This window comes from Hippopotamus amphibius, chromosome 10, assembly GCF_030028045.1.
Source record: "Hippopotamus amphibius kiboko isolate mHipAmp2 chromosome 10, mHipAmp2.hap2, whole genome shotgun sequence".
NCBI classification, from domain to species: Eukaryota; Metazoa; Chordata; class Mammalia; order Artiodactyla; family Hippopotamidae; genus Hippopotamus; species Hippopotamus amphibius.
Genome location: NC_080195.1, coordinates 13,925,085 through 13,986,032, shown reverse-complemented (window position 1 = coordinate 13,986,032; position 60,948 = coordinate 13,925,085). Strand labels below are relative to the sequence as shown.

The following is a 60,948-nucleotide window of genomic DNA, read 5'->3' as shown; positions in this document are numbered from 1 at the left end:
TGAGGAATATTTCAAAACTTTGTTTTCATAGGCCTCCATAACCGAATTGTGTACTCATTAGTAAAGGATATTCTTATGTGTTTATTTGGGGTCAAATTAAGTCAATTGGTAATAAGAGGCCTGAAATAAGGAGATATATTTCCATAGAAGAGAGAGAACTGTGGTATTCTTACTTACAAATGTGAATGAACAGATTTACATTATTGTCAAGTAAAATGTAAATTTACCATGGACCTTTTTTTAAATGACAAAAGTTACTCCTTTAATTTAGTCTTAAAATAAATTTAATGTACTGAATTTCTGGAACCAAGTGCTACTTGCAATTTGTGATGAAAGGCATTTACCCGTTCTTTCTGAAGCGGCCAGTTCAAGATGCAGTGAGATTTAAACATCCCTCTTCGCAAACAGAGTGCATGGTTCAGTTTATAATCCGGAATATCCTCAAGAAAGATCAATATAATGGAATCCAGATTTTGTTCAATAGCTTGCTGAACTGCGTGGTGCACCTTGAATCTAAGTTAAAAAAAATAACTGAATTAAGCTATATATGAATACACAGTTTTTAACAGCCCAAAGCTCTAAAATTAACATTCCCTCATAATTAACTTCAATCTATCACTAAAAATCAGGTTCCGTTTCTTCTTAACTTTATTTTTAAAATATTTTGAGTTGTCAGTAATAATGTTAGTAATATTTAAAAGCTCAATTTAAGAACAAGAATACACTTCAAATTTCAGAGTGTTCACCTACCTTTTGCATAATGGATCTTTCAGTAGATTCTGTGTAATCATAAAAATAATTTTTCTGCTCCTTCTGATGCTATTAACAATTGCTTCAAGTTCAAGGACACCTGCTTCAAAGTCCCTTTCTTCCAGACAAAATCTGAGAGTATGATCTTCTTCTTCCATTGGGGAGAAGTGTTCCCAGACCCAGTCCCTATCTTTATAGGCATGAACTATATATGCTGCATAGTCAAACTGCTCTGGCTGTTTGTCTATTTCTTTGAAACCAAGAACTCGATGCACTGAAACATTCCAATAAAAAGATATCCTCCAGCCTTCAAAATGGATGAGCAGTACAATAAAGATAAAAATCAATAGGATACTGGTATTGATAATGAAGAGGAGTTCAAATGGGGCACTGTCTTTGCAGGGTGATATATCAAAAAGCATCACTGGGAAACCATGATACTGAGGTGGAGTGTTGCAGAGGTAATGGCTTGATAGTTCAGAGATGTTGGTGTGGGTACTACTGTTAATCCAAGTGACAAACCAGGCAATGCTTTCACATGTACAATCAAAAGGATTAAAGCGCATGTCTAAATCACTCAGGGTTTTGAATGCTGGCCCAAAAACCTTCTTTTCAACAGATGTTATGAGATTCTTCTGAAGGCTTAAAGACTTTAGCGACACTTGATTATCGAAGACAGATGGTGGAAGGATATTTAAATTATTCAATCCTAAATCGATGCTCTTCAATTCAGTTAAGTCCTTGAAGACCCCTGCTGGGATCTCGTCAAAGCCATTAGACTCTAAGTTAAGGATGTGGAGGTGAGAAAGACCCTTCAGAAACTGAACGGGACCACCAGGGTTTGCATGCTTCCACAGCCGAGCTAAGTTGTTATGCTGCAAATCCAGAATTTCTAGTTTCTCAAGACCCTTCAACAGTTCATCATTTATGTTGGCTAGGTTGTTGTTGCTTAGATCCAGAATGGTCAGGTTAAGAAGAGGGTGAAAAGGTGAAGGGGAGATAGCCACATTTTTAAGGGCCACCCTTCGGAGCATCAGTCGTTGAAGGCTGGGAACCAAGGCAAAAGAGTTGCTAGTCAGCTCTAGGTATTTGTTGTAGGAAAGGTAGATTTCAACAATATTTTCTAGACCTCTCCATTCCTGGCCTGTGAGTTCTTGCCCAATTTCATTAAGGCCAAGGTCAAGTACATGTAGGTGGCCCAACCGAGAAAAAGCACCACTCTCTATTTTTGAGATTTTATTTCTGGTTAGGTTGAGTATGAGCAGAGGAGAACCAGCGAGCGATAAAAATGTTTCATTTGTTAAAGTTCGCAAACTTGAGAAGGAGTTGGATAGACTTAAATATCTCAGCCTTGTCAATCCCGTGAAAGTATTGCTTTTTATGCCTGCAAAGTTGTTATCTTCCATGTTGAGATCCTCCAGACATTTTAGCCACTGAAAGGAAAAATCATCAATCTTGGGAAGAGAAGCCAGGGAAGTGCTTTGTTTAGTAAAAGAGTGTCTCAAATTTAGGTATCTCACATTGGAAAGCCCATAAAAAGAGCGAGAAGACAAATGCTCTATGTTATTATACTCCAGAAAGAGATATTCTAGATGTGGAAGCCAAGCAAAGGAATCATTACCAATCACACTTAAGCTGTTATGGGAAAGATCGAGCATGGTGAGATTTGTCTGCTTCAGTCCAATGAAAGTTGTGTTGCTGGTTCTGTACAGCTGGTTGTTGCTCAGGGACAGATTCTGAATGCTTGTGTTTGATAATTCCAAGCAGAGCTTCTCTGTGAGACTGGGGCTCAGTTTGGCATTGTCCAGAGAGAGGCCAAATAATTTTCCAATTGCATGGAAACACCCTGGAGATAACTAAGAGTAGGACAGAAAAAGAGGTTAATAACCGAAACGTGATGAATCTGTATGACCCTTGAAAAACAGGCATATTCTTGACTCAATCCCCTTTCCTCTTGCACCACCTTCTCTGGGTTTTCTCTCCATCCCTCTGTCTCCGAGCTCCTTCCTCTGTGCCTGTGTCACCCACCTCCTGCTCCAGCCCTGCCTCCCCTGGTCCCTGGCTGCTACTCAGTATCCACGGCTCAGCTTAGATGCCACTTCTTCAGAGGGTCTTCCCTGATCTCCCAGGCTAGGTTAAGCCTCCTGGTACTTGTACTTCATCACGCGGAGTATCTCTGTAATTAATAAACTATTTGTAAAGTTTATTATTTATAATCACCTCTGGGACAGATACTGTTTCTGTCTTGGGGACCACTGCGCTCAGTGACCACCCTGGAATGAATGGGTGGATTTTATTACGAAACATTGACACACACTCTCCCTTCTGTGACTCTGAGCTCCAGCCATCCTCCCTGTGTTCCCACCAAGGTTTTCTCCTATTTCGTTACGGTGTTTCCAGCTCCCTCCTGCTCTGCCCCCTCATTCCCAGAAGCCTTGGCTGCTCTGGGACTCAGCACTGGAACAAGAGAGCAGAAGGCAGGAGAGAAGGAGTCCAGAGAGGACAGAGGTCAATTCTACTGGGAGAGCAAAGAGGCTCCGATTTCTACTGTGTGACTTGTGAGATATTAGGGCTAATGGAAGACACGACAGAAATGTGGAAGAGAGTCAAAATACAAAGCAGGAAGTGATTAATTAATTATAGTAAATCTGTAGGATAGGAGTATTTTGCAGTCACTAAAATTACGTTTTTGAATACTTCTTAATGACATGGAGGTTATTCATGATATGATATTACTTTTAAAAGGCAGGATACACCGTCATCCTCAGAGAGGCGACATAGCACAGCTGCTGAGAGCAGGGGCCCTGGTCTAACACTGCCCGAAACCCAGCTCTGTCACCAGCCATCACCTCTGAGACTTTGGACAGGGGCCTTAATCTTTCTTCATCTCAATTTACTCTTGCGTAAAGCAACGATAAGCATAAATTGGCTACAGGACTATATAAAATTGTGCTAAAAAAGAACTCGTCGCAGTGCCTGACACACAGGTAAGGACCTATGAATTTCAGTTGCTGTTGTTTTTTCTTTTATTACATGAAGAAAAGTTGGAGACAAACATACCCAAATGCTATACCATTGGTTGTCCTTGGACTATGGGCTTTTGGATAATTTTTATTTTTCTCCTCATTACTTATATATATTACATTTATTTATATATTTCTACAATAAATGTCCTCAACCAAAAAAAGCTGTCCAAAAATGAACATGAGGAGCTTGCATAAAATATTTAGTTATTATCTCAGAATAATTTCATTCACAGTCTATTTTTATGTCTGAAAATTAATACAGTTTAAAAAATCTGATTGTGTTTAGAATTCCCAATATTCTTATTCTTGGTTTGTAAAGGAATAAAATACAAACACACTTGTATGCAAAGCTAATTAACAAACTGAAGATCATGCACCCAAAAAGAGAAGGTTACTTAGGTTTACTGCATTATAGGAAGGTGTTTGTAAAAATATAATGCTAGTTATCATTTATTGAATACTTACTATATGCCAGACACTGTGCTAAATTCTTTGCCACACAAGCCTATGCGGAAGAGTTGTTATTATACCAATTTTAAAACTGGGGAACTGGAGCAGAGAGAACTTGAATAATTTGTGCAATTACACAATTATTAACAGATAAAGCCCAGATAGGGAGTCAGCTAACCCAACTCTAAAGCCTGTACTCTTAACCATCACACTATTTTAATTCTTCCAGGGATTTTGTGCAATAGATAATATTATTTCCACTTTACAGGCAAGGAAACTAGACCCAGAAAGGTTAAGTAACTTCCCCAAGGCCAAAGTCCTGGTCTGTAATGGAGCAGAGATTCTAACCCACTTCTGTTTGACAGTGGAGGCCCAGCTCCTAATTGCTACCAAACTCCCTTTCTTGTGAGGATGACATCAATGGAATCAACGATGCCCTTGGCATCAATGACATCAATTGATGACATCAATGTGAAGGATTTCTAGAAGACATGACAAAGGTTATCACCCCTTTCTCTATCTCTATCTTTAGATTCTTATCCATGTGACATGATTAGGGGCTGCCCGCACTTGAAAGTCCAACACAAAAATTTTTATCTTACCTCTTTTATTTGATTTGATGATAGCTCTAATCTTTTTAAAGAAGAACTGCCAAGGAAATCAAGTTCTTCTTGTCTTAGTGCAAAAATGTTATTATTTGATAGTACAAGTTCTTGGAGATTTTCCAGTTGGAGCTGAGTTCCTAATTTAGTAGATGATAAACCATTATGAGCTAGGTCTAATTTGATTAAATTCTGAGGGGAAAAAATATGTATATAAGTTACAGTCTTGCCATGAAAAACAGTTCTTCTAAATGTACATGAAACAGAAAGAACTGCACAGCAAAATGTCACATCTCTATTATTCTATAGAAAACTGGCGGTAGGAGTAATAAAAAATCTTGGTTGTGATTGAAAATACCATTGCTACAAAGATTAATTTCTTAATTCAAAGAATCACTTTATTTCTCTTACCAAAATGAAAGGACTTAAGCTTACTTCTTGTGAAGTAACGAATATTCATAACAAGCATTTTTATTTAATTATGTATAATAAGCATTTATTTATGATGTAAGAGATATTCATGTGGCTTATCAAACATATAGTGTCATGCATCAGCCTTGAAACTAAACAACAACAAAAAAAGATGAAGAAATATTTTCTTAAGAAGCATGAGGAGAATATTCCCTGTTCATGAAATTTTTAAAAGATTGTTATATTGAGAAAGATTGGTAATTACGTCAATTTTGTATCATCATGACTAGTACAGAATATTAATGTTCTTGTTTTGTTTGTGCTATAGGATGCTTTGTCACTTTGTGCTACTTTTGAACATGTGAACTTCGGTAAAGCGTAAAGAATAGCTGATATATGTTAGGGCAAAATCTTATGTAATGTCTATTAAAGAGCTTAAGACTTCTATTTATGTTTTAAAAATAAAAAATAACATTTTGCCAGCAATTAAGCAGATTTCGAGGTCTTTGTGTCCAAAGACATTTCATCTACGTCAAAATCTAAGAAGGCCCAAGAAAGAATTTCAAATCCCTAGCTAGCAAGCAAATCACTTTATAAATGTTTCTAAGCATATTTAAATTTGTATATTATGCTTGGTATTTGAGGTCAAGGAATTCTCAGTTTTTATAAGCCCACAAAATGAAGAAAACAAAGAGTTTTGAAAATAGCTTTGATCAAAGAAAAGCACTTAATAATTGCCTCAGATTTAAAGACACTAGCATACATTTTTCATTGATTTAAAATTCAAGCAAAGTACTGACAAGAAAAAGATGGTAGCTATTGGAAAGAAATACTGTAGAAGATTTCTTAAATCAAAACTAGATAATTTTTAGCCAAACAATTTGCTTTATTATGCATCAATTTGTTAATTTTATTTAAATTAGAATTTGGACTCGACATTGTTTTCATTATTGCAGGTACTGAATCAGCAGTATTGAGAGTTTATTTGACATTCATCATGGGATATTCTGATTCCTCTCTGGTCTCTACCTCTTGTATCTAAGTTCTATTTCTAATGGAAGGATGAAAAAGAGGAGAGTCCCTTAAAATTAAGATTGAAACTGATTTAAGACGGTATTTGCTCTTTTGAAAATGTTCCAATAATAATGGCCATATTTTGTGTGGGGTCTCCCTCTTCCCATTCAGGTAGATCAGATTTCTTATTCTTCACCTTGATATTTAGATATGAAGCCTCAAGATGCATAAATGATTTGAAAACAATATTTGATAACATATTTTTCATTTCTTACATGGAAATGTTAATTTCCATCTTACCTTCAGGTTTTTAAAGGGATTGTTTTGAATTTTCTGGATTGAGTTGGACATCAGATGGAGTTCAGCCAAATTCGTGCAGAAGATAAAGGTTTTATCGGAAACATGAGAGAGCTCATTGTGATGTAGCTTCAAAATTTCCAACAAAGGGAGACTTTGGCACAATTCTGGCTCCAGCTTTGAGATAGAGTTAAATCCTCCATCCAAGATAATAAGTTGACTATATCTTGTAAAATTGGCAGGTGGTAATCTTCTGAGCTGATTATGGGTAAGATTCAATACTGTTATGTTTGTTGGGAGGTCATCAGGTATTTGAGTCAACTTCAGATGACTGCAGTCAGCTATTTCATGTCTAACAGTACATTTGTTGGTAGAAGCTGTGCACAGCACCCAAAAGGGCAACAGTCCCAAAAAGGAGTAGATATGGTAAAGCAAACGCCTGCTCATGATTTTGCCTTATAAAAGAAAAATATAAAAAGTAATGGACAGCATTAATAACACGTGCTTTCACATGCATTGGTTTATTCCTTGTAATATATATAACCAAATGTGACTGTGTGATCTCATTACTCATAACACTTATGACATACAGGTATGTATTATACAAGTAATACAGCAAATGGAAATAACTCATTCAGCACAAAAAAGGAACAAATGGAACATACAAACTCCCCCCTCGCTCTTTACCTCCATCCCAGTTGCAGCATTCCAAGGTAAACCTCTTGATGGTTTCTACGTTTAATTCTCATGGTCACTTCCACAAACCTAAATAATATGCTTATGTTTCTATTTCTTCATTTCTGGACCTTAAGTAGTTTCTTCCTACCAAAAGGATAAGGAACTTAATTATACTATTTCCTTATCCTTTTCACATTGTTCCTTAGTTATTTTTTATTTCATTTAATCTGCTGTTACATTTCTAACTTTAAAGCCTATTCCTAAAACTCTCCTCCCAATACCACAAGGGTACTACCTCTATTTACCAACTCAGGCACAGTCCCTGAAATATATTCCCCTCGTCTAGGTGATATTTACCTCTTCTGGAAGGGCTATAGCTAGAGATCAGAATTACTGTGAAGGATTAAGCCATTTGCAAGACAAGTAAGGATGGAAAGACTTTCCCAGATCTGAAGATACACTTCATCTGATGGAAAAGACTCACTAAATGCCAGGCAGGATGAGCGAAAAAGGAAAAATACACACTCTTCTGAAACTTCAGAATTGTGATCATTCACCAAAAAATCCTAAAACCTTCTAAGGAGAACATATAATCAATTACTTCCAAAGGAAAGAGATCCTGATTGCCACAAAGCTTTTCATCAGCAACATGAGCCACTAGAAAACAATAGTGCTAAGCTTTCAAAACATTCAGGAGCAACAATTTTGCACCCCAAATTTCCTATCAGGCTGAACGATTAAAGATAAGGGGAAAAGCATTTTGAGATAGGCACAGACACAGTAAGTTTACAACTAGGCAACCGGCATGAAAAAGTTATTCTAGAATGTGATTCAGTAAAACAAACAAAAACACAGGGAGAGAATTAAATCAGAGTGAAGAGCTGATGTTGCATGAGATGTAACAGAAATAAAGAAAGTGCAAAAGAGATGAAAAGTAGATTCACTGGGCCTTGCAATTTTGGAAAACCTAGGATTATATATTTATTTGTCTAAATGAAAGACAGTAATGTCTGGGATGTGGCGTCTGGAGCCAGGCTGCTTAATCATTATTTACAGTTTGACTTGTACAGTTTGGTTTGTAAATTCACAATATTTTCCCCTAAATTTGTGCAGACACACTCTAACACACAATCCTGCTGTAAAGCTGGGAGCCAACTTCCTGACACCAGCACCTCCTGAGGCTGACCAGCCCATGTTTGCTCATTTCTGACCTTCCTACACATCTGAACTTCTTTCCATGTCTCATCTTCTTCCGTTTTCCTTTATGAGGCCAAAGAAAGCCATTTGCTTACTCCTAGAAACACCTGAAGTGTTTTCTCCTCGTCAAGCCCATTGTAAAATGCCTGCTCCTGTCTCCTCTCCAGCCAAGAAAACTGAGAAAAGGAGATAAGCTCTTTAAAGCTCACACGGCTTTGCATTTTTAAGACAAAGATGTGGTTTTTTAAAAAGGCTATTGCAGAATGATTTCCATCGCTTCCCTAATGGCTTTCCGGGTTACAGAGCACTGCAAAGGAAAAAACAAAACAAAAAAACACTACTGCATAAAATGTTCTATCTTGTTAATTAGAAACTGTCGCTGTCACTTGTCCTGTGAGGTATGCCACGTCTCCCCACACCTATATCCTGTCCCCTTTCTTCTACTCTCCACGTTGAATGAGTCTGACTCAATCTCAAGCTCCAGATCAAAGAAAGACCAAAGAATGCTAAAGCCAAAGTGCCATCTAGCTTTCCCCAACAAGAGAGATCCTATCCCAATAAATATTTAAAACATATACCTTCACTTACTCTGACAACAGCTGACCATTCCTTTTTTCATTAGTCCAAATCCAGTTGTTCTCAGCTGGCAAGTGGGGCAAGTTTGCTGCAATCTTGAAAGTGAAACTAAAAGTAAAAAAAAAAAAAAAAAAAAGCCTTTTCTAGTTGGTATAGTCTAAGAGGGGCAAAGGAAAATAAAACTCAATCTCAGCAAGAGGTGTTTTACATTGCTTCTTAAAAATGTCTTGCTTTTTCTTCTTCATGTACAGTCCCTTGGGCTTTATTAAAAGGGTCACAGATTTAGCAACAGAGAAAGTTGAAAGAATTAAGCCCTCGCCTTATTGATATGGGCAGGACTAATACTCATGAGGTTAATGAATACCTATCTGAGAGTGAATTCCTCTATTTTATTTTTATTTTTTTAAAGAATCTAGCAGAGTGTGGTTAGAGGGACAGAAAAAAACTCAATCCCTAATCGAAGTTGAGTACTTTCACTTCTCTGATCGCCCTTTATCTTCTGAGCAACTTTGTAAGACAAGTAATGCAGAAATTAACCCTTTGATCAAAGAGATCAAGTTCCACAGCAGAGAAAGTGCTGGCCTTGACAAAGCCAGGAACCAGTCCTAACTCATGCTAGTCCACTTTACACGCTCAGAATCTGTTAGGGAACAAATAGATACGCCCAGAGAAAGTTCAGAGTCACTATTTAGTTATCAATGAGCTTCACGGACTTCAACTAGTGTAAAGAACGGGCTTGTCAAAAAATGAACACGTTCTCATGGTTGATATCACAAGATATGGTAACTATAATGTTATACAGTAAAATATAACAACTGGCAGGAACTGCAGAGATCACTGAATGCAGCTCCCTTGATTGACAAATGAGGAAAACGAAAGAGAGCCAGGTGAGGGATCTGCCTGAGGACATACCGTACGTTGCCATAATGCTTCATACAAACAAGCAAAGTAAGAAAACAGCCTGGAACAGTTGCAACACGTCCCTAGCTTGACCTGACTGCGGAATTGAGAGGAAGAAATAAACTTGTATCAGGGTGCAAAATGCCCTTTCCTGGGCCCCAGCCTTGGCTGGACCACCTTGTGGTTACCCTTTTCTGATTCTGCTGTCACATCTATGATATACTGGCATAAGCAGGCAACTGTCCTGAGTAAATGATTGTCCCCCGCATCTACCCATTGGGATGTGTGGTAAAACATTACTAGTGTTCAGCAGGTGTCTTCTCTGCGAGTCCCTGGAGGCAGGAGAGGGTGTTCTCTTTGTGTGTAACTCTCCGGCCTCTCTTCCATGTTAGGCTGTCACTTTGGGCTCCAATGAACCAGGCTGCTCTTCAGTATTCAGACCCTTGCATGGCCTCCACATTGACCCTGGACGTGGCTTTGGCCAACGGGATATGAATAAGCGTGCAGCAAGCCAAAGCTGGACAAGCATTTGCACATCTGGACTGTCCCTCTTCCTTTCAGAACCCAGTCGCCGTGCAGTGAGGAGCCTGGCCTAACGTCGTGCAAGGCAACATGGAGGAGAACCGAGAATCTGGCCAAGAGCTCCAAGTGAGCACCCAGGGCCCAGGCATCAAGTAAGCTGTGTTGGGAATGGATCTTCCAATCCCAGTTGAGTCGCCCCAGCCGATGCCCCATGGCGCTGAAATGAGCTGTCCCCACAAGTCCTGCCAAAATTCCAGAAGAGTATAAACAGATAAATGACTTGATGTTTTAAACCAAAAAAATCTGGAATGATGTGTTAGGTATCATCAGATAAATGAAATTCATTCCCTCCACAATCCTACACACGCATCTCTTAGGCCTTATCACTCCTTGCACATGTTTTCCATACTGTTAGTTGAACTCATGAATGGCTTCCAAAAAACAATTTTTATACATGGTCTCGTAATGCAATAATTGGTTTAGGCATAATACCAGTTTTCATCCAGATATTAATAGTCCTCAATTCATTCTGGCTTCTAAATACAACACAGGGCAGTTTCTCTCCAGTGTATATTTCTCAATCATGCCTTGACTTATTTAGCTATTATGGTGGTAGGTGCTATAGTGAAAAGGTTTATTTCCCCCTTTTTAAGAGAATTAAATCAAAACTGTGATATATGCCCATAAGTGGATTCGAAACAAACAAACAAACAAACAAACAGAAACAGACTCATAGATACAGAGAACAAACTGGTAGTTGCCAGAGAAGGGTGGGCGGGAGAACAGATGAAATAGGTGAAGAGGATGAAGAAGTACAAACTTCCAGTTACAAAATAAATGTCACGTGTGTAATGTACAGCATAGCAAATATAGTCAATAATCTTGGAACAGGTTTGCATGGTGACAGATGGTAACTAGACTTATTGTGGTGATCATAATATATAAAAATATTGAACCATTATGTTGTACACCTGAAACTAATATAATATTGTATGTTAATTATGATTCCAGAACAAAAATAATTCCCATGGGTTTATAATGTGAAGTATATCATGGACCTAGATAAACAGTTAGGTTTCCCTCAGAGCATCAGATAGTCATTCTGAACTGTGCTCACCTGTCTCCCTTCACAGCCACCATTCAGAAGGGACACGGTCCTGCTCTGAATTGTCTGAAATTCCAGAAGACATTTCTTTTTCTTTTCTCTTTGTGAACTCGTTCTCTAAAGTAAAGGTGCAGTTCCTCTTGCCAGTGTCATTTCCATTTCTGCTTACTGAGCTTCAGCTGGTTTAAATTAAGTGTGTTGTCAACCAGACAACACTCAGCAAGAACTTGAATGAGAGGAAAGAACAGTGCCCTTCCCGTTATTCTCATTCATGTCCACTGAGCAGGACTGAACTTGAACTTCCGCTCTGAAAAAGAACATTGGACACACAGAGCTTCTAGCTTAACTTGAGCTTTTCTTTCTTTCTTTTCTTTTCTTTTCTTTTTTTTTTTTTGGTAATTTTACATAGTGGTTGAAAAGTGGTGATATCTTCCTCTCTCTTATGAATCTGGGAGGTGGGTTTGTGTCAATGGGTCTCACTCGCCTTCACTGACAGTCTCAGGATATGGTGAAGAGCCCTTCAAACTCCATGCCTTAAATTTGATATTAATTTATTAATACAAAAAATAAAATTCCAGGTCCAGTGGTTAATACTCCACCCTTCCACTGCAGAGGGGGAACAGGTTTGATCCCTGGTCAGGGAACTAAGATCCCACGTGCCGTGTGGTGCAGCAAAAAATAAATAAAACAAAATAAAATAAAATTCCAGACCCAACTTCACTATCATCCTACACTTTCTATCTATCTATTTTTTATTTATTTATTTTCAATTTGGACATTTTTCCAGTATTTATTATGAGTAAATTGGCCTCCTAGAATTGTTCTACAGAATCATGATTTAGATAAATAACTCTTGTGGTGCGACCCCTATCTATGTGAGGAGGGGCAGCTCGATTTTAAATCAAAATCTGCTGTTAAGAGCATTTGCCCTTGTTACTCTTACTTTTTTCCTTTCTTTTAAATTGGAGTATAGTTGATATGCAATATTATATCATCCTACACTTTAAATATCCTAATTAACTTTGAATGAGCTGATGCCTACTGGGCATCCAGTGAATGGAGTCATAAATGTCACACAAAGCCATGAAGCAATCACACTTAACAGAAGGAAGTTCAAAGTATCAAAAGCAGCTAATAATTTACTGTAATCAGACGGAACTGTTCATTGGTGAGAGTTTAATGCCCATGCAGGTAGATCTGCATTTTATAATGCAAATTTTGAATCAACACAGGAAATTAAAGAGACTGTCCAGTGTTGAAAGGACAGGCAATTGCTTTTGAACTTGCTTCTTGCTTTTCTTCTAAGAGGAAGCTGTATCCCTGTCTGGGATGAGTTATAATAAGAATATGAGAACTGGTCCTGAAAAACGAGAAGTAAAAGCAGAAGGAAGGTGGGGAGACGGAAGTTTACTAGGCTAAAGATTTGGAGAAAAAGTATATAAACCTAATGAAATTCAGAAAGCTGTAAGCTAGAGTTTACAGCCTGTATAAAATGTTAATCTTATTCTTTACTTTACCTAGAAATAGGCCTATATAAGAGTTGAGTGTACACTTTAACATCAATATCATTTCAAAAGAAATGGTAGCATTTCTTTCTGTTTAAAGTACCTGTGGTACAGTGGCCTGGAATGTGAAAGGTCCACAAGGCAAGTGAGTGAGTAAGTTCTTCAAGAAGAGGAGCTGACCCACCCCTGGCCAGGGCCTCAACACTGGGTCAAGAGAGCATTTTAAAAACTATATTATAATTGACCCCTTGATGTCTTGACATTAGTTTTGAGTTCAGTTTTTTGGGGATATTTGAGGGTCCTAAATACAAGAATAGAGGACGGTTCTAGAGATTGGGCATAATTTGCCCTAAACTGAGTAGAAAACAATTTATCATGAGAGTAGAAAGTAAGAAAAGAAGTGCAAGGAGTCTTGGTGGCCAGCCCGTCACCAAGTTCCTCATTTATACAGTATCAGCCAAGAAAACAGACCTGAAATTTCTGGGGTCTCTAAAAATATCTTGGTTAGAGTTGAAAAGTGTGTTAAAATATGAGTTGTATTTTTTGTGACAATAATGTCTTGGTGTATTTCTTGGGTCATGGTGGGAGGTCTGGGAGTTACATTGTTGGAGGGTATAAATTAACCATTTAGGAAGGTATATGTAAAGGTTCATGGTATCTGTTTATAAGCAAAGGGAGGGGATGGTTGTGGTAGTCATGGCCAGGATGCAGAGTGGGGGGTCATGGTGGAAAGCTGGGAGAGGGAGTAAGAGAAGGCACCGGAAAGTGGGAGGCCTCTCCCCGGGGAGGCGAGGGGGAGGCTAATAGTTTTCATTTATTTTTAGAATGGCACAGATAATAGTAACTGCTGTAAGATTTCCCTTTGGTCATGGGAGTGCAAGGGTTTTGGCAGCGAGCAAGGTGTACACCAAGATCATGCAGTGAGCAGACAGTGAGCTCAGGAAGTGTAACAGCATCTCTAGTATTAAAGGAAGAAAAGCAATCAATGTCCCGCGTGGGCACTTTACAGAGGTAGCCATGGCAATGATCTGAGAGTCTGGGATGAAGTTATCTCTGCTGTGGGGAGCAATGTTATCTTTATATATATACACATATATATATATATAAATTAATTAATTTATTTATTTATTGGCTGTGTTGAGTCTTGCTGTACGCGGGCTTTCTCTAGTTGTGGTGAGTGGGAGTTACTCTCCATTGTGGTGCACAGGCTTCTCACTGCGGTGGCTTCTCTTATTGCAGAGCACCGGCTGTAGGCACACAGGCTTCAGTACTTGTGGCACTTAGGCTCAGTAGTTGTGGCGCACAGGCTTAGTTGCTCTGCGGCATGTGGGATCTTCCCGGTCCAGGGCTCGAATCCATGTCCCCTGCATTGGCAGGCAGATTCTTAACCACTGTGCCACCAGGGAAGCCCAGTAATGTTATCTTTAGCAACCAGCTCCTGGGCCAGGGCAATGCTGTCTTGGATGTGGGACCAGGGTATCCTGCCCACGTAGATACTCACTCAGGTTGATGTAGGTTATGTTTTTGTGACCATATGGTATCATAACAAGGTTGAGCCCCTCGTAGAATTTGAAGGCATGTGACTTTGACTCATATTTTGAATATCTAGGGGGCAAGAGATTCTAAGACCTCTTTGCTCTGAAAGGTACAACTTAGGCAATGACCCAAGAGTTTGTAAAAATGTGCAGATGGAAGCATTTGCTGACCAGAGCATCCTGTGCTAAGATTATTGCCTGAACCTTGGCCAACAGTGCTGACCCTTGGGTCCCATCCCTTATGAGGGACATCTTAGTTAAGAGATGGAAAGCATCCATACTTGAATGAGCGCCATCCCATATGATGGTGGCAATTCCATCTGTACAATACACAAACTCCCAATGTTATTCACTCATTTAATCCCAAGGGGCTCCCCAAGTAACCAAGGGGTCTGGAGGAAGGAATATGTTGATTCCAGAACCCCAAAATTACTACATGATATTGGACTTGTATGCCCTTAAGAGAATGTCAAATGAATCTCTTCTGAAGAGGCTGTCATCAATGTAATGTCATATTTGTGCTCCTGGAGAAAGATGGATGCAAGTCAGATCTTGTCCCCAAAGATAATGTGTGATGGTCAAATGTGGAGATAGCTACAGGTAGCCAGAGAAAGGTGCCCGGTGTCCCTCTGGAGATGAAGGCAAACTATAGCTGAGAAACTGTTGAAATAGGCACTGAGTAGAATATATTAGCCACATCTATAATAACGAGTATTCCCTGGTTGTTGATGGGATGTATGGAGTTAGTAATTTAATAATATTGGGTACTTGGTATGGGGGACTTCACAGATGGCCCACAGCATAAAGGTTGCAGTAACCCACCATGAGGCATCGTTTATTCGTTCCAGGTTTAAGAACATTTTTAAAAAGTGTAGAAGCAGTGAGGACAATCACTCATTCACTAATTAGGTCTCACGTAATAAGTCTCAATCATTGAAGGTCCTGTTTTAACTTACATTGGGCCATATTAACTACTTTAACTGGGATCTGTGGAGCGCTGTTTTGTCAAGTTGATTTGTAAATGCCAAAAACATAATTTGATTTCAATGTATTACTCCTTGTGCTGAATGTCTATGTTACCGTGGGATATTTCAGGGCAAAGGGTACTATGACCACGGAATATTTAGGCAAGGTATAATTATTTTTTTCTCTATTTTATAGTTAGTTGTTTTCCTGAGATTATAAAGACTACCATGCTTAAATTTGGTGGGATCCCCAGATGTGGCCAACAGTTATGACTCGAGCCCCGATACTGACTACGCCTTGAAGCTCTGTCAATTGGCGTATTTTAGCAAATACGAGGGTGAGTCAAAATTATCTGCACTCTGGTTATATTAAAACTTCTATAAATTCTACAGCCAGAGTGTGGATAATTTTTGACTCAACCTCTGCAACCTATGTTGCAGAGGCACAAAAGCCAATCAGCATCATTTCATCTTTTTGTTATATAAATTTTTTTTTAAAGAAGCAGAGATTTTTTTTTTATAAATGTATTTATTTTATTGGCTGTGTTGGGTCTTTTTTGCTGTGCGCAGGCTTTCTTTTAGTTGCGGTGAGTGGGGGCTACTCTTCGTTGTGGTGTGTGGGCTCCTCATTGCCGTGGCTTCTCTTGTTGTGGAGCACGGGCTCTAGGCATGTGGGTTTCAGTAGCTGTGGCACATGGGCTCAATAGTTGTGGCGCACGGGCTTAGTTGTACCACGGCATGTGGGATCTTCCTGGAGCAGGGATCGAACCCGTGTCTCCTGCATTGGCAGGCGGATTCTTAACCACTGCACCACCTAGGAAGCCCTTGTTATATAAATTTTTAAAGAAAATTTTGGATTCCAATGGGTCAGATTATGGACCTTTGTTTTAACTTAAATTTATATACTTAGATAATATATACATTTTGTATAATATATAAAAATATAAAATTAAATATTTCATCCCTCTGTATTCTTTTTTTTTTTTTTTTTCTGGTCGGGTGCTTCTAGCTGCTTAAAAGTCTCAGTTCTTAGTTTCTGTCCTTGTCTGATAACTCACTGGAGAACCTTCTAAATGAACACAGGCGGGGAAGGGCGAGTCACCCACCTCACGGGCAGCTGGCTGTCTTTCCCAGGGTTCCTAGTCCACCTCCCAGGGGCTGGGGTTTGCACTTCGAGGGCTACGGCAGCCTGACCTCGGGACAGCACCGTTAGTCCCCTTGTCCCAAATACCAGTCCTTTTGCATGTTGATACAGGCAGCACTTACTGAAGCCCAAGCATACTGGCTCAGGGTTTTGCACTATTTAAGCAATTGAGTAACTCAGGTAGGTGTTCTGGAGAGGGGAGTCCAGTACAGGAATAAGATATTGGTGTCCTTGGCCCAAGGGCCCCCTTTGGATTAAGCCTTGGGCTACTGGTCTCCAAGGATGCATCTCCTGATCCCCCCAAGAGCGTGGGGAGCATGTTGGCTGGAGAGAGACAAGGCATGCAGTGCAAGGAGGACAGGTGCAGGGGGCAGAGCGCCACCTGAGCAACATCGACACCGAGACTGGGGTGTGGATTCTCTACCGTGAGCGAGCCCAGCCAACCTTTCTCCACAGGGCGCACAGGAAACACAGGGACGCATCAAGGTTCTGCGCCAAGTAATAATAACGAAACACCGATGCTGAAGACGAGAAGGGCCCTGGAACCAGCCTCTGCCAAACACAGGCTGTGACCCGAAGCACAGAACACCCCACCCCGGACGGGACAGTGCAGCTGAGGGCCCCGCACGCCTGCTGCCCTAAAGTGGGCCCTACCTGAGCTAGTATCTAGCAGCCCCGTGTAGCCAGTTAGGACTGTTCGTTTTAAATACTCCCTGGTCCAGGATATCAGCATAAGGAGAGATGTGGCAATCACCGGCAGACACAGCAGCAAGCTGCAAGGTTAAAGTGCAAGTTCATCAGAGGTACAGATGCTGACCTAAGTGGCTCTCACGGGAGCAGGGAACCAATTAGTAAGACAAGAGCAGCCCCTTCACAAAGCTATTCAAGAGTCTACGGTCGGTCCTGTCCACGCCATCCTGCTGACAGCGCCGATTGTTTTATAAGATTTAAAGATTCTTTTGATGGTGAAGTAGGACACAATAACACTCAAATAGAAGGCAGCTCCAAACAGGAGAAGGCTGCCAGGCAGGCCCGCACAGGGAGTTGCAGCTGGGGACAGGGTAGCAGCAGGCTAGGCTGTGGGCACAATGTATGTAGGGCAGCTGGGTGGGCTCAGCTGGTTTTTCATGGCTCCCTGCGGATTGACTCATTTGAATAATTCCAGTGGAATCTGTCCCTACTGGTCTGGTACCTAACTAACCCCGGGGGCAATTAGGGCAGATGTATAGTGGCCTTTGTGTGAAAGCCCAATAAGGGAAGTGGCTGGGGTGTGGACTTAATCAATTGCTCAAGAACGATTGACCAGCTTCAAGCCAGGACCTCAAAACAGGGTCAAGACAATGTTAGAAAACACAAAACAAACCAAAACTGTATGACATCAGCAAACTAGGAATAGAGGAAACTTCCTCAGCATAATAAAAGCTGTTATGAAAACCCCACAGCTAACATCGTACGCAGTGATGAAAGACTGAAAGGGTCTCCCCTAATACTGCGAACAAGACAAGGATGCCCGCTTTTGCCACTTCTCCTTCACTCATGTTATGAGTGAAGCTGAGCTTTTTTCATATTTATTTATTTGTATTTGTTTTTCACCAAAGTATCTGATTGTCTCTTTCCAGTTTTTCCGCTGTTTATATATTTTTTTCATATTACTTGCAAGTTTTTGTTTGTTTTTGTTTTTTGGTTTTTTTTGGGGGCGGGGTGGGAGGTGTGGCACTGCTCGGCTTATGGGATTTTAGTTTCCCCAAAAGGAATTGAACCTGGGCCCCCAGTAGAGAAAGCGCCAAGTCCTACCCACTGGACCGTCAGGGAACTCCCTTGTAAGTCTTTTAATATTAAGAAAATTAACTTTTTGTCATACACCCTGTCATGTTTGCCTGGTTTGTTGTTTTTCAATTTTTTCTTTTTGAGTGTTGTTTTAGGCCATGAATAAGTTTCGTATAATATTTATCCATCTGCTCACAGTGTTGGAATTTTGTGTCTTGCTTAGAAAGGCTTTTTCACTCCATACTCTTTACTTTCATTCAGGGAACTTGGTTCCTAAATATACTCTCCAAAATGATTAAAATATTATGTTAAAAACTTTCACTGTGCCAATAGGGGGTTGGTCAATAATATTTGCTAACTCAATAAACAGAATACTTGCAGAGCAGTTAAAAACGAGGTGTGTGTGTGTGTATATAGATATATATTTACCATTTTAGAAAGATTTTCAAGTTATGTTGTTAAATGATATAGGCAAATTGCAAAATAATGCATGACTCCATTTGTGTAAAAAGAGAAAAAAGGACCTACATCTCTAAATTATATTCTTTTATATTCTTAGAAAAGGTCTAGATAGTTCCATAAGACTGTGTGAATAATAGTTACTTCCAGAGAGTTGGGGTGGGAAAACTCCAGGTATGTGTGGGAAGGAAAAAGGATTTAATTGTCATAGTAAACTCTCTTATGTTGTTTAAATTTTTATCATGTCCGTGTTCTGTTTTTATAATAAAGAGTGAATATTAAGATGCACAGGCTTGGAAGATACGGCAGTGGTAGGAGATAGTCTTTGAATCTCCCTGAATCATCACATTAAAAGCAGATACAGCAATTAGATAGCAAATCCCCAAAACCATGGACTGCATCAAAAACAAAACTAGTTGGCAAAGTATCAGAGGGTGAAGATAAGTTATCAACAGCATCATATCAGCAACCCCGAAGAAGAAATTAGAGGGCTGTGGCATTTGACAAACCTAAGTAAACTTTCAGCTTATGGATGTGGAAGTTTACATGCAGCCAGATCCCTAAAATTCCCCCTCATATAAACCCAGTAATATTAAAGAGATAAACCTTTGTTTTCTTGCTAACTTGAATTTACCAATGTCTCTATCCTTAAAGTATCAGATAAATCAACTATAAAGTTTTAGAAGAGGTAGATGAAATCTTTTAACATTTCACTGCTATAATAGTTCTACTACTAAGTTTAAATACTTTAGCAATAAACATACCTTAGTCCTAAATCAAACTATTCTAGGATGCTCTGGAGACCTTAAAAAAAGGCTACTTTGGCCCAACACTCTTTTACATCCATTCACAGAGAAAATGCTTCTTTGTTCCAAATTTGAGCAGTTTAATGACCCAGAACATTATGGAATGGTTAGTCCTTGTACAGAACAAAATTCTCGGCAAGAATGTAATTAACTTGACCATTGAAAGAGGGCTCGTGAACCAGTCAAAAGCAACGTGAGAGAACATTTCTCCCATTTTTTTGGTTTATATTTTTGGAAAGTTCTTGATGAGGCGTAGCAAAAGGTACACAAGATCCTTAGGAACTGGCTACTGTGCTGAGCAAGGAGAGAATCTGACAATCTCCCCTTCTGTGCTGAGGCTGCAGATCTGCTGTTGCTTCATGAAGTCACTGAGCCAAGATTTCTGGAGAAAAGACTCGTTTGTAAAGTACCTGCCTCTCACACAGTCGATGTGTTGATAATGTTAGTTCCTGGTACTGCCAGCCACTCAGATGCAGGGACCTGCACTTTGGCATTCGTAAATGCCGTACAAAGTTATGAAACTCCTCTTCCTTTGCCTCACAATTTGGGTGTGTTCCAATTTTTAAATGATCATTTCAGCTGCGTTGCACTTTTCACAACATCAAATGGTCACTTCTGGATATAGTTTTAAACTAGTCTAACAAAAATGATGGGAAATAGATTAAGGAAATAGGAGACAGATAAGGAGGAAGTTGACTTTTCAGATTTATACTTAGACAAGAATGTAAAGCATTTCTGACAGAAAGGCAGCACAGCACAGCAGTGAAAATCAGAGTTTTGTAATCCGAAAGACTGAGGTTCACATCACAGCTCCGTCAGTCAATGATTACGGGTGACCCTGGGTAGTCTTAATTTCTACATCTGAATAACAGTTATGGTGACGCTACCTTAGAGGACTATTGTGAGGATTAAATGAAATAGTGTATGTACACGTCTGGCATGTAGTAAATATACAATGAATGATCATAACTATCGTTAGTATCTCTCCGTGATAATTTTACCTTCCTATTCAATACTTTTTAGCAATATGCTTATTACGATTAAATACCCTTATGACTCCGTATTTTGCTTAATGTAATCATTTATTTTTACCAGATATGGTTGTATATATAGGTATGATACACTCTATCTCCTCCCTTTCTTCCTTCCTTCTAGAATTACATATAAATCTCTATAGTCTATGATGTAGTTGCTGATGTTCAAGTTCACCTGTAGAGGTTACATCCTAGGCTATGTTTATTCTTATTGCAGTGGGAGCCAGAGTCGTGTCCTGTACCTGAACTGCCAAGTCAGTAACTGGGTCACGATTACTGCCTTGCCTTAGATTTGGGGGATTTCCTTGGATACCGTGGAGGAAAGTCATCTGGTGCTGGGAACGCCTGATCTTCTGCTTTGGAGCTTTTCTCAGGGTTATGCAGCAGAAGAGGCCCGTCCTGCTGTGTCCCTCATTCAACTTCCGGTTCTGTGGTTGTGTAACACTGCAGTTCCTTTGGGTTGTGAGAGGCATCAAGGAGCATGCCATTTCAAGATGCAACGCTAGATGGAGCAAAGAGATCAATTTTTTTTTTCCATTTATGTGAAAATTCTAAATACTGGCAAACTTGAATTTCATTTTAAAATTCGGCGACTGAATAGGGGACTCAGAGATTTGAGTACTTAGACACTTGAGTTTGCTCTGTCCCCTCTTTCCTCTTCTCTGTTTTCTTGTTTTCCTTGTTTGGACCTGCCGCAGCCTCAAGATTGGGGCTCCCTTGCAGGGGTAGAAAAAGGAGAGGGTTTTCCTGCTGGCTGTCCAGATGTAAGTGAAAGATGCACAGGGACGACTGTCTTATGTCTATGGAAACTCAGGGGACCGATGTCCACATTTGCTTGACATGTGGACATCATCTTGGGCTGCTTGTCTTCTAAATCTGGAAGGCTGGAATGTGGCTGTGGCCAACCTCTGTCTTCAGCATCCTTCTCTGCCCCTTCACTGGGTCAGGCTCAACAGTGAGCCTACCTGTCGGTATCACAGGGGTTGCCCCCTCCCATTTTTTTCCCCAGCCTTCCCTGTATAGCGCTCCTTTTTTCTACAACTTCATTTCTCTTATCGACATCCCTGCCTAGAAGAGCACAACTTTTCATCAGTTCCCTCCTGTGGCAGATGAATTAAATCAGATTATACTACTGTCACTTTCCCCATTTAAAGAGCTCATAGTTCTTGGTCAAGACAAGTTTATCCCTTTTTTCTTCCCTTCTGTTCCCTGTATGTCATCTCTCACACAACCTTCCGCAAAGTTTATTCTAAATAAGCAGTTGTTCAGTCAATGAAGGGACTGCTAAGTGGATGAAGGACTAGCACCCTTGACCTCCTCTGTCTCTAACACTTGCTTTCCTGTTCTCTCCCCACCTGACCCCCACCTCCCATTCTCTCTGCTTGTCCTGATCATTTAATCGTCTTTTGCCAGTAATTGAATGTAGGGCCCTCGCTCAAATTCCTCCCTTTCAAGTTAATTCATTCGTGTAATCTTTCCTGTTGCTCTCCCATTGCTTCCCTGCTGTGTCATTTTAATTGCTAGTGTTTCGGTATTTTGTTTTCCACATTTATCTCTGGCTTATGTGCCTTAGATTTCTGCTCACTAAAATAGATGGAGATATTTTTTGAAATGGCAGATTTGGATTCATCTCAGCTTGCAAATGAAATTTGAACCTGAGTGCTAAGTTTGTAAAAATAAAACTGAACTGGTAGCTTGGTTCGTTGGGGAGTATCAGGTAAGCATAGGGAGTGAATTAGCTTTAATTCTTCAGAGGATGATCCATGGGTCAACAGTCTTAGATGCAAATGAAAACATTACAGGAGCCTGCTGCTCACCTCCACCTGGGCAATTCCCAGCCGTTACCAACAGATAACTGATGTTCTGCAACATAGAGGAATAATTTTCTCTACCTGTTTCCCATTATTTATATTAAATATCAGGAGAAAATTTTCTCCCATCATGTGCCAGTCCATTAAAACATCCACGAGTGTGTACAAAAGCATATTTACTTCTTTATATTTAAAACTAAGAATGACTAAGATCGTGATAGGTAATTGTATATTTTAAGAATTATTTATCAAAAAGTTGATGTGTGTAAAAAATAACAGTTTTTTCACACCACTAAGCGTTTCATAAGAATTTAATTCTACTTGTAATAACATAAACGGGTAGATGTTTAGATGTTAATTAGGAAAAATAGCTGGAAATGTTGGTTTTTTTTTTTTAAGAATCATCCTAAGTCTGTAGAAGTATTTCCCTACCTCTGGGGGTGGGACGTGAGAATGGGATGAACCACAGTGCTACAGCAGGGGACTGGGAATCCACATGTGCATTAAGAGTTATTGGGGCTTCCCTGGTGGTCCAGCGGTTAAGACTTCGCCTTCCAATGTAGGGGTTGTGGGTTTGATCCCTGGTCGGGAAGCTAAGATCCCACGTGCCTCATGGCCAAAACACCAAAACATAAAACAGAAGCAATATTGTAACCAATTCAATAAAAACTTAAAAAAAAAAAAGGTCCACGTAAAAAAAAAAAATCTAAAAAAGAAAAAAAAGCAAAAAAACCCCCAAAAACAAAAAACCCAAACAAACGCTTAAAAACAAAAGGATAATATGTACACTGAATAAATAATAATGCTTGTAGGTTGTATGGTCAGGCACTCAGGAGGGCTGCCCTCTTGCCCTGTGTACATCCCTTGCTCGACCAGTCCCTGCCTCACCTACACCCTATTCACTTGACTGACCTTCCCTCTCACTCATAGAGCCTAATCAGTAACTGCCTACATACCTGCCCCGCCCCCAGCTAGCGACTGCTCTAATCTTTAGATCAGAACTATCTCCACTGTGATAGTTCATCCAAGGGGCAGTGAGGGCCGTGCTCCTCTGCTGGTTTCAATTGTCAATTCCCTCTATAACTGGTAACCTCCCTAACCCCCCACCCCACTCCCGCATCTGTCAAACCATTCATGCCTGTGTCACTGACTCTGGGCTCTTTCTTTGGTCTTGAGCTGGGCAAGCACAGAGCTTGCAGGCCTGCAGGGTGCAGCCCAGCCTATGCACGTAGTAATCTGCATGCATATAGGTACTGTTTTAATGAATGAAATAACATTTATTTAAAAGAAATGATAGGTTTGAGGGTTTTTGTTTGGTTGGTTAGCTGGTTTTTGCCTGTTCAAGTACAGACAATTTCCTCTGCTTTCTTCACCACATATTTATGTTATTAGAGGTACTAGGACCTCTCCTTTAGGTAGTTGGTTTAATTTCCTTCAGGGTATGTCAGTCACCTTTTTGGGTTTCCTGCTCTTGTTTTCTTGAGTATCTTCTTGTCTATACAGCAGTCTGCAGGTCACAGCCAAGAAGTCAGTTATAAGAGAAAGGCTGATTGTTCTACTGGTTGATATAAGTCTGAGGATTCTCAAAAAATAGAAACTGATGTTGATCATCTGCTCTTTCAAAGCAGGTCTTTCAGAGGCCAAAAATGATTACAGAAGACAATTTAGGTGATAGAAACAAACTTTAACACTTCATGAAATGGCCAGTATCTATTCTCAAGTGTCCACAGAACCATAAAATGCGGCAGAAGGCAGGACCCTTTTATAGGTTAGAGAATAAGGAAAATGGAAGATTAAACAGAAGATGAATAAGGAATAGCAAGTAAGTATAGAGCCCAGAGTCACCTTGGCAGTTGGGGACTGGCTGCCTGAGTAGACTGCGTTTCTGGTCACACGGAGCATCTACAGGGACACAAAAGTGATCTACAGCTCGGTTTGCCAATGTGGTACCCGGGTAGGAGTGGCTGCATCTTGGGCCTGGAAGTTAATTTCAACACCAACCATGGCTGAAAATAACTCAAGATGTTGAACTGACCTGGGCTTGACTGGGGTTCAGATGGATGAAATCTCTGCCTCTCTGTGGGGGATTAGGGGTTAGGGAAAACTGATGTGCCCAATTTCCTTTTTTTTCAAGTTTCCTGCCTCAGTGCCTTACAGTAAAAAGAAAGGACTTGATCATCAAGATGATTTCGGGTGTTATTTCACCATCTCCTTTTGCCTCTCACAGGACTCTTCATCAACAAAGTGGACACACCAACACTGGCTAAGCTGAACTGGGTGACTGGGCAGCAAAACTGTCCACATTGCACTCAGGTGGGTAAAGAAAATGTGGTTTCTCAATGTCTCTATAGCTGATCACATCTCACTCAGGAGTGTCAGTCTGCTGAGGTTGGTGATGATGGGGCAGGGCGGTGAACCCAGATTTAGTTCAGCCTGACTTTTTAATTTAAAATCCCCCTTCAGCAGATGCTCAGTTTCCCAGATTGCCTCTCTCTTCTTCTTCCCACCACCTCTCCCAACACCAAGGGAACAGACACAGCTGTTCACTCCCCTCCCTCAAAACTCCCCGCATCCACCACACTCTTCCAGTAAAGTGGGAGAGGTCCTCTGACCATGCCTTGCGTGGCACATGGTAACTTCTCTACCATCAGGGCAGAAGCTCTGTGATCCCAGCTTCTTTATATACGTAAGAGATTCATAAAACTCATTTTCTCTCTTTTCCCCTCTCTCTTCATCTCCCTCCACCTCCCCCCCCCCCCCCCCCCATTCCCTCTGGCTCACTCTTTTTTCTTTCTCATTCTCTTCTCTCCAAGTCTAGCCTTTGGTCTTATTGTTCTGCTGCCCACAGCAACAAAATTTCAGTTCCATAGTTAAAGCGTATTGCTGCAAGCAGGAATCCACATTTCCCTTGAAGTACCGAAATCTTTCACCTCAAAGGCTGGGATGCCCAGCCACTGAGATGGACCAGAAATGGAAATAATGTCTGAAAGGAAATAGCTCAGAAAATACATTTCAGAAAACATCATGTTAATTATGAACCAACCCTAATATAAAGGGAGATAAGGAACTTTCTTTTCAAGAACATCGCCACATGTCATATGGAGAAAAATGAGTCCATAAGGGTTGTTAACCTGGCCAAATGACAGAGCTTTAGGCGGGAAGATCACAAGGGAGAATCCCCACTGGAAAAAGAGAACTAATGCAGAAAGCTGATGGTTATTGAGACGTTTGGAACCATCGGATTAACTTGCTGCACACTCGTTTGCTTGTTCATTTTGGACTCTCTGAGATATGGAAGTCTGACAGATTCATCACTTGAAAGGAGTATGTCTCCGGACCAAGTCCAGGTTTCTCCAAGGCACCAGAACCATCCCCCCTGCCCCTGGGTAGCCAGATGGAGCAAAGCAGGCCCTCTTTACTCTCCCACCCGCAGCCTGAGGTGAGAGCCTGGGCCAGGGTCCCTGCCCTAACCCCTCCCCGGCAGGGCCGGGAGACTACCTCACTGTGACATTGTGACTGACCTTGATTGCGGTTCCTTTCTGGTGAAAGAAAAGGGAGGGCAAGAGGGGGCTCCTGAGCTAAGCGGTGGGGGGATACAGACAGAACTAGGAAGCTGGATGCACAGGCAGAGCCCTAAATTCTTCTCCTACTAAAACCCAGAAAAATCCCCCGGCGCTCTGAAACTCACATACCTTCCTTTCTTATTAATCTCCCTTTCTGGCTATTATTCAAGGACTGCGAATCCCTTCTCAGGCTCTTAGCCTCCTTTAAGCGGTAGAAAGAGAATGAAAAAAATGCACCCTGAGACCTAGGATTTCTTTTTCTTCCTTTTCTGTTGCCGGCGAATCAGTGTGAAAAGCGAGCTGGCACGGGTTCCAGGAATTCGCCTCCATGCCGGAAGGAGATACACTGCAGTTTCTGCGGGCGGTCAGGCTTTTCCAAACATGGTGAGAGCCACTGGCCTGCGCTTTTAGGGCAGTGACACGGGGAGGCCCTCTCCCACCTGCACAGAGGCCTGAAACTCTTCTAATCTGGCCTCTCTCCTCTTGGGGGGGACAGGGGTGTCACAGTCATTGTAATCATTCTATGAGCAAAATCGCTGCATTTACATCAAAGGAATGAGGACACACATCATCTTCATCTCCTCGCTGTACTTCTTCCTGGAGAGTCTCAGAAAATGGACTGTGAATGTCATGCCCGTAACTATTTTGCATGGACAGGGCCACCGTTTGCTTTTATTTAATCCTCAAAGGGTCTGCTGATTTTTCTCCAGTATTTACTGAGGGCCAGCTATATTCTAGGCACTGTGGTTTATAGTGAGCATATAGCAAAGCACAAGGGGGACAGGGTCCCTGCACGCGTGTAACTTATAAATGAAAGAGGTACAGGGAGGCACTGAACAACTAAAAATCAACAAACAACCATGTGTATTTTATTTTGTTCTGAGGGCGCGGGTACTAGAAGGAAAAAAACAGGGTGATGAAAGTCTATCTAGTCGGGTGGTAGAGGCAATAAATACTATGGACTGGCTTTTATGACTCCTATTCTGAGCCACTTACAGAATCCCTTCCTGAACTCTAGCTACAAATGCCTCTTTGAACTGCAGCAGCAGAAGAGCCCAAAAATAAAAAATTCAGATGAAACTCCCCGGACTCCCTCATAGCTAAGTTCTGACTGTGGCCCCACAGAGGCAACGAGCAGTGCTGGCAGCGAGGAGGTGGGCTCTGTAGCCAGTCTGGGGGCAGAAGCTTTAGATTCATCCAGATCGCTCGGCCAGAAGCTCTTTGCCCGATCTCCACGTCGTGGATGCCGAGAGGCAGGTGGTGGCAGTGAGATGAACACAGGGACACATCTGCACTATCACTTCTCCCAGCTGCTGCTCCGGACAGCAAAGCTTCCGACAACTTTGGCACGAGAGACATCCCTGCCTCTTTCCCCATGGGAGCTACCCCAAGGTAATGACCCCAAGGCAATTCCTTTCTTTTTTTAAATTGAGTTATAATTGACACACAATATTATATTAGTTTTAGGTATACAACATAGTGATTTGATATTTTTATAACATTATGAAGTCGTCACCAGGATAATCCACTATAATGACAGTTTCCATCTGTCACCACGCAAAGTTGTTCCAGTATCACAGACTATATTCCCTGAGCTGTACATTACATCCCCATAACTTTATTTTATAGCTGGAAGTTTGTACCTGTTAATTCTCTCCACCCATTTCGTCCATCCCTCCAACCATACCCTCCTCTCTGGCAAATTACACATTTCTCTGTATCTATGGTTCTGTTTCTGTTTTGTTTTGTGTGTTTGTCTTGTCTTTTGAATCCCACATGTAAGTGAAATCATACAGCATTTGTTTTTCTCTGTGTGATTTATTTCACTCAGTGTACCTCTGGGTCCATTCATGTTGCCTCAAATGGTAAGATTTACAAAGCAATGTAAAAAAAAAAAACCCCGCAACTAGAAAATGGGCAGAGGAGCTGAACAGACTTTTCCAAGGATAAGATACAGATGGCCAACAGGTGCATGAGAAGATGTTCAAAATCACTCATCTTCAGGGAAATGCAAGTCAAAACCATGACATCCCACCTCACATGTGTTAGAATGGCTATCATCAAGAAGATAATAACAAGTGTTGGCGAGGATGTGGAGAAAAGGGAACCCTTTGTGCACTGTTGGCAGGACTGTTGGTAGGAACGTACATTGGTACAGCCACTATGGAAAACAGTATGGAGGTTCCTCAAAAAACTAAAAATATAGTTACCATATGATCCAGTGATTCCAGTCCTGGGTATGTATTCAAAGAAAACAAAAACACTTACTCAAAAAGATGCATGCACCCCAATGTTCATTGCAGCATTATTTACAGTAGCCAAGATAGGAAGCAACCCAAGAGCCCAACAGCAGATGAATGGATAAAGAAGGTGTGGAATATTACTCAGCCATAAAAAGTACATTCCTTCCTCTTGTACCCAGTGCGGGATGCTGCCCCTGAGCATTTTCCGGCCTCTCCGCAAGGGCAGCAGATCTGCCTCTGCTCCTCCCTCAGAAGCAGAGCATGGTGCCTGGGCCTGCTTCCTGCCCTGCCTCCCGTCCTTCTCACGTGCCCACGGTGGAGGGCAGTGGTGGAAAGACGTGAGGGCACCTGCTCCCTGTGTCTCAGGCTCCCGGACATTCCAAAATATCTCACTAGCCTGCCCTGGGCCTTTAAGAACTTGTGACAATTTTAGCTGTTTCTCCAAGCTGCATTAAGGGCAGCTGCATCCCTCTTCCGAGTTCTGCCAAAACTGGGTCTTGTCACCCATCGTCCCTCAACAGGCTTGTCATGCTTCAGAACAGAGTTCACTTGGTTGCTTTCTGACCTGCTCAGAAATGTTATGATTTTGCAGATGAACTGCCCTCTTCTCATCGCTGAAGTGAGGGGGAGTGGTGGGGGTGGGGATCTTCTTGAAGCTCTCCACATCCTAAGCAGAAGCAGAATCCTCAGGTTCTGTTTAGGGATCCAGCACTGGGGTCTGGAGTGTGCTTCTCTTCCTGGCCATAGATCACAGCACCTGCACTGCTAAAAGCTTCTGATGAGCAACCCTTGTTAATTCACGGAGCATTTATTAAGCGTCCACCATTTGCACGTCACCATATAAAGAGCTGAGGCTAGAAAGATGAATAAGGCACGGTCTTTGCCCTGCAGTTACTCACAATCCAGAGGAAGCACGTGCACCCGAACAAGAGTAATGAAGCCGAGTGAGGAGACCATAATAGGAGTGGAAGCAAACACTGTGGGAACACGGGCCTGAGTAAACAGGGCTCGCGGGCACCCAAGACGTGTCATTATGTGAGTTATTTCTGAAATTTTGAGCAAGAGTTTTCCAGACTGAAAAGGTGAGGAGGCAGCCACAGAAGAGTGTTCCTTCCATTCCTCATTCACAAATAAGGAACTGGGATTCCGATCCTTAATCTTATTCTTATTCTATTCCAGGCTTAGCCCGGATCAGAGTTCTCTTTTTGAGGTCTTGTGGGTCAGCTCTGCGTCCTCCAGGTGAACTCAGCATCTCTGTGAGGTCAGCAGGTTTAGGTCAACCGGACGAATAACAGGGAATTTCGTAGATTGTATTTGATTAAAAACAGGATGTTTTTCTTAAAAAAACAGAAGTTTGAAACCAGTCTCTAGGATGCCATCATTCCCCCTTGTCCTCTTTATATTTTTCTGAACCTCTAGATTTGCTATACCCCAAGCGGGTGGGTGTCTAGCTATTGCTTTACCTGGACCACTGGAAGGAGATGGCAGCGTTGCTCTGAAAAGCAAAGTGGTGCTATGCAGGCGCTGAAGCTCTCCTTCTGGGCCCCTGTCAGCCCAGTATGAAATTTCAGTGCCAAGATGGGACCAGTGGAGCCAAACAGGGACTGGCCAGAGTCAGATGCCCGCGTGAGAGCACAGGACCTAGGCTACACTAGTCAGAACATTAGCAGAGCAGACCATGTCAACTCCCAGGCACGTAAGCACAGTGATCCATCAGTCTGTGGACAAATCCAAGATCAGAAGCCGGTGACACAGACGAGGACAGGAACAGGAGGCAGGACAGGAAGCTAGGCTGCCCAGGGGGTCCCATGAGGTGGGTGAGCGGCCGGCAGAGTCTATCTGGAGGCCTCCAAACTCAGCTCCATTGCTCTGTCTCCACTGGCATCTGCATATCATTCCTGAAAGCCGTGCACAGTAGACACACAAAGACATTCAGGCCACAAGTTCCACAGCAGAGCGACACAGAGCAAGAAAAGCACAGTCGATGTGTGTGAGTCTGTGTGCTCAGGAAGCTGTAGGATGTACTCTAAAATATTCAACTTGATGACAATACACTCTAAAAAGTAACTTTTGAACTATGAGTGAAATTTATAGTGAAGGCATAAACCTTAGTATTCTAAAAAATAGGGGAAAATATTTCTGCATTTGAAAAATTTCCCTTTTCTTTAACTACTGACTAAAGAAACAAGCTGGTAAAGAGAGAGTATCAGACTACAGAAGGGAAAGAAAAAATGCTGTAGAAAATCCGACAGTTTGGCACTGCACGCGCTAGCACACCGAGGCCCTCATTCCTCGGTATCTAAGGTTCCACTTGGGCAGGGGTGGGTGGGCTGAGCCCTGCACAGTGAAGATTTAATTTCACATGCAAATTAATAGCTGGTTCATTCTTGGTTGTCTCAGCATCACTGTGACCTCTTTTGCTGTTATTTTGAAAAATTTAGCAATCCAAGCTGTTATTTTTGATCATGCCGTTCCTGGTATTTTAATGACCTGGAAGTGATTTCGAGCAAGATTAGCTGGTGGTGGCACTTAGTAGGAAATTATTGTCACCTACTTAGGGCTAACTCTCTCCACTGCCCATTTCCTTCCATAGCAAGCATGTGCGTGCTTATAATAATGGTTGTACAAAGGCACCGTACTGTGAGGGTGCTCTGAAAATGTGGGTTCTGCAATCCTTAAAGAAAATCCTTTTATGTGAGTCATAAAAGGGCAAGAACTTACATCTCTCAAAGTTTTAACTCACCAATAAAGCATTTTTTTCCTGGCCAGACTTTCCTTAGTAGGTCTAGAAGGGAGGTAATTGTATAGAATATAAATTACGTTTTCATTACTTGTGTGTGTGTATATTTATATGCATACATATATACATATATTTCATTATTATGTTGTATTTACAGGTGAAAATTCGGAAACACAGGATTGAATTAGAGAATTGTCTTCAATGATAACAGATACATGCATTTTCCTCAATAATAACATTATAAGCCAATGGGGTGGACAGGAGACATTATTCCCTCACTTAACTGATGAAGAACTACATACATATTTAATGGAGATAGAAACATCTGGAATTTGCCATTAGAGAGGCTGAATTATGAATAAAATGGATACACGGCTCACTGCCCCAAAGACTGGATCAGACCAGGCAGTCGTCATTAACCAGACAAGTCATACAAAACCAGGATTATTTGGGCCTGGATTTTATCCAGTAAATTGTATCAATTGTTTCCTTCTCTTCTGCAGCAGTGGATTGCTCTGGGAGTTACTGAGAGTATCCGGCAGGAAAACAAGGGTCTTGACGTCCAATTCTCACTCTGACCACTAGAGCACAGTATTGCTCTCTGCACATCTTGCCAGCCTCTAAGAGAAAAGATTGGAATCCCGCATTCCATCTATCCCACCCCTTCACAGGGTGCACCTACGCCGTAAATGTGAGGGATGTGGCTTTGAATCGCCAGTTCTAGACAGTGTCTCATGTGCCAGTCCCAAGCACTAGCAGATCATTGGCCTCTACACCAGGTCGTGTGGTTTGGGTGGAGGAAGGGGACAGTCTCTCTTTTCATTAACCAGTCTCTACTTTGGGGCTCCAACTAAGACTTTAAAACCTAGAGTCCTCTTCCTGAGTGTTAAGCTATCAATGAGTAATTGTTATCATAGGCTCATAGATTTTCAGCCTGATTCATTTCCTGGAGAAAAGAAAATGGTGAATGGATTGCTTAGATCACTATTAGGCATCAAAAAATTATAAAGGGTAGGAAAGGAAGAGAGAAAAAAAAACCCCCTCCGCTCCTGTGATTAACTATTACATAAAATATACTGTATAAAAAACTACTGCATAAAAATACCTCAAGTATAATGTATTTTAACTGATGTTCAAAATGCTTCTATGGGTGTGTAGGTGGAAAGATGTATCTGATGACTGCATGACAATTGAGTGTTCCCAGGAGGATATAAAAGTAGCCTGTAAAAGTTTTTACTGTGGAAAGTAATGATCCCCAAATTTGCCTGGCTTCATGGTGCTTGTTACAATGCTGACAGCAGATAATAACTACCGATCTATGAAGCTTCTGCAACAAGATGAAGCCATACGTGGCCACACATTCTATCTTATAGGCGAAGTCTTCACCCATAATTGGAGTTTCAAGGTCTTCTTCCTCTGAACTGAATATTTGTATCCCTCTAGCTGTATCCCTTCTGCTACCTTGTGTATTAAACCAATTTCCAGAGAGACTAGATTGATAATTTGTTTCAATTCAATAAAAATTGATTACAAATGACTTAAACAGCACTGAGCTATGAACTGAAATATATTGATGTAAGACGCTGGCTTCTACAGAGCTCACCAAGGCTTGTGAGTTCCTCCCACAGCCCACTGACACCAATGACCTGTTTTGCTGGTCCTGCTTCCTGCAGACACACACTTTCCAGGCAGCCCCTCCTCGCAACGCCCAAAGCTTCCCTCCGCTACTGCCAGGAATCCTGGAGCTTCTCACCAACACCCTCTAGGTTCCGCCTTGCACACCCAACCTTGTTCACATCTGTTATCCTCAAAGCCCCGCGAAAGCCAGGCTTCCTTCTATGGCTGCTGCCCATGTTACAGAAGAGGACAGTGACAAGGCAGCTGTGTCCCAGGGAGCCCGAGCTGTTGACCCTCCTTGGGGTCTTCAACAGACCAGGAGCTGTCCTTTCCCACAATCTCTCCCTATATACAATCTCTCCCTGTACATCCAGGTTGAGGGACCAACTGATGAAAGCTAAACTCTCCTTCTCCCCTCTCTTCATCACCACGTATCTGTGACAACCCTGGCTTATTCTCCTTCAGCCACAGATCTCTCCCCAGGCGTCATCTCAGACACCTCTAAATCCCACCATGGCCTTAAGTCAGGCCTCGCCCCACAAGGGACAGATCACAAGAGATATCCTCCCTCAAGAAATTCACACGCCTGGCGTTGCCACTTCCTGACGCTCAGCAGAGTAAATTGTGTGTAGTAAACACCAAGGAAGTGTTTGGAGAGAGTCATGCTGATGAGTGTGGGAATGTGCCCTAAGTTTAGGGGTTGCCAAGCCTGTCATCTGGTTAATGATGATTCTGGCGAATGCTAAGCACCTTTTAGTGTTTTAACACAGCATTCACGTGCTTGTGTGAACCATACAGCGGAATCCATCTTTTGTGACCTGTTTCCAGTGATTTTATGTGAATCAACCTTATCTCCCTAAGGAGACCATGACGCTCTTCCAGGTCAGGGAATGGATTTTATCGCTATCATATAGTCTCTCCACAACCTCTGTTTCAAGCATCCCAGGTTCTAAGCGCCACTTCTCATATTTCCAGCTCCCCCCTCTCCTTTCCCATCTCCAACAATCCTCTGCAATGTGTCCTTCAAGTCTTTGCTAACAGGTCACCTCCACAGAGACCTTGTCTCCCCACGCCTCCTCTCCTCTGCTTCACTTACCCTGTGGCACTTAGCACCCTCTGACACCCCATCAATTTTTACTTTGTTTACTGCCAGCCCCCCCCCCCCCCCAAAAAAAAGAAATAAACTCCATAAAGGAGCTTTTGTCTATTTGGTTCACAAGTGTAGCCTCAGTGCCTGCAAAAGTGTCTGACATATAATCAACACTCAATAAATATGTTAAATAAATTAGTAAATCAAGGTTTTTTTTTTACACAGCATTTTCCCAGAGTGGGCAGTTAGGAAATACTTGTTTATCTGTGTTAACACAGCTATGGTTTCATCCGTTCTGGAAAATGGACGGTTAAAGGTCACTTATACAAAATGCCAGAAGAGCCAGAGGAAGCTTGCCACCTGTTAAAAATCTCCAGAAATGGTTTAAATGCAATTTTCTTTGGTAGCAAAAGAAGCAAAGGATGCTTTGATAAGAAGACTTTGGGACTGGAATCACAGAAGGCTGCAGAACTAGCTAAGCTTCTAGGCTGATCAGTTCAGGGATTTCAAAACAGTTTGCACAGTAGGACTCTTTCAACGGGGCTCAAGCACTCAAACCATTCACAAAGTAGGAAGCATTCATACTTTACAAATGCAGAGAGGTGTACAAGGGAAACTCTGTAGCAAGAAAATCCATCCATAACAGAGTTTGATCTTGATTAGCAAGACTGCATGTTACAAAATGTGAAGAGTGTTTAGTGAATAATACTTTTTGATATTAACACTCTTCCTAATATTTCTCTTTTTCCTTCCAACTGGGAAGACTATATATTAACATTCCATTGCCCCAAGTGTTATTTGACACTGCAGAACGTAGGTGTACTGAACATGTCTTATTTTTTAAAATTTTTTCGGCTTTATGGAGATATAATTGACATATAACACTATGTAAGTTTAGGGTGTGCAATGTGGTGATTAGACACGTGTATATATTGAAAAATGATGCAACATTAAGGCTAGTTAACACAGCCCTCACCTCCCATAATTACTATCTCTTTGTTGTGGTTGTGGTGGTGAGAACATTTAAAATCTACTCTCCTAAGCAACTTTCAAGTATACAATACAGTAGTGTTGACTTTCGTCACCATGCTGTACACTGGATCCCCAGGACTTTTCATCCTATAATTGGAAGCTTTTACCTTTTGTATTGTCTGTATTTTGATGCTTTGCATCTGGGTCCTTGCTGACCCACCCCCCTTCCAGAGCGAACCAATTCCTAGAGATAATACACAACTCGCCCTCAGTTTTTCAAAAGCCTCACTTTTCAAAAAGCAAACCAATCCTTCCGGAGCCCAGAACCCCAACCTCCTCCTCGACTGGGTTCTCAGACTCAGGGCTAATTCCTGCACTAATAACCCCCGAGATAACCAGACAACTCAGGACAGCCCCTATGCCCCAGAGCCCATGAAAAATATTCAGTCTAGCCCATCCTAAGACTGCACACCTCATCGTGCCTGCTCCTTCCCATGGAAGCCACAGAAAGGCTCTTGCCCACATTTTCCTTTGCTCCCCTGGCCCCCTGAGCTACTTGAATGTCCTCCTGGTAGCCTCTACGGATGTGCCCCTCTTCTTGGGATCTGTGAGTAACAAACCATCTTCCGCTGGCACTCATTTCCTGATGCCTTGGTTTTCCCATACCTTGACAATTATAAAACCTATATCTTGGTGGGGAGGTCGCAGGTCTGAGGGGCAGGAGTTCAATTAAGAAGATGTCAACTTTAACTCCAAGGACACGGAAGCAGCATTCTTTGCACTGTGACAACCTATTATCAGAAATTCCATCAAAGAAATTAATTTCGGACTTTATGGAAAATATATTTCCGCCACCTAATAAAAAGCACATTTGCCAAAGCAGTGATAAAAATGAAGAAAAGAGTCATTGCTCTCAACAAGGCCATTTCATTTCAAGTCCACTCAAAACAACTAAAAATAGATTGCCATCTGCAAATCAAGGTTCACCATTTAAATCTGCTGTGTCTGCTGTTTCCTTTTACAACAAAGATAAGTCGTACCTCAATCCATTGGAGAGAAAACTGATAAAAGAGAGTAGATCCATTTGTCTAAAAACTAATAATGAAGATAAATCGTATCCCAGTGTGACAGAAAAAATGCAGGGGAAACCAGTCTGCTCCAAGAAGATGAACAAAAAACCAAGATATAAGTGCATCAAGCCTGTGTCAAAGAATTCTAAAAATTCCAAGCAAAATCGAGTGGCCTATAAGCCAGTTGTGGAGAAAGAGAATAATTGTTACTCAGCTGAAAATAATCTGAATGCTCCTTGAGTTCTAAGCCAAAAAGTCAAACCACAAGTTACCCTCCAAGGAGGAGCAGCTTTTTTTGTTAGTAGGAAAAAACCCTCTCTGAGAAAATTGTCCCTGGAAGATAAGCCATTACTGGGACGCACCCAAAAGAATAAATCAGAAGTTACTGAAGAGTCTGATGTAGAGACTGTCAATGAAAGAGGTTTTGAGACAAGGCAAGTGCCAAAGTGTTTGTTAGTAGAAAAAGAACTGAACGTTGAGCTGCTGAGTGAAAGAAGTAAAAATGAAGAGAAATTAATAAAGATTGCATCAGATAGAATCATTTCTTCAAGGGAATGTAAAACCAATGAAAAGAGTTTTCCTTCAGAGGAGTCTTTCAGTGAGAACAAGGCAGTTCCTCCTGAGTCCCATGTCTATCCCATCTTCCCTGTGTCTTCAGTCAATACTAAAAGATCTCTAGTTGAAGAACAGTCTTCTGTGGGATCCGTCACATCTGCTAACTTCTTGAAACAGAAAAGTACCAATGCCAGAGATACAAGTAAAGAAACAAAAGACCAGCTCATCACGGACGCAGGTCAGAAACATTTCGGAGCCACCATGTGTAAGTCCTGTGGCATGATCTACACTGCTTCCAACCCCGAGGATGAACTCCAGCATGTTCAGCATCATCACAGATTTCTGGAAGGAATCAAATATGCAGGCTGGAAAAAAGAACGTGTCGTAGTAGAATTTTGGGATGGGAAAATTGTGTTAGTCCTGTCACGTGATCCGAGTTATGCTATCAGAAAGGTTGAAGATGTCCAAGAACTTGTTGATAATGAATTAGGCTGTTGTTCCCAGATATCCAAACAAAACCAAAACTTTTCTCTTTATTTCTGATGAAAAGAAAGTAGTTGGTTGTTTAGCTGCAGAGCCCATCAACCATGCCTTCTGTGTCCTGTCTGAACCACCTGGTCCAGAATCCTCAAGCTCTAAAGAATGTCATAGGGTTTGGCAATGTTCAGATGTGCCAGAATCTGCAGACTGTGGGATAAGTAGAATCTGGGTCTTCAGATTGAAGAGAAGAAAGCGCATTGCAAGATGACTGGTAGATACTCTCAGGAATTGCTTCATGTTTGGCTGTTTTCTCAGCACTAATGAAATAGCATTTTCTGACCCAACACCAGATTGCAAGTAATTTGCAACGAAGTACTGCAATACCTCTAATTTCCTTGTATACAATTTTAATAGTTAAAGTCAGTTTCACCTATAGAACAGTTACTGTGTGGATAAGTTCAGACAGCCCATTATCATAAAATACAAACTATTTAACAAATATCAAAATAAAAATACTAAGATACACACACATATACAGAACCTGCCTCGGTTTTATTCCTCATGAACTGAAAAGTCAGGAGTAAATTTGTTGAAAATTATCCAGGGATACAAAGAAAGGAAAAAAATCTTTGGATGATGTATACTGACTCTGAATCCTTAATTATGAGTCTATGTAGCTATAACTGGAAAATTACTTGCCTCCTATGTGAGAACATTGACAAAGCAAGATGGTTTTCCACAGAAATGTCACCACTTATCATTTATAAAGCATAATTTTGGGCCAGAATTATTGCATACCTGATCAGAAGCAAACAGGAAACTTTAAAGACAGGCAAATAATTTCCATCCCCATTTTTTAAAGGTAATTCCTAAATTCATACACAAAATTTTCACTTTACAGGTACTTGGTTGTAGCAACTCAGAAAGAGTATATTTAAAGTATTTTTAATTTCTAATTTGTACCAGGGAAAGATGATAAATAAGATTTCCATATCCTTTGTAAATAACAGAATTCTATAGCTTAACCTTTCTTTTTAAAAATCATTAATAAAAGGCACACTTGTTATCAGACAATTAAAATTAAACTCTGTAACTGAAAAAAAAAAACCTATATCTTAAAACAGTAGAGAACAAAATAAGTTAATTCTTGGCTTTGGAGGGATTCTATGGCTGTGATTCTGGCATATAAAAAACAACTACTACATTAATAAAAAATGGGGTTTGGAAGAATGAAAAATCTGTTATTTGGATAAGAAGGAAGAGCAGATCCATAGATGAGAAGAAAGATGTCGGACTCCGAAGAAGACCCCTGATTCTACATTCCACTTGCCCACCTGCTCCTGCCCGGGGCTCAGATGAGTGGGGTGTGTGACGGACAGGTTTGGGGGAGCAACACAAAGACAAATCTTTATCCTACTTCCTCTCTGGAGTTCTAGGACTTGGAGATCTTCAGACATCTCCCTAACTCACACAAACATTCTTTAAGGTTGGTGTTATCATTAATTTACAGGTGAGAAAAATGTGACTCAGAGAGATTAAGACCACACAATTATCAAATCAATAGTATGGAATTATAATACTAAGAGCTGTCATTTATTGGTCAATTCCTATAGTGCAATGATGCTATTTTATTGTATTCATTCAGCCACATAGAACGGTGCAGCACACAAACGAAGCACGTGGACTCTGCATTCACGTAGCCTGGCCTCTAATTCTAATTCTGCCGGTCAGTAGCAAAATAGGTTCATCCTTCTGCAGGGCCTAAGTCAATTTCATCAAGGTCTATTTCTTTCTTACATTCATTTTTTAATCTCTTATGTTTTTAAAAATTATTAAAGCAATAGATGCACAAAATTTGTGGGAAAAAAATCAAATGTCCTAAAGGCTTATAATGCAAACAACAGACCCCAGCCAACGCTTAACCTCTCATCAACCTGCTCTCCAGGGGCAACCACTTTTTACTTTCTTAAGTAATACTCCCCAACAGAAAGTAATATATTTATGCTGTTATTTTTTAAGCTCTTTATTGGAGTATAATTGCTTTACATGGTTGTGCCAGTTTTTGCTGTACAACAAAGTGAATCAGCTGTATTTATACATATATTCCCATATCCCCTCCCTCCCACAACTCCTTCCCACCCTCCCTACCCCGCCCTCCTAAGTCATCATGCATCATTGAGTTGGTCTCCCTGTGGTATGCAGCAGCTTCCCACTAGCTATCTATTTTACATTTGGTAGTGCATGTATGTCAGTGCTACTCTCTCACTTCATCCCGGCTTCCCCTTCGCACCCCACCCCGTGTCCTCAAGTCCGTTCTCTACATCTTATGCAGTTATTTTTGATTAATCAGACAATCAGGCAATATGTTTTAGACAGTATCTATTCCTTCACTGTTATGGAAGCCATGGATTTAGCTGCTAGATTAGCTGTCTAATGCCAAACTATGCCCTCTGCATCACCAACTCCACCTTCACCATATGTATCAATTACTTCTTAATTGTATAAACACTGCTCACATGATTGTGACTCTGCAGCTTTGGCTTACTGCAGAAATAATCACGTACTGAGATTACATTTCTTTTCTCGGAAAGTGTTCCTTTTGCTAGGAGTTACCTAAAACCTAAGTTTTCTTTATCGCCATGGTCATAATCACTTTTATATTTTCAGTGACGTATTTTTCTGTCCCTCTCTCTGGAATGCAAGTGCACGGGGGCAGGGATACCTGTCTATTGATTCGCTGCTGTGACACCAGAGCAGGGGAGTGCTCTGCACCAAGGAGAGGCTCAAATAAACCCGACTGGATGAATGAGTATCTATGAGAAGAACATTCTAGTGTGGAATTAACAGAGCCATTACCAATCGATGGTTGGAAAATAGTAGAAATACATGTGATCTCCCCAGAGGACAGACGAGGAGATGGGGCAGAGACAGTGAGTCGTGTGGTTCCCTGCACTGGCCACTGCATGGTCCACGGGCCCAGGTAGTTAGGGTGACTCTCAGGAGGGGGAGTGGTGGTACCGTTTAGCAGAGGTGTGGGATATTTATTGCATACAGGTAAGCTGAAGAGCTATCGAGAGGGAAAACACAGAAACAGACAAAAAGCAATCTGCTTCCAGCTGTTTGTTTATCCAAAATACCCATGAATTAGATGTTCTAGGTAAATACCTGTGGTCTTGCCTGTGATGAATCAAATTTTGAATAATAAGAATACTTTGGAAGCAAATGTTCAGATTAATAGATTTCTCTACTTAACATAAGCTTGCCAGAAAATCCTTTTTAATGACTTGCGTGTTAAAAATAGTTTCAAAGTATTTAAATAGACCTCTTTCCTTAATAGCATAATATGATTAATTTGTATTTGGATAATATGGTAGTATTTCATTAGCATTAACCTGAAGATTAGCTGTGCTGAGGTAACCTGCTGTTGAAGAAATACCTCTGTCTTGAAGGTCTATGTTCCAGTCCTCATTTGACCTGATCCAGCTGAAGGTGACCTTTATGAAGTCCCTTTATTTTAGTCTTTACTATTTTGCCTCTGAATAAGGGTATAGGCCTAAGGGATCTGATAGTCATCAGATTTTAACAGGCTATTCATCTGCAATAGTTTAGATATAGAATAGGTGAGAGGAAAGGAATTTTACATGCTGATCAAATCAAATAGGCAGGAAATTGTGGATTTAAAATATACATTTTAAAATCCCTCTTATAATGTGACTATCATGATTTTTTTAAAGTTAATAAATGAAGAGCAAAAATTCTAGGTATTTGGTAAATTTAATAATGTACTCTCAGTTAAATTATATTTTATTGATTATAGGGTGCTACCTTCTACATTCCCAATTAGGGCAGAATTGTACATCTGATCACTATCAGTGACTATCAGAGCCTATAAAATTATAGGCTCTCAGTCTCAGGGGTCTAGATATCACTTGGTCTACTCCTTACATGCGTACCTTTATGTACAAGAAAAAAAAATGGAGCTAAAAGTGTGTACGTGTGTGTTTGTGTGTGTGAGTATAAAAGATGGTTTTTCCCCACTTTAAATTAATCTAACCCACAGCCACTCAAACTACTATATTCTATGTTCCTAGGTTCTTAAAAGAATGAATCTGCAGAAAACAAAACAAAAATCCAAGAACTTCAAGTTATTGTATCTCAACAGTCTGTCGGATTCACATGTGACCTTTGTAATGAAGGTGTTGACAAGCCTGTGTGGAATCCGTAAAAACTTTGTGGATGGTGAAAATATTATCAGGCCTCAAAACCTGGATGTCTAATTAGTTAATCAGCCATTTTCATGAACCCTGATAAAATTTTTTTTTTTTTTTTTTGCTGCTTTGTGGCTTGCGGGATCTTGTTTCTCCGACTAGGGACTGAATCTGCACCCTCGGCAGTGAAAGCATGGAGTCCTAACCACTGGACAGTCAGGGAATTCCCTGATAAAAACATCTTTTTTTTAAGCCAATGCACAGGCAGCCTCCTTGTGCAAAAGCCAAACAAAAGGTCACCTGTGAAGTGGGAGAATGTCTCATTCATTGTCCTGTGTTTCCTTCTGTTGCCTGGTGCAACCTTAAATAGCTGTTCTCTTTTTGTTTGTTTTTCCTTTAAAGCTCTCCCTGTCCCAGGACCCAGCCTGTGGAACTGGGGCAGGGCCAGAACTGAAAGAGCAGACATCACGCTGTGCTCAGACTCACTCCGTCCATCCCTGGGACAAAAGGCTTAAGTTACGTGGGTCCCTCTTCCCTTAAAATTGGCTCCTCAAGGGCTTCCTAAGTGGCGCAGTGGTTAAGAATCCGCCTGCCAAGGCAGGGGGCACAGGTTCGATCCCTGCTCCAGGAAGATCCCACATGCTGCCAAGCAACTAAGCCCATGCGCCACAACTATTGAGCCTGCACTTTAGAGCCCGTGAGCCACAACTACTGAGCCCATGTGCTGCAACTACTGAAGCCCATGTGCCTAGAGCCCGTGCTCCGCAACAAGAGAAGCCACGGCAATGAGGAGCCTGCGCACCACAACGAAGAGTAGCTCCACTCACCGCAACTAAAGAAAGCCCGCGCACAGCAAAAAAGACCCAAAACAACCAATAAAATAAATAAATAAATAAATTTATTAAAAAAAAAAATTGGCTCCTCAAATAAACAGACCTCTGGGGGCCTCAACAGGGAGCCCATACTCGCTCTCAGTCACATCCATACTCTCTCTCAGTCGAAGCTCCAGTAGATCCAGTAGATCCCCTCTTAGTACACGTACATATATGGCACACGCGAACACACACCAGCGCTACTTAACAGTGGCTGCTCACTAGAATCACCTACCCAGTTTTTAAGTATTTAATTACCTGACTCCACCCATGATCACTTGAAATGGGCTCTCTGAGGGGGTGAGATGGTTTTTAAACTCTCCCCAGACAATGCTGATTCACAGTCAAGTCCAAGTTACCAACTGCAAAAGTACATGGAAAAGTCTGGATATCTACGGAATTTTCTGGTTCAACTGTCTTCATCCTATGTGGGTGTCACATGTTACATGTGCAACATTAATACATTTGGTTAATTATAGTTCACTGAACGATTACGGAGCAGTTCTTTCAAGATTGGAGCATAAACATTATCTTCCACATGCTGTGGAGACGATGTTCTAGGCTAGTTGGCACTGAGGGAGAATGTAAAAAAAAAAAAAAATTAGAGTGTCCTATTAGAGGACCAGATAATGCAATAAATAAAATACAGAAGGAATGCTTGTAATATATGTTCCCAAAGAATAAAAAAGTATTGCAGGGATATTTAAGGTCAAGCAGGTGCAAGGAAAAATAGAAGGGTAGAGTGTTGCTCACAGAAAACAATGCGCTGTGTTACATGAGTTTCCTCTGCAGGAGTGGCAGACGTGGTACTTAAAGCAGGGCTGAGGTCTGGCCAGCGTAGAGAATGAGGACCTTCTGTCAATGCCGTCAGCAAAGACCCATGCTGCTGTGCACGGATACGGGGCCAGACTGGGACCATAAATGGATGACCTGAGTCTGAGCAAGGAAAAATGATGAGGACTCCTGACCCAACCAGAATGGAGAGCAATCTCTTCACCAACCTTGATTAAAGACTGTTTAGTTTCTCAATATGGAGAAGTTGATAATTTAAATAAAAACCGTACAGTCTTAGTTTTTGTTGCTTTTTATGACTCATATTGAAGTAAACTATGCAGCAAATTGAAGATCCTTCTTACTCCCTAGTGTGGTTTTGAATATCCTCACAAGTGTTTCTATTGGCTTCATAAAGCAATACGTTAAAGATTCTTCCAGATATTGTTAACTTGACCAGGTAGTCTCCTCATGACCGTTAGTTTCAATTTTGGTAGATGCAGTGCGATGACCTGTGACATCAGCTTCTCTTCCAGAAATTTTCTCAGTCAGTTTTATTTCACTTTGAGTATGCTCCCATGAGGTTTTTTCTGAGTGAAACCCTACCCAACTTATTTTTCACTTGATTTGTATTTTTTCAAAGCTCTGAAAAACACCCTAGGTGAATGTTACAGATCATATCACTGCCACCTGAGATAAATCTTAGTCTCTGATTATTTCTTTAGTCACAAAGGTGAACATCTATGCAGTCGCAGGTCAACTGTCAATCCTGATTATCCACACCCTCACCCAGAAGTGGTACCAGAAGTAGGGGAGCATCTAGCATGGGAACGAAAATTTATCTTTTAAAGCTGCTCTTCACAGAAGGGAGAAAATCTTCAGAAGTCATCTTCAGAGTTTTTATTCCTAAACATAGATGCTTTTAAATTAGTTGAAGAAACCCCTTCAGAATATTTGGAGAAGAATTAAGTGGGGATGTCATCTTTAAAGTAGCTGCCATCTCTTTGAGGACTTTGCAAGAGACTCAGAAACAGGTTCCTACGTCACAGGTATCTTACAAGTGACAGGAGAACTACATTGTGAGGAAGCGAAGGGATGCCAAAGAGTAAAGGAAGTATATAGGTAAGTGCTGGAATGGTTTAGGCAAACAATAACTTATCAGGGAAGTCTGTGGGCTCATCTACAGTGGATGTATGAAAGCCACCAGTTACCTCTATTATTAGGTATAGATAAATAGGCTTGTTATTATGGATAAATCTCAATATGGCTTCCCTCTTCTTATAGACTGGGAAATTGAAGAGACAGCAGTGCTTACATGATCACATTGTTAAAATGAGACTACAATCAGGAAGGTTCAAAGTTTCTAACATTTATACTTGCGTCTCTTTATTACGGGATTGTTTTAACATTTCAAAAATAAATAGATGGGTTGGGGGGGTTAATTTTGTCTAGTTATTTCAGGCAAACCCAATAAATTCTATTGCAAGGTGCCTGTCCTTCTGTCTCAGCTCTGGTTTTTTTTTTTTTTTCCAGCTCTGGTTTTTAATATGTAGGGCATAATAGGGCAGATTCTCTCAATGTGATGGCCAACTGTCTCTCACTTCCCCAGGCTTACATGAGAGCAGCTCAGCAGCCCCACAGGAAAGAGAGCTCCTTTTCCCTCTAAGAGTTCAGTAACAATTCTGAGGTCAACTCTCCTTCCAACAGCTTAGGCCACGTGACCATCCTTACCGCAGTCACTGCAGCCAGAAGGATGGGATGTGCCCCATGGTCCAGAGCAGGATTAACCCCACACCTGGAGCGTGGGGATGGTATCAGGGGCCCCCAGTCCACAGGGCTGAGAGTAGAGAGGAAAGTCATGGCTTGCCAAAAGAAAATCAGGACGCTGTCAGCCAAGGCAGGTGATTGAATGAGCAGCAAAAAACAACAGATTTTTTTAAGCCAACTGGAATCTTCTTTTCAACCATTGAGAAGTTATTCTGTATAGGGTGTTTGGTTTTAGGCTCACTTCACCCACAATTAATCATTCTAATTTGTGGGACTTCCCTGGTGGTGCAGTGGTTGAGAATCCGCCTGCCAATGCAGGGGACACGGGTTCAACCCCTGGGCCAGGAAGATCCCACATGCCTCGGAGCAACTAAGCCCATGCGCCACAACTACTGAGCCCGTGTGCCACAACTTCTGAAGCCCACGAGTCTACAGCCCATGCTCCACAACGAGAGAGGCCACTGCAATGAGAAGCCGGTGCACCACAACCAAGAGCAGCCCCCACACTCCGCAACTAGAGAAAGCCCGCGCACAGCAATGAAGACCCAGCTCAGCCAATAAAGAAAAAAAAGTCATACTAATTTGCTACTGGAAACTTAAAGGAATACCCAAATGTCTCATAAATTACTGAATAATATTTTGTTTTCTACAGTTATACATAGAGCAGATTTTTATAGGCCAAAGGTAATAGTGTAACGCTATAAATAATGACACTTGAAAGTCAATATATTTAATTGAAAATACAAATATATTCAGGATTTTTATGGGCTTGAAGAAAAGTGGTTAAGAAATGGCTCCTAGAGTTTTACACCTCAGTGCAAATAAAACAGCTTTGTAAATTTTAAACACAAGCCATCCCAAGGAAACTTAGACACTAGGACATGCCTCCAGTGCTTGACTGGGCTGGGGAATAACGCTAAACATAACTCAGCCCTAAAGTTTCCAGTGACCCAGATCTGAAACCTGGCAGCCCCCACAATAACTGAGGAAAAATTCCAGAGCGTGAAATGTGTGTATGAGTGATCAGTTTTATCTGAATCCTTATTTTTCAGACTCTAAGCAATTACGCTGTCAGCTCAGAGAATATAGCTCCTAACATCCTAAAATCAGCAATTATCACAGTCTCCTTCTTACCAAACAAGAGCATGTTAGTTACTCTGCTGGGTTATAATCGAGCATTCATTCATTCCTCCAACCCATCCTTGACACATGAATAGGGGGTTGGTTTATGACCTGAACACAGAAGAGAGCTAGTTGAAAGTATTGAATATTGAGGTGACAAGCAATACTGTTTGTGAATAGTATTTTTTTTTCTAAATTATTTGCAGGGCTATGTTCAGTTTCTGACTCGTGAAAATTCAGTAGTTTGAGATGAGTCAATCTGTGAACACATGGTAGAAAGTGATATATGATTAAAATGTAAATTCACATTCCATAAAAATTTTCAAATTGCAGAAGCGATGGGTAAGTTAAAAATATTACAGGACACTAATTTCTGGCATTGGACTTAGAAAGTTCTACCCTGCTAGTAAATCCAGTATTAGGTGCCAAAAATGATTCCACCATATGCAACAACTATACCAAGAGTAAGAAACGGAACATACCTGCTCAATGCCAAGTACTTATTTCATTTTATTACCAACCCCATTACACAGATGAGGAAATTGAGGATCAGGAAGATTAACAAATTTGTCTAAAGTTATATAAAAATTTACTTGCCTGAAATATGAACAAATGTCCAGCTGGACCTGGACCGTGTCACACCAAGGTGCACTGAGCACCACTTTCTTGTTGTTCTTTACAAAGAGAAAACCCAGTTTCTGTATGCTGATACACATTACTGTATAAATTTACCCCAGGTGTTACTTTTCCATATATATTTCCATAAATACTTTAGACTCATTTGTTACATCTTTTTGTATGAGTATGTGTGTTTTTGTCTGTCTTTACTATTCCGATCTAATTCTACAGAAGACGTCACATGGTAAGTCCTATCACAATTGAGACATTATAATTCTATTGATTAGATATTCCAAGAGATAACTGACTCTTGTCTTTTACTTAAGTCAATATACAGGTGTTTTTGAAGTTTATTTTACCTACAGGTATTTTAAAAATTAATTCCTGTTGGCGTGTAGTTGATTTACCTACAGGTACTATTGATAGTGTATTGCCAATATATTCGAATAGAATATGATGCAAGTCTTATGTATATTCTGCCACATTTAAATGACCATTTTACGGGAAATTTGATTGTCAAGAATTAATTTGGTTACAGCTGACCGATGCTAACACGTCTACATTTGGTAAATTATTTTTCTAACCAGTCCACCTGGAACTGCATCCCCTGTTAATTGATCCTAAAAAGGGATGCCAGGTTTCAGTCTGTGATATTTTTTATTTGTTCACTGGACAACCTCTCATTTATAGCACGGTCTCCATATTCTCCTTTCCCTCCAAGCCACGTCCATTTTGCAGAATTCAGTTTCTGGCCTAAGGCCATGTTTCAGGGGAATGAGGTCACTCAAATATCATTTGCCAGGTCTCTCCACCAAAGGACAATAACCCAGGACTGGATGGAAAATCTCCTACAAAGCCAGATTAGACTCTGCGCTAATGAGACGGTGGTATTGGTTACAAAGATGCTATCATCTCTCAAAGGCAGCATAGTTACCATAAATGCTGCAATCATTCTCTCCTCCTCTTCAAGCTCTCCTGGGCAGACCCGGAGACTCCAAGTCTAGATGTGACCTTGTTTTTCAAGAGGTTTGTTTCCTTTACCATTTGACGTGGCCCGTGCAGGTTCTGCAAATTAAGCCATGACATTAGAAAAAAGTGGAGGTCGCTGACGCCAACTATGTTAAATGCAACCCAATGTTTCATATTATTCAGTTTATTACAATTTTGGTATATAATAGGGGTATAATATCTGTCTACTGAATAATTGAACTTGGAGACCTGAATTTTAATTTACCATTTACTTGCTATATGGTTTTGCTTAAGTCTCTGAGGTCCTCTGTACTTTGCTTTCTTCGTTGTTGAAAACTGGAAAAGAAATAATAATCCTACCTGCCAAAGTTACCTCCAACCTGTGGGACTACTACATAAACAAATAAACAATAAAGACATAAAATGCAAGTTACTGTTATGTGTACTGTTAAATCAAAAACCATAAACTTGAACATTCTAATGACAAAACCTGCGGTAACAGCACCCACGGCAATATGAACAGTAGGATGAATCAAATTAATCTTTCCTTCAGGTGCATGTCAATCAGAAAGGAGTACTAAGTTGGTATTTTTTGTACACATCTGAACAGGCATAACTCCCATAAAATTATGCTTTTCATGGAAACTTTGACCATATTAATCTTGGCAGAGTTTGGGTAATACTTTTGGAACTCTGAAAGGACTCTTTCATTTTAATTCCCATGAAAGGCTTTATTTTTCTATACTGTATTAGGGAAATCCAAAAGAAAAAAAAAAAGGCACCGTCATACTTCTGATAATATTTTATGGACATAAAACAGCAGGATCAGAAAGGTGCCCTCAGATGTCACCTTCACCGTAACTATAATCTATGTGTGTGAGCCTTTCAGCCTTTATTTATTAATCGTTCATTTCACACGTACTGATTTCATAAATTCATGTTTGTACAATACATTTATAAATTGGCGTTTTCGCCTTTAAGCTGTTTTTATGCAAAGTGATTTCATCTTAGCACAATAGTGAGTCAGACTCCCTCAGCTGTTTCTACTTCTAAAAGTCCTAACTTTTGCAAAGTACACCGGCTCTTTCAGGCTATTGCAGCAATGACCTAGTCTGAATGCTGTACTGGCTGGCTCGCTTGAAGAGTTCATTGACTTCAAGACTGGATCATGTGCCCCAGAGAAGCTAAAGGAGAAAAAACATCTTGCTGTACTTGATTACTTTGCATTTATTTTTCCACTCACATGAAGATTTTAGGAGGAGCTTCTTTTGTTCTTAACCGTAGAAATGAAGTAGCGAATGCTGAAGGATTAACAAGTCGTAAGAACTGAGCCTCAGCACCCCCAGCATATGGGGAAGTCGTTAAGTCATCCCAATCCCTCGAAAACTGCCTCTAAGTGGTTTTGCCAAAACAAGTCTCTCGCCCCGTAGGAGGCTGTCAGGGCTCCAATTAGTAAATCCCTAAGCCCCAAAGTTAATTATGTGGGGGATGAAAAGTGTTGGAAAACCCTCATTCCTGGGAAAAGGAAGAATCAGATCAGCCATTAGCCCCAATGCGTGCACACGGGGATTAGAATCCACCACCACAAGAAATGCTTGTGCTCCCTCTAAGGTGGAATAAAGACAATTTAGTGATTGTTACTGTTAGATAAGCTTCAGTAACTTTTTGAAAGCAACAAAAGCCAGCAAAGGATGCTGGATGTTTATTCCTCTTAAAATAGTCTGTCAACTCTTGTGCATTATAAGGGAAAATATAAAATATGTTTAAGGTATTAGGGAAAAGAGAAGGATAAAAAGATTTTGGTATTTAAAAATTGAGAGTAATGTCCACTCCCCCAGGAAAGGGGAGATCAAAGATGGATATCCTATCAAAGATAGATCACCTAGAAAAGATAGATAGTACACTATCCAAATATCACAAAACTAAGTATAAGTATGAAAAATAGGGGCTTCCCTGGTGGTGCAGTGGTTAAGAATGCACCTGCCAATGCAGGGGACACGGGTTTGAGCCCTGGGCCGGGAAGATCCCACATGCTTCAGAGTAACTAAGTCCGTGTGCCACAACTACTGAAGCCTGCACGCCTAGAGCCTGTGCTCTACAGCAAGAGAAGCCACCGCAATGAGAAGCCTGCACACCCCAACGAGGAGTAGCCCCCACTCACCACAACTAGAGAAAGCCCGCGTGCAGCAATGAAGACCTAACACAGCCAATAAATAAATAAATAAATAAATATGAAAAATAATGGTGAAAGACCACGCATGTCAATAAGTGTAGTTAAAGCTTCACCCCGAGATACTTCCAAACCAGGATATTTAGTAAATGAATGGGAGTTTACAAACATAGGTTGAGGGACTTTCCTGGTGGCACAGTGGTTAAAACTCTGAGCTCCCAATGCAGGGGGCCCAGGTTCGATCCCACATGCATGCCACAGCTAAGAGTTTGCATGCCACAAGTAAGGAGTCTACATGCCACAAGTAAGGAGTCTACATACCACAACTAAGACCTGGTGCAACCAACCAAACAAATAGACAAAAAGAAATCAGTTTATATACGAAAAAAATAAAAAAAAAATAGGTTGATTCCATTTGTAGAGAACTCATGAAAGCCTAGGAACACTGGGAATTTTAAATTGCAAATGAGAAAATAATTCTTTGTGAGAAAGATTGCTGTTTTGGTGGAAGTGACTGAAAATCCATCAAAACCTCTCTTCCGTTTTTTCCGCAGCACTAGAGTTGTTGCTGGGCGCATAACTGCCCCAGCACGTTTCCAAGTCTTCCTGGCATATAGGTGTGATTGCTGAGCTCAGTTCTCATCAATACAAGTCATGTTTGCCACTTGGTCTGTCTTAAAATATTGAGCAAGCATACTTCATACTTCTTCTCTTGAGCTAAACCACTGAGGAATCATTGAACTAATGAGGAAAGCATCCCATAGAACGGAGGTAAAAGAAAAGGGAAGGAACCTGGCCCCTGGAAGGCCCGCTTAGAGCTTAGAGAGGAGTCACTGCCGATCCAGACCACGCACCTCAGTCCTATCACAAGAGGGGGAAACAAACGTTCCAACTTTAAATGTTTAAACTTTAAACAGAGTGAACATAGTCCCCATTTGCTTAGGACAGTCCTGTCTTATGCCTGTTGCCTTGGCGTAATGATAAATGGCATTCTTCTTCACAATATCAAAATTAATTATGTGGCAACCCTGTTTTAGTTCAATGCTTCATGCTACTTCTTTATATTAGTAGCTCAGCTTTTCCACAACTAGCATAGAAGCTGGCACTTGGATACTAACGTAACAGGACCTAAAATAGGTGTGATTAGCAGTCATGTGGTAGGAGGCAAAGGCATGTATAGACCAGGTTAGGAGACTGGATATAAAATTACACCCTGTGATAACTTGAAAGACAGACCACATGTACCTATCAAATCTGTAGCCACAGTGCTAGAACATTCATTTGTGTTGGTTAGTCCTTGCTGCTTTTAGCAAGGTATTACAAGAAGGAAAGAAACACAGGCAAGAATTGGCAAGATTAAAAGCAGAGATGAAATAGAACAGATGGGGCTGGAAATACCTTCCTGTGTCTATACTTCAAACAGCAGTAGACTCATAACTGTTGTTTCTCAGAACGTTTCTCAAAGACTTAGCATCAAGCCAAAGCAAAAAAACATCAGATTAAGAGTGTTGCCTTTACACATAAACTCACTGTTTCAAATGTCATCAAAATAGGTGCCTCTAAAATAAGGAAGAGGGACTTCCCTTGTGGTCCAGCCGTTAAGACTCCGCGTTCCCAATACAGGGGGCCCAGGTTCTATCCCTGGTCGGGGAATTTGGCCTAAGAACTATGTGCAGAAAACTATGTGTATGGTGACTGGAGCCTGGGGCTGATGGGAAGAAATAAAACGACTTAGAAGCCTGCTGAATTTTTGAAATCACAAACCCGGCTTACAAATGCCTGTGACTATTTAAGCTCCAAGCAAGTATCTACCCCATATCTATTTCAGATATCAGCATGGAAACAATGAACAAGGAAGACCAGAAGACCCTCCTCAAATGGCACAGCCAGGGGCCAAGGAAGATGAGGACCTAGACTTACAATGAGCAGTTACCTCTGGACCAGACTGAAAAGACTGCCCTGACCCAGAGAACCCAGACCTTGAGCTGGGTCCCGGACAGGTGGGACTCTGAGGAGTCCCCTTGGAGAGCAGATGGGTATGTCTTGTGAATGGGAAACGCACACACAAATATTTGGGTGATGCTTGGTAGAGTCTGAGAGGGACACAGCTAGTTATACACCAAGATTTGTTGCACATTTTTCTTTACAAATTATGTAACATTTTGGCTCTTGGCTGCCTCATACAGATGACATTTCTGAGCCTCCGTCGCAGATAATGGTGGCCTTGTGACAAAGTTCCCCCATGGAATTTGAGGGGAAGTGACATTTGCCTCTGGATCAGGCTTTAAAACATGGAGCACATGCTTCTCTCTTTCCCTTCACTCATGCTGGTGCACACGGGTGACCTAATCTCAGCCCCGGTCGTGGAGAGAGGATGCTCTAGACAAGATGGGAGGGAGCTTGTTCCTCGCTGGGCTGTACTGTTCACTAAGTGCTGTTATATTAGAGAGAAATAAACTTAAAGAGTTGTCAGTTTTTCAGGTAAAGCAACATTCAGTGAGCATCTACGAGGTGTCGACGCCACGCTAGACTCCTAAACCCACTTGCCTGGACCATCGGACAGTCATTGGTACAGTGCGGCGGAGGCTTTCCCTGCATCCGTGACTTCGTGACAATTTGCCGTCTCCCCATCTATACTAGTGTCTGAAAATCACACACAAGTGGTGGAACTGGAAATGGAACCCAGGACCATCTGACTCTAGAATTGTTTATCTTTCTATTTATAGATGCTCAATTTAATTTTGTACCTAATTTTCAAGCATACTAAAACCTCTCAGGAATGAAACAGGTTTGTTTGGTTTTTTTAATAACAGACTTGTTTATTTTGCCTTTCCTATTGGATGTTCAAATTTTTTTGCCAATATTTTGATAACAACTTTTTGATATAAATAAATAAAGGCACTGTATGCCCAATGCCAATTTAAATTCATATGCTTAGGTTCTGGGAATTTTCCATATACTTCAAGCTGTAATTGAATTTTTAGTAAAGCAGTATTTTAGGCGAGTGTATTAGAACGCCAAGATTCCATGACTGCAATGAGTACGGGGCAGAATGTGTCATTTCATATCTCAGCATATGTTAAACATTGAAGAGAAATAGGCATTAATAACTTTAAAGAAAAATGTACTTCAGAAGGAATATTCTTTGGTTCATCTTGGTAAAAGTTTACCTAATTACCTAAAATCTTATCACACACGTTTATAATTTCTCTATGCAGGGAAAAGCTGAAAAAGGCAGTTTCCTCTATGATGGCATTGGGCTAATCTGAAGATTATCTCACTTTTTATAATTAGTATTGGTTAATGTTGGTTCTTATTTTATCTTTTAGGATCATGGGTGTCTTGGAAGTAATGCTGAATAAACTATTCAAGAAACCAGATGGCCCCTTTTTTGAAATTCTCTCTGTCATAAAGGAAGTTGGGGAAATCACTCCTCTAGATTCTCCTTTTTCCTAAAACATGATCCCACCTGTGTCCAGCCTGTCTCAGTGCCTCAGGAGTTGCTTCCCAGGCAGTTGTTTACATGGTACATCTGTGGTCTGAGTCGTCCGTGATGGTTTGTAACTCTGGAGGGCTGCTGTGGTACAAAGCTTCATGGCTCCCTTGAGTATCCTCTGAGCTATTGCCTGATTTTGGATGGCATCAAATTAGGTATCTCTAAGCAGGGGTGAGGGCCACAGGAACAAGGGGGTGAAAAGATTGAAAACAACAGCAGAACCACAAGAGAAAGGGCAAGGAACACATGATTCACAGAGCAAATATCCATTTATACAGGGATGGATGACAATTAGGTAAATGTTCAGAAATGGTGACATAAGGTACCAATGGAGGCTCTATGATGACAAAACCAGAGGCTTCTAACATACTTGCTCCCAAAGCAGCACCATCTCAGGACACAGGAAGTTGTGACATTACTGTGGAGAGGGGCTTGAACCTGTTGGGAGAGAAGCGACAGGTAGCCCATGAAGACATGCCCTGTTTGAACTGGGTTCCCCTTAACCATAACCAGACAACTATTTTAAAGGCAAGTAGTTTATGTGATGAATCTGGGGATGCAGGCTAGGAAGGTGGGGAAGTGGGAATTGAAAGGGTCAGAGCTGATAAAGTGGACGCTGTCCAGTTGAGGGCAACTGAGGCTCAAGGCCCTGGGCACTTTGGGAGACAGAGAATGAGGTAAAACTGACTTAATAGACCCCAACTGTTTTGATGTTGAAGAAAGGGTTAGACAACGTATTTCAGGGTGATGTTTGGAAAACGTGGATCAAACAATAAATATATGGAATTCACAGCAGGCTCAGATTTGAATGATGTCTCCTGAGAGCCAGGTACTGTATCAAATTTCACAAAGAGTTTTTGTTTAACTCTCACGATAATCTGATAAAGTAAGTACTTGTTGTTTCCATTTTTACTTATAAAGAAACTGAAGCTTAGAGCAGAGAAATGCCATATGAAATATGATACGTCTAATATAAAGGAGATCTTAGATTATATTCAGGTTTCCTAACTCAAAATATGGTGGGAGGCAAAAAAGAATATTGGCAAGAACAGGGATTTTGGAGTCCTATTTTTGTTGGTACTCTATTGACGGTCAGGATAACACCCAAAACTCAACAACAGTAGTGGCATGGGTAGAACAGTTGCTGGCCAAAGTGTGGAACAGATGTGTCAACCCCACCAGCAACCTTGGACAAGCTTCTTAACCTCTCTGGGCTTTAGTTTCTCCACCTATAAATGGATCTGTCCATTGTCATAGCTAAATAAATTCCATTCTATTCCATTTGTTCCAATACATATATTGGATGCCCTAATTCCTTGGCAAACTCTCAAACCAGTTTGTTCCTGTTGTAAATACCAATGTCAACAATGAATAGTGAACTTCAAAGAAATCAACTACGTCTGCATACCTAAGGCTAGAGGCTAATATTGAGAGAAAAAGCTTCTACCACAACTTTATTAAAAATAAATATAAAAGCTAATATTTTCCTTTGTCTAAGTTTTATTCAGGTGCCAGGATAATTACGTAATTATGAATAGCTTATTTTTCTGGTTACTTTCATTCATTAATGAATCCATTACTAAGTGGTTATTAAGCAGCTATTGTATGCCAGGCACTAAGCCAGGCCTGGGACGGAGGGCAGAACAAAACAGACATGGTCCCTATCCTCCCAGATCTTAACAAATTGTGGAGTCAGATGCTAACAAGAAGCACAGCAAGAAATATTATTTTATTTGTGGTTCTAACTGAAAAAAAATGAATATGAAAGATAACTAATATTGCATAATGAAGATACTGAACGAACCATCCTGAAATTAAATCTGTTAACTGTTCCCAGGAAGAAATTACAGACAGACATTGTTGAAGGACAGGCTTCAAGGACTCTTTCAGAAAGAAATAATTTTACTCTAAAAATCAACAGTATGACCTACAATTGATTCATTTAGATTGAACTCAATTTGATTCCACTCAGCTCAATTCAACTCAGTTAAATGTAACAAACCTTCTTTGAGGATTGTATTAGTGTGGAAAGAAATGATTCTTTCTCTTGATGCCCTAAACATTCACTACCCTTCCCAAGGCCCTAATAAGCTTTAGACCTGACTTCATTCCACTACCTAATAAGAGCTCAGAGAATCACATAAGTGGCAAAGCAACATGCTTTAGCAGACCAGCAGGAATGAACTGTAAAGTTTTGTGGTGTTTTTAAAAAATGAGTCAACGGAGCAATTGACCGGTCCAGTTGAAGGCAATTAATGAAGAATTATCTTCTGGTCCTTCCAAGAATAGATGGCAACAACTGCCATCTCCTTGCAACTGAATTTCTAAAATGATTTGAATTTTGTGTGCTTTTCATTAAAAAAAAAAATCTATGTTCCTTTTATTTACTTTCAGCCCAGCTTCACCTTAAAATTTCGTTTGGGGGACATAAATGACCTGCTCGCAGTTTGGCTGTTAATAGTGCCAGAAATGCCTTAGACAATTCGATATGGATTTTCCAGGAGCACAGGGCCAAAAGTAGTCAGTGCTAATTGAAATTTCCATCCATTTTCTGCCTGTAAAGCTCTAGTGAAATTGAAGCAAAAGAAACTCTGTCACTGAGGGTTTCAATCACATTAACTAGAGTGGTTTCCAAAGCTTGGCAAGGATTGGAAAATATAGGTGTGACCACCATTCTGTTCAATTCAAAACAACCTCCAAAACATGTTTGTTTTCATTTTCTGCAGAATTGAGAACCAGATTGCTTATATAAAATGTTTAAAGTAAAATTTAATGCTGATTTGGTTGCTAATTCTTTAGTTGAAGTTTTGCCCATCTTCTTAATAGGGTAAGATTTCTAATAATATGGACAAGAGCTTATTTAGTTTGGAATTCTTTATACAAATATTTTTTTCATATTTCTATCATGTTAATTTCAGTGTATCAAGCACCAACATGGTTTGTAACATTATGGTAAAGCAGACATTGGACAATTTACTTAGTGTTTTCCAATGACTTGAGATTACTGTGATATTAGCTTACAAAAATCTTAGATTTCTGGCGCAAGTTGGAAGTGACCTTAAAAATATTTAGCCCAACAAAATTTGATAGAATATGAATCTCCAGAAAGTTTTAAGAGGAAGAGAGCCATTTCTAGCCTACTTGACTACTTTAAATCTAGTGAGTCCCCAGGAGACCTCGGTTGGAGGACCATTACTCCAGAAATAACTTGCTTCTACCATATGCCCGAGGGCATCCTCAATCCTGAGCCAATATCTTAATTTCTCATTTGGAGGTCTGAAAGATCATGGGGGAAGCAAAACCTCTTATGAGGCCATGCCTTAAAGTACAATTTTTTTTTCTCACTCAGATCTGATGCTAAAAAAGAAGTATCTTTCCCTTTGACAACAGAAGGATTTTTTTTCTAACCCATTCTCTTATCAGGAAAGACCTAATATCTTAAGGACTTCAGATTTATGAATAAATCTCAGTTCCAACTCTCTCCAATGTATTGACGTAAATAAAGCCTCGCCTCCTTTCCCCCTGCATTAGAACCCAAAACTAACGTCCTGGTGTCGGCAAACAATTCCAGGGCCTCAATGTATCATCCCTTGTTTAAATACCTAGTAATAGAGTCCGGTCCTTCAGTTAATGTTCAACGAAGCATTTAAATATTTATTGTATTTTTTCTGGTATTTATAATAAAAAGTTTTTGAAGAGGTGTTTTCCAAAATGCCTAATCCATAGTATTTTGGAAAGTAAGTTTCAATATCTTTTAATTGTATTTACCATAGGTCACAAACCTCTCTATTGTTTTCTATCTACTCTTTTTAAACATTTATAACTATTATCTATTTAGCCCTTTAAAGAATTTGACTTTGGGACTCTTGCTCTCATGGGAAGGTGAGTTATACACTTATGTCTTATTTAAATGTATTCTGGAATTCTTAATTCCAACTCTACAGTTTCTTAATTTCTTCTTTCCAGAAAAAAATTTCAATTCTCATGTTTTTCAAGAAAAAACACATTTCATATCACATGCAAAAGAGTAGAAGATTAAGAAAAATATTATTTTTTCTAAACTTCAAGAAGAATATTGACTGGGGGGGGGGAAGTTATAGAGGTCGAAATTTAGACAATAATTCATGTATTTAGCCTATAACTGTTTACTGCGTTCCTACAAGGTGCCAAGCAATGTGTGAGTAACTGGGAATAAAATGATGAATAAGACAGCCCTGGTCTCTTCCCTTATAGGGTTTTACAATAAAATTGTATTTAAAATAACGAATAGTTGGTATGAGCATGAAGTATAATTAGTATACTACGTTATTCAAAGGCTGTTTCTGGACACAGAGCCATGCAGATAAATTAAAAGACTGTTAAAAAGCTTCTCAAAGGCTTGAATGCCTGTAACGATATAGATCATAGAATTTGGTAGGCGTTCAACAATTAGAACCATGGCCATGAATTTCTGCTTTGAGCTCTGGATGTCATTTTTGGTGTTTATCCTTATTTCTGCTCACTCCCCTCTATTTTAATTAATATTTTAGCTGTATTTACAATTTTAAGTTGAGAGGTGTTTTTTTTTTTTTTCCTCTCACCAGTTTGAAGATGTTATTCTATAATCTTTCCACATTTCTTTTTACTAATGAGAAGTGTGCTGTTTACTCAATTATTTCACCTGGATAAGTAAACTGTCTTTTCTCCCTCTTTACCTTTATCTTTATTTTTGATTTTATGTAGTTTTAATATGAGTGTAGGTGTGGATACATTCATCCTGCTCAGAATTTGCTGTACCTTCTATATAAATAACCGTGTCTCCCACTATTTCTAAAAAATCCTCTCTTATCCAGCACTTATTATATTTTATAATGGGTATCCACATCAGCCCCATTCCTCATTTGTTAGAATAACCATATATCTTTACTTATTGTTGATCCTCATTCGGGCTAATCTATCTCTAGAACTTCCATTAGGTATAAGTTGGATAGTCTCCTTTTATCCACCTTGTGTTTTAATTTCTCATCCATAAATTCCCATATCTTTGTTTCTGCTCGTTTCATCTTCCATGACTTCATCAGGGCTCTACAGTGGATGCTCTTGAAGAACACCCTTTACCGGCAATGCACCCCTCCTCTAGTTGCATCGGCTCTCAAGGGCTCCCATATGTGCCTTCTCTGGTGAATTGTTCCTGGATGACAGGAGACATGTCACTAGGAAGTGCCTGGCAGGTTATACCTCCCCTCTTAAGGGTAGCCCACATCCAAAGATGACGGGCTGCTCTGGGACTAACAACCTCAGCACCTTTGCCTCAAGGTGGACAACTCTGCGATGCTATTCAATATGCAGGACTCTCTTTAGGATGAAGCTGAAGCTCAAGACTCAATACAAGATCCAATTACATGGGAGACACTTCAACTATAAAAACACAGATAGGTTGAAAATAAAAGAATGAAAACGAATATGCCATGCAAACATTAATCACAAAGACATCAGTGTGGCTGCATTATCAGACAAAGTAGACCTCATGATAAGGGATGTTAAAAAAGAGACATTTCATAATTATAAAAGGGTCTATTCATCACACAAAAATTCTAGATATATTTGTAACTAATAGTAGAACTTCAAAAATACACTAAGCAAAAATTGGCAGAATGAAATGGAGAAATAGAAAAATCTACAACCATAGAGGGAAATCTTAATTTCCATCTATCAAAACTTCATAGAAAGAGTAGGCAAAAAATCAGTAAAAAAATAAGAGAACTAAACATCTCTATTAAATATATACGCATCCTATGACCTAACAATTCCACTCCTAGATACTAATCCAGGAGCAATGAAAACATATGTCATAAGAAGACAATGAAAATGTTCTTATCAGCTTTATTTGCCATATCCCCAACTAGGAATCGACCCAATGTACATCAACAGGAAAACAGATCATCAGATTTGAGATTTCTTAATGGAACATTACTCAGCAGTAAAGAAGGTATGGGTTACTCATACATGCAGCAACATGGATGACTCTCCAAAGCATTATGTTGAGTGAAAGAAACCATACAATTCCATGTATATGAGTTTTAGTTCTTAGCGATATAAGGAGAGTTTAATGAAAAGAGGAATGAAAGTGCTTTACAGGTGACGGAAATGTTCAGTGTCTTGATTTCGGTGATTTTGGTTACATGGGTGTATATATTTTTCAAAGCTAGTCAAATTGTACAGAGATCTGAGCATTTTACTGTATATAAAATATATCTCAAAAATTATTTTAAAAAATAAAGTAATAAAGAATGTATTGGAACATGTAAAGGGTCAAGGAGAACACAAAGACTCTTAAAGCAGAAGAATTTCACCATCCAGCAGGGAATAGATGAGTGAATACTCACCTGACACCATTCAAATTCTTAAGGTTTAAAAAAATAATATACTCGAGACTCTGGGAGGGCTCACACCAATAAGCACTTCCCAAAACCCCTGCTGCCAGTGCCCCTGCCTCCTCGGTGAGCCACAGCTGCCCCCCCCACCTCTGCAGGCAACCCTCCAACACCAGCAGACTTAATATTTGTTTAATCCAATACTTGGACATTAGTCTGAGGCTTGGACAGTCTTCTATAAACACCTCTATCGCCAGGACAAGCAACCCCAAAAGTTTGGACAACCATGAGGAAACAAAGAAACACCATGCAGGCAAAGGAGCAGGAAAAAACCCCACAAGACCAAATAAATGAGGAGGAAATAGGAAAAATGCCTGAAAAAGAATTTAGAGTAATAATAGTAAAAATGATACAAAATCTGGATAACAAAATAGAGAAAGTACAAGAAACAGTTCATAAGAACTCAGAAAAACAAACAGCAATGGATAACAAAATAACGGAAATTAAAAATACTCTAGATGCTATAACCAGCAGAATGACTGAGGCAGAAGAACGAATAAGTGAGTTGGAAGATAGAATGGGGGAAATAAACGCCACAGAGCAGGAAAAAGAAAAAAGAATAAAAAGATTAGAAGACAGTCTCAGAGACCTCAGTGATAACATGAAGCGTACCAACATTCGAATTATAGGCATCCCAGAAGAAGAAGAAAACAAGAAAGGGTCTGAGAAAATATTTGAAGAGGTTATAGTGGAAAACTTCCCCAACATGGGAAAGGAAATAATGAACCAAGTCCAAGAAGCACAGAGAGTCCCATACAGAATAAACCCAAGGAGAAATACATCAAGACACATATTAATCAAACTAATGACAATTAAACACAAAGAAAAAATATTAAAAGCAGCAAGAGAAAAGCAACAAACAACATATAAGGGAAAACCCATCAGGATAACAGCTGACCTTTCTACAGAAACTCTGCAGGCCAGAAGGGGATGGCAGGATATACTGAAAGTCCTGAAAGAGAGAAAACTACAGCCAAGAATACTCTACCCAGCAAGAATCTCATTCAGATTTGAGGGAGAAATCAAAAGCTTTCCAGACAAGCAAAAGTTAAGAGAATTCGGCACCACCAAACCAGCCTTACAACAAGTGCTAAAGGAACTTCTCTAAGTAGGAAACACAAGAAAAGGAAAACACCTACAAATACAAACCCCAAACAATTAAGAAAATGGTAATTGGAACACACATGTCAATAATCACTTTAAATGTAAATGGATTAAATGCTCCAACCAAAAGACACAGACTGGCTGAATGGATACAAAAACAAGACCCTTCCATATGCTGCCTACAAGAAACCCACTTCAGACCAAGGGATACATGTAGGCTGAAAGTAAAGGGATGGAAAAAGATATTCCATGCAAATGGAACTCAAAAGAAAGCTGGAGTAGCAATACTCATATAAGACAAATTAGACTTGAAAGTAAAGACTATTACAAGAGACAAGGAAGGACACTACATCATGATCAAGGGATCCATTCAAGAAGAACATATCACAATGGTAAATATCTATGCCCCCAATATAGGAGCACCTCAATACATAAGGCAAATGCTAACAGCTATAAAAGGGGACATCGACAGGAACACAATAATAGTGGGAGACTTGAACACCCCACTTACATCAATGGACAGATCATCCAAACAGAAAATAAATAAAGACACA

General features: G+C 40.5%; 1 protein-coding gene and 1 pseudogene across 3 annotated transcripts; one reads left to right on the top strand and one right to left on the bottom strand.

Annotated features, from left to right (window-relative positions):
- Positions 1–235: 235 nt before the first annotated feature.
- Positions 236–11,610, bottom strand: TLR3 (toll like receptor 3). 3 transcript variants are annotated; one of them, XM_057697741.1, is made up of 5 exons: positions 11,541–11,610; positions 9,014–9,109; positions 6,554–7,005; positions 751–2,606; positions 236–513 (listed from the first exon to the last, which is right to left on the bottom strand). In XM_057697741.1, exons 2-5 carry the CDS (start codon positions 9,042–9,044, stop codon positions 285–287), a joined length of 2,568 nt encoding a protein of 855 aa, XP_057553724.1. In that variant the 5' UTR covers positions 9,045–9,109; positions 11,541–11,610; the 3' UTR covers positions 236–284. The 3 variants fall into 3 exon arrangements, with proteins under 3 accessions (XP_057553724.1, XP_057553726.1, XP_057553725.1); XM_057697743.1 differs by lacking the exon at positions 11,541–11,610 and adding an exon at positions 4,829–5,020 and having other exon boundaries at positions 9,014–9,080; XM_057697742.1 differs by lacking the exon at positions 11,541–11,610 and having other exon boundaries at positions 9,004–9,029.
- A 23,906-nt stretch (positions 11,611–35,516) lies between these two features.
- On the top strand, positions 35,517–37,302 carry LOC130830583 (N-acetyltransferase ESCO2-like; annotated as a pseudogene).
- Positions 37,303–60,948: the final 23,646 nt, after the last annotated feature.

Excerpts from the sequence above, each read along its gene's own strand:
- TLR3 (XM_057697743.1), bottom strand. The coding sequence starts at position 9,044 with ATGAAAAAAGGAATGGTCAGCTGTTGTCAGA. Across the intron at positions 7,006-9,013 it reads AATGGTCAGCTGTTGTCAGA|GCAAAATCATGAGCAGGCGT; the intron begins GTAAGTGAAGGT and ends TTCTTTTATAAG. Across the intron at positions 514-750 it reads AAAGATCCATTATGCAAAAG|ATTCAAGGTGCACCACGCAG; the intron begins GTAGGTGAACAC and ends TTTTTAACTTAG.